Below are 72,089 nucleotides of genomic sequence, written 5' to 3'. Positions count from 1 at the left end.
TAAAAGGTTCTGAGTTAAAATAATTTGTGGCATTTGATACCGTGGCCAATGATGAGAAAAGAATAAGGCCGGCTGAGACACAAAAATAGGAGTACTGACATCGATCACTGGGTCCATCGACCTGAGGAAAGTTCGCACCGTGAGTATTTGAAAACGGGAAGTTAGATCAGGGATACGGCTTCCAGATAAAGCAGGGCGTTTGAAAGTGATTTTGGGAAACCAAGGCAGAGGCGGAGAGCGCGCCTTTCCAGTAAGGTTAAGGGTTGAGTCTTGTAGCTTGCGCTACCAGAGAACAGAATGCAACCAAATTCAAGTATAGGTCTTACGTAGGCTTTCTATAGTAACAAGAACGTGTCTCGACGCATCCCAAACTTTTTTTTGGCGATTCTTGTCAGCCGGCATAGAGCGCGTTCTCCTTGAAACGCATTGTTCTTTATATGAAGGCTCCAATTTAATGCTGGGTGATGAGTAACACCCAGGTATTTTACGGATTCCGCTTGTGGAATCTGGATAGAGCGATGGACTAATGAAATGTGCAAAGGCCTGTCTGGAGGAAATACCAAAACTCCGTATTTGTCTACATTCAGGGATAAATTAATACCCTGCAACAATACTCCAAGAGCATCCAAATATCCCTGTAGAATGTGGTAAAGGGAGTGGATATCCTTGGCCGAGGCGAAAAAAGCTATGTCATCTGCATACATAAAAACTGTTACATCAGGACGAATAGGGATGCCACTGACCAAAATATTAAAAAGCAGAGGGGATAGCACCGATCCTTGCGGCACACCTCATGATTGATAATATGTATCTGAACATAGGGCTCCCTCGGCGCAGTAAAAGAATCTGTCCTTCAGAAATTCAGATATCCACGCATAAATGTAGGTTGGAGGATGTAACTGAGCAAGTCTGTTAAGTAAAACAGTATGCTCTACACTGTCATAGGCCTTTGCTACATCAAGAGTGACCAAAGCTGAAACTTCTCTTCTGCGTAGCGAGAGCCAGATTCTGCTCTCTAGATACACATGCGCAGACCATATAGAGCATCCACGACGAAAGCCAATCGGGGCTGAGCTGAGACCGTTGATGTCATGAGCATGTTTTGTGAGGCGGCTGTGCACTATTCTTTCTATTAATTTGACTAAATTTGAAGTCAGCGCAATTGGCCGAATATTATCTAAGACGTATCCTTTTCCTACATCTTTCATTAATAAAATAAACTTCGCCGTCTTCCAAATGCTTGGAATCCATGCATTTTCCAGAGAAGCATTGACCATATCTAAGAGGGCGCTTGTAAACTCCTCGGCTAAAATTTTAATCATACCAACAGTGACACCATCTGGTCCAGGAGCTGCAGGATGCAACATTGCCGGGACTGAGAGGAGCTCTGATGCGTCAACCTCGGTATAATCCGAATAGGGTGAAATTGTGCACAAAGGGACGTTTCTCTGCATCTGGAAGCGTAACGCCAATCCCTGAGCAATACACTCCAGGCTCTCCTGAGTCTTTTGTGGTAATAACACCGTTGAACTAGTCAGAAGAGGGACGGCAGAACTCTTGTTACGTTCCATGAATCTATACAGGGCTTTCCGATGACGAGGATTTGAAAGATATGTGTTTAAATTTTGGTTGTACTCATCCTAGGCTTTTGCAAGTGTTCTTTTGAAAGTTGCAGAGAAGAATTTGTAACTTAACCAATTAGCCGGACTCTGGTTGCAGGACAGCCTCTTCCAGGCCGCTTTTCTGCGACGATAGGCCTTCTCACATTCTTCTGTCCACCAAGGAGACCGCTGTTTATTAGAGGCTGCTGCGGGCACAGCGAATATTGAGTGGTCTATTGCATTTTGCAAAAATGAAACCGTCTGCTGAGCTTTGTCATTCCGGCTTGTATTACTATAGAAGCAAGTGAGGCGAACATCAAATTTTTATAAATTTTGTGGTTGACAAATTTATGGGTTAAACAACTAGTTTTAAGAGGAGATAACCGGATAGTGAAAGTTATAGGAAAGTGATCACAAGACGTACCCGAATCCTCTGTCGACCAATCAGTCACATCTAGCCTACCTGCTGATAATGTTAAGTCAATGGCTGAGCGAGCAACCCCTCGCATAAAGGTTATTTCTCTAGAATTGCAGCAGCGTACAGCATTTGCAGACAGCCACGACCAGAGAAGCTGGCCGCAGGAATCAGTGCGACTTCCCCAGTCACTATGGTGAGAATTAAAATCTCCTGCGATGACTGCACTGTTTGTGCCAGTCACCAAGCTGTCTAAACAGTCTGTCCTGTGTACACCTAAAGGAAAATAGACATTAGCAATTGTAATATCAACACAATGCGGAAATGAAATTTTGATCGCTAAAACCTCACAGTCAGGGAGAATTTTCTTATAGTTAGATGCCTGATTACATAAATTTTTAGATAGCATGGTTACCAGTCCACCTCCCCTGCCAACATTTCGATCTGACCTGAAAACTCGAAAGTTTCTCATTGAAAATGATTTATACGGTGATAACCACGTTTCTTGTAAAAGTACAATATCAGGCTTATGCTTGTGAATAAGTATGTCTAGATCTGGAAGAGAAGACAAGACGGAACGGTAATTCCATTGTAACACTTTGAGACCTGCCATGATTATTGACCAATTGAGGAGGCCGAAACCGCCTCTTTAAGGATATCAACATGGGGATGAAGTTTGGGTGGTCCCTTTTTAGCTTTCATCTGTGGAGAACTAGAATTATATGGTGATGAGGAAGCACGGCGCTTCTGCGTAGGGCACGACATTTCGACATCTGTTGTGCAGATGTCACTGCGACATTCACTGCTACGAAACGAGATGTGAGGTTGGACCTGGGGAGCATCAGAAGGTGATGTAGAGCGGCTAGCACTAGCTGCAGAAGCTGAAACAGATGCAGACGTTGCTGCCAGGACGGGTGTTGATGGTGACGCAGACTGAACTGCAATAAACTGAGCCAACGCCTCAGAGAAAGTGTTTAGCATTCGCTCAACCACATTATTAAGAGCTTCTTCTACTGTGGTCACAATTGAGGTAGTCATGTTGGACACAATGTCCCCAACAGAAGCGCGCACACAACTAGCATATGAATCTTCTTTCCTGTTAAGAACAGCGTAAGCATCGGCTCTTGAGCACCATTTCTCTTTGATAATGTCCAATAAGCTACGCTCTTCACTACGTTTTGCGCAGTTGGCATCATCAGCTGAGTGAATGTTGCTGCAGAGGCAACAATCAGGCTGCTCTGAGGTGCAGTTATCAGCAGAATGACCTTGTCCACATAAACGGCAGCGGGTCTCCGACTTGCATGCTTTGCCGCTATGCCCGAACCGCCAACAGTTGGTGCATTGAAGAGGGCAGGGTTCTAGAGGGTCCACACGGTATACAATCGGCCAGATTTTTAGATCAGCAGGGCAGGAAGAGCCAGCAAAAGTTGTTATTACAGACTCTAGCAACGCGCGAGCCGTTTACCTCTATACTGCAGCGGTAGACTGAAAGGACCCCTACGCCTGCATCCTGAAATTCCTGTGGAATTTCTTGCGGGGACGATGCTGGGTCGACACTTCTTACGATACCCTTGACACATGCAAGCTGTTCGGGAATGAATGCTTTCACCGGCAGCGAGCTGAAAATTGTGCACTTAAGCAAGTCTGCAACACAAGCGATGTCCGAGGACTTGCACACAATTCCTCGACGGCCAAATGGACGCACTTCAGAGATCTGAATATAATGAATGGGCTGTCAATGATCTTAGCTCCTGTTGAATTAGTTTCGGATTTTCACTTTTATCGCACCCTCATCGATGGGGACTATAGCCACGAGAATAGCATCAATGCCATTTTTGTGGAAGGACTCAAGTGGCAGGCTTTGGGCTGGCAAGCTGGCAAACCAAGCTGCCGACGCTCCACCTGGGGAGGTCAACGACATCTCTCAGCAAAACGCGCTCTCAGGTTCACATGAACTGCGTCTTAAACTACGCCTTGGCCAAAAACCCCCAACGTAGTACGGGTTCACCAAGGATGAACAAGCCGGAACCACCAGAAGATGCAGAAAACAGCAGCGGCCAGCAAGAACACGTCAGCACGTCCGCTTCGCTTCGCTGCTTCTTCTTCTACTTCTTCGTCCTCTTAAGGAATGGCACATACCCACATGGGGGCATTGGCCAAGGTGTAGTGGCATAAACAAGGAAATTTCCATAGGAGATTAAGACAAAATGTTAACACCAAGCATGAATTCTGTAAAGTATATAAAAAAACAGACGAATATTTAAAGTAAAATAACAAACAGCATTTTGATGAATAAAGAAGAGGTAGAAGAATTTTAAAAGGGTTAGCAAATCAACTTAGTAGTTCCAAGTATGTAATTATGGAGAATCTCACAAATTGAACCCAATGCGGATCTTTTGGCGCTCGCATCGAAATATAATAACACTGGGAATTCAAACTAGGGAATCCTACACCGCAACCGCGTCATTGATACCTAACACAGCCTCAATTTACACGAATTGACGTTCCAATTATACGCTATGTGCTGATAATCTGTGGTATTTAGTAAGGGAAGGCGTAACTATGCTGATACGTGTTGGAACCGCTGAAACCCGGCAATCGCCAGAAGACTAAAATTTGGGATGGCATGTGTCACTGACCCGTCAAGAGCCGACCTTGCTATGCAAATAGCCATCTCGTTTGAATGAATACCTGTATGGCCAGGAACCCAGACAAAACGGACCTCGTTCAAACTGCACGGGACAAGAAATTGATATAAACGGCTAAAAAACGTTTTGTGAAGCTTCAAGGGACAATAAACCTGACAAACAATCAGCTAGGATGATAACGTGTGACACATGGCATAAACGTTTGAGCAGGGCCATTCCAAGAGCCGAAAATTCCGCAAAGAATACAGGAATATACCCTTTGATCTGGAAAGAATAGCTCCATGGCAAATCCTGAGAAAAGATGCAAATTGCAGCTTTTTCGCAGCTCACGGAGGCATCAGTAAAAAAGCATACTATGATGAGAGTATTCCTCTATGTGATCAGAAAGAAGATTGTTTAAAATGTTTGCGGGCGTGTGTTTCTCATGAGACGGAAATATATTGTCAAAATGGAATTCCACTGCTGCCGGCATGTCACAACCCCCTGCAAAGAACTGATATCTACACCAATCTCTGTTACAAACTTCTGCGTTAATGTAATTTGTGGTATTTGACACCGTGGCCAATGATGAGAAAATAAGACCAGCTGAGACACAAAAAATAGGAGTACTGACATCAGTCACCGGCTCCGACGACCTGAGGAAACTTCGCATCGTGAGTATTTGAAAGTGGGAATTTAGATAAGGGTACCAGCTTTCATATAAGAGTAGGGCGTTTGAAAACGATTTTGGAAGACCAAAGAAGATACGTAGAGTGCGCCTTTTCGCTAAGATTAAGAGTAGAGACTTATTCGCGCTACCAGAGAACAGAATGTAACTGAATTCAAGTATAGGTCTCACATAGGCTTTGTATAGAGACAATAATATGTCGCGGCGCATGCCAAACTTTTTATTGGCGATTCTTGTCATCCGGCCTAGAGCGCGTTCTCCCTTAAACGCATTGTTCTTTATATGAAGGCTCCAATCTAATGCTGGGTGATGAGTAACACCCAGATATTTTACGGATTCCATTTGTGGAATCTGGAGAGAGCGATGGACTAATGAAATGTGCAAAGGCCTGTCTGGAGGAAATACCAGTATGCCGCATTTGTTAACATTGAGGGAAAAATACAGTGCAGCTATATACTCTAAGAGCATCTGAATATCTCTTCAGAACCAGGTACAGGGAATGGATATCCCTGGCCGAGACGAAAAAAACTATGTCATCTGCATAACAAAACGCTTATATCAGGACGAATGGGGATGTCACTGACCAAAATATTAAAAATCAGCGGTGATAGCAACGATCTTTGCGACGCAACTCTTGACTGATTATATGTATTAGAACATAGGGTTCTCTCTGTGCAATAAGTACCTGTCCTTCAGAAATTCAGATATCCACGCATAAATGTAGGTTGAAGGGTATAACAGACAAGTGTGTTAAGTAAAATAGTATATTTTACACTATAATACCCCTTTGCTACATCAAGAGTCACCAAAGCCTAAAGTTCCCTTCTGCGTACCGAGAGCCTGAATCTACTCTCTAGATCCACATGCGCGGACCACATAGAGCAACGGCGATGAAAGCCTATCTGGGCTGAGCTGAGACCGTTAACATCATGAACATGTTTTGTGAAGCGACTATGCACAGTTCATTTTATTAATTTGACTACATCCGAGGTTCGTGCAATTGGCCAAATATTATCCACGACCTATCTTTTCCCTCCACCTTTCATCAATAAAATAACTTTCGCTGTCATCCAAATGCTTGGAATCCATGCATTTTTCTAGGAAGCATTGACAATATCTAAGAGGTCGCTTGTAAAGTCCTGGGCTAAACTTTTAATCATACAACCGTGACACCATCTTGCACTGGAGCTGCAGGATGCAACATTGCCAGGACTGAGAGGAGGTCTGATGCGTCAACCTCGATATAATTTGAAGAGGGTGATATTGTGCACAAAGGGACGTTTTTCTGCTCTTGAAACGTAACGCCAAAGCCTGAGAAATACGCTGCCGGGTTTCCTCTGTCTTTTGTGGCGATAGCGCTATTGACGTAGTGAGGTGAGGGACTGAATAACTCTTGTTACGTTTCATAAATCTATACAGGGCCTTCCGATTAAAGAGATTTCAAAGATATGTGTTTAAATTTTGGCTATATAACGCCTTTGGTTTTGCAATTGTTCCTGTGAAATATGTAGAGAAGAATTTTTAATTTAACCAACTAGCTTGACTCTGATTGCCGGATAGCCTCTTCCAGGCTGCTTTTATGCGCGAAGGTAGGCCTTCTAACAATATTCTGTCCACCAAAGAGACGGCTGTTTATTTTAGGCTGCTGCGGACATAGTGAATAATGAGTGGTCTACTGCATTTTGTAAAAGTGATACCGTCTGCTGAGCTCTGTCACCCTGACTTGTGCTAACGATACAGGGAATTGAAGCGGTCATTTAATTTTTACAAATATTGTGGTCGACAAACATTTTTGTTACACAACTATTTTAAGCGCAGATAACCGGATAGTCAAAGTTATAGAAAAGTGATCACTATGAAATCAAATGAAATCTTTATTTGCCATCAAATACAGATGGGGGATTGTAGAAAAAAAAGCTGTCCTTGGACAGCTTGACGGGTCCACAATCCTTTATTTTGGCAGAGTGGCGGCAACACGTAACATATTCTTGATATGCAAACATATACATACATATTTAATATGATACAGACTTAGTACTCGTAAACGGAAAACAACAGCGGAACACACTTCTACAAATCCAAACGAAAGCAACAGCAAGGCTAGATAACATTACATAGAAACCAAATACATCTGCCGGAGGTCCTTGTAGGTTGCCGTGAAGAGGTCAAAACGGACAGAATTATAATAATTCAAAAGCGTTGGTATTGTGTACTTAAGGCACTGTTTCCCGTAACTTGAACGTGACATTGGTACTGACCAATCCTCGAAGTGTCTTGTAAGGTAACGAAGTTCTGTCTTGTAATTGGGATAGGTTACGTATATTGTTGATATTCCTGTGGATTTCTTGTTTATATACATGGCTTAAGCGATATCTATAGAGATTGTGAGCTGGAATTACACCAGAGTTGCTAAAAAAAGTTGAGGTGGAAGCAGTATAAGAAGCATTATATGTGTGTCGGAGATACTTTTTCTGTAACAGGTGGATGTGTTGTATATCAGTGGATGTTGTGTTTCCCCATACTAATTGACAATAGTTCAAGTGTGACTGAAAGAGTGAATGATAAAGCAAACGTTTGATGCGTGTGGGAATAATATACCGCAAACGACCTATTACACCAGGTATTTGACTTATTTTGCTTAGAACATGCTTGACGTGATTATCCCAGGACATATTTGCGGAAAAGGTGACACCCAGACATTTGAAATTCTTGACTAAAGCGATGCATCGTGAGTTTATTATTATATCTTGATGCTGAGGTATGTGCTTGTTTTTCGGCCTGAATATAATCGCTTTTGTTTTGCTTTTTATTACCTTCATTGCATTTACTCTCGACCATTCCTCTAAGGATTTCATTGCACTGTTACATTGTTCAACAAGAAGATTATTATCATTCCCAGCAAAAAAAAATACTAGTGTCATCAGCATAAATAATAAATTTTGCTTTAGGGTAAATAGTGACGATATCATTCAGATAGAGATTAAAAAGAAAGGTCCTAAAATACTTCCCTGCGGCACTCCACAACTAACAGCTTTAGCTTTCGATGTAAAGGCACCTATTTTCACAACTTGAGTTCTATTGGATAGGTAGGATTTCTGAAGAGCTAGTGCCTGTCCTCGTATTCCATACTTAATTTTTCCAGCAAAATGTTATGGTTAACTAAATCGAAGGCTTTAGAAAAGTCCACAAAAATGCCAACAACTATTGCTTTGTTTTCAAACGCCGTTAATATATATTCTTTCTGCTCTAGCAACGCTAATTCAACTGATTGGTTTTACGGAAACCGAACTGGTGTGGTGTTAACAGATTATGTTTTTCAATGAAATTTGCTATCCTCGAATACAAGACTTTTTCAAACAGCTTTGAAAACATCAGTAAAATAGATACCGGCCTGTAATTTCCCAGCTCATTACAATCACCTTTTTTTGTACAGAACAGTAACTTTTGCGTACTGCATTCTCGCTGGGAAAGTTGCTGATTCTAAACACATTAAAAATGTGGGTGAGGATGGGAGCAATAATATAAATTACATGTTTGATTGGGCGTACCTGAAGACCATCGATGTCACAACTGCTAGAGTTCTTTAAGGCTTGTATAACGGACATGATTTCATCCACTGTTACGGGTTGAAGGTACACTGTGTTGTTAATATAAGTGGAAACGTATTTGCTAGCATGAGAGGATAAAGAGAGAGCAGAAGCGATACTAGTGAAAAAATTGTTAAAAGCATCAGCTAGTTCTGCACCGGATAATTCTTTTCCGTCAACTTGTAATTTCAATGAAGGATTATGCGAGTGACCACGATTAAGGATGATGTTCAACCTCGACCGTAACAAACTGTTTTGACGGCACCCAATATCCAACAAAGATGAATAATATGCTGATTGTGCATTTCGCAACTTCTTTGTTAGCTTATTACGATGTTTTTTAAATTGGACAAGATCATCTGCTGATCGCGTATGAAGGAAATGTTGATATAGCTTGTCCCTCGTTTTCATTTCACTCCGTAATTCAGGTGTAAGCCATGGTTTGCGTGTTCTTTTACTTTTTTTGCGTGTTCTTGACGGGAAACTCTTGTGGTATAGTTGGGTCAGTATATCCATAAACTTATCGTACGCTTCACTGGCATTTGTGAGATAACCGATCGTGTCCCATTCCACTGACAACAGGGCGTCACGAAAGGAATTCAGTGTTGTGTCTGGTATTAGTTGGTACATTATTGGTGGGGATTTTTTTCTTATTTACCTGATTTATTCTACACACAAGAATACTGGCAAATGATCGCTGATGGAACATGACAAAACTCCAGATTTAACATTCGGCCCCAAGGAATTGGTAATAAATAAATCCAGAGTGGACTGGCCTTCAGATGTAATCCTGGTTGGTGTGTCAATTAAGTTAGCAAAACCATTCGATAATATGATCATATTGAAAGCATTTGATGATGGACTGTTCACAGTCATGTCGACATTAAAATCTCCACCAGGTATTAGAGGTTTAGAGTTATGATTTTGAACCACATAAGCCAGGAACTGATCATAGAACTGCAGAAACGCAGGCAAATCACCATTCGGTGGTCGATAGCACACAGAAAATACATGTCTAGCAGTGCACAGGGTCAGCATTTCATAGTCTGGTGAAAGCACTGTGTAAGAATCAATGATCTGACATTCATCATTTGTGATCAGCAATGACACTCCGCCCCTTCGAGAGTCCGACCGGTTTAGATAATGGGTGTTATAATCAGGCAACCTAAAAGAGGTCCCGAATACTTTGCCGACCAATCAGTCACCTCTAGCCTACCTGCTCATAATTTGAAGTCAATGACTGAGCGAGCAGCCCCTCGCATAAAGGTTATTTATCTGTATTTGCAGCAGCGTACAGCTTTTTGAGACAGCCACGTCCAGACCAGCTGGTCGCAGGAATCAGTACGACTTCTCTAGTCACTATGGCGGGAATTAAAATCTCCTGCGATGAATACACTGCTTGCGCCAGTCACCAAGCTGACACATGCAAGCTGTTTGGGAATGAATGCTTTCACTGGCAGTGAGCTGAAAGTTTTGTACTGAAGCAAGTCTGCTACACACGCGATGTCCGAGTATTTGCAGACACTGCCTCTACAGCCAAATGGACGCACTTCAGAGATCTGCTGGTGTGCGGACTGTCAAAGATCTTAGTTCCTGTTAAAATAGTTTGGGGGTTTTTCATTTTGATTCGGAAATGTAATTTTGATCCGTAAAAGCTAAATCAGAGAGAATTTTTTTAGAGATTGATTTCTGATGTCATAATTATTTAGATAGCATAGTTGCCAATCCACCTCTTCTGCCAACATTTCGATATGACCTGAGAACTCGAAAGTTTCTCATTGAAAATGAGTTATAACGTGCTAATCAGGTCTCTTGTAAACGTACAGTATCAGGATTTTATTTGTAAATAAGTTGTTCTAGATCTGGAAGAGAAGACTGCACGGAGCAGCAATTCCATCGTAACACCTTCATACCTGCCTTGATTATTAACCAGTTTAAAAGAAGAGACACCGCCTCTTCGAGGATATCAACCTGGGGAAGAAGTTTGGGTCCTCCTTTTTTAGCTTTCATCTCAGGAGAACCGCAAGAAGCACGACGCTTATGCGTAGGGCACAACATTTCGACATTTGCTGTGCAGATGTTGGTGAGACATGAACTGCTATGAACAAAGATTTTAGGTGGGACCTGCAAAGCATCATGAGATGTTGCTGAGCGGCTAGCACTAGCTGCACAAGGTGAAACAGGTGCAGACATTGCTGCCAGAAAGGATGTCGATGGTGACAGATTGAATTGCAACAAACTCAACAAAAGCCTCAGAAAAGGTGTTTAGCATTCGTACAGCTTCCTTATTAAGGGCTTTTTCTAATGTGGTCACAACTGAGGCAGTCAAACTGGACTCAATGTCCCCAACAGAAGCGCGCACACGACTGGCGTATGAATTTTTTTCCTGTTAAGAAGAGCGTAAGCTTCGGCTCTTCAGCACCGCTTCTCTTCAATAATATACTGCGTTTTGCGCAATCGGCATCATGAGCTGAGTGGTTGTTGCTGCAAGGGCAACAATGACACTGCTCTGAGGAGCAGGTATCAGCAGAATGACCTTCTCCACAGAAACGGCAGCTGGTCTCCGACTTGCATCATTTGACGCTATGCCCTAACCGCCAGCAGTTAGTGCATTGAAGAGGGCGGGGTTCCAGAGTCCACACGGCATACAATCGGGCAATTTCTTAGTTCATCAGGGCAGTAAGAGCCAGCAAAAGTTATTACACAGTAGCAACACGCGAGCCGTTTAAATCTCTATTGCAGGGACAGACTGAAAGCAGCCCAACTCCCGCATCCTGAAATTCGTCTAGAGTTTGTTGCGGAGAGGATTCTTGGTCGACATCACGTACAGTAAATACGCTTGACACGTGCAAGATGCTCGGGAATGATTGCTTTCACCGGCAGTGAGCTGGAAATTTTGTACTATTCAAGTCTGCTGCACTTCTGAGGACTTGCAGACAATGCCTATACGGCCAAATGGACGCACTTCTGAGATCTGCTGATAACGGGCTGTCAAATATCTTACCTCCTGTTAAATTAGTTTGGGGGTTTTCATTTTGATCGCACCCTCACCGATTGGGACGAGAGCTACAGGATTCGCATAAATTCCATTTTGTTTCAGAGACTCAAACGGCAGGCTTAGGGGTGACAAGCTGGCAAACCAAGCTGCCAACCCGCCACCTGGAGAGGTACACGACATTTATCTGCAAAACGCACCCTGCGCTTCACATGAATTGCGTCTTAATCTAAGCGTTTACCAACCCCCCCCCCCCCCCCTCGTAGAACGGTCTCAAAAATGATGAAGAAACCGGAACCGCTAGGAAAAACAAAAAACAGCAGAAGCGAGCCAGGACACATCCGCCTTCGTCGCCGGCACTTCCCACGTCCCATTAAGTCATCCTTCCCTACTATTGCGCAAATTTTTTCGCCAGACATGCCGACGACACTACAAAGCAACCATACTAAACGCATGCTTTCGCCCAACTACTCGGTTTAACTACGTTAAAAGCCTCCCACATTTTTAAATGTAATTCTAACCTATGCATGCTGGTGAACTGCTATGGAAATTGGAAAAAATTGGCTGCAGCAAACACGACTTTTTTTTTCAAAATGCCGTCTTTTGGTTTTTTCGATGTTAACGCACATGTATCAAGTGGTGCAGTTTGAAAATATTCTGTCTAATAATCTGACTTTGAATATTTGTTACAATTCATGGATCCAGTGTGACATCTTTACATTAATCGCTTTGAGCTGTTCTTAAGCGCATCTACGTACCTCGCATATACTTAGTTTGTGAAGAGGTTTTTGTAGGTTTCTTTCTGTGCGAATTTTTAAAAACAGTTGTCAAGGATTTTTACGGCGGGGCAATGACATGCCTGACCACGCGTTAACTTTCGGTGACGTGTGATGCTACACACAGCATGACAACACACAAAAAGTCACTGCTTCCTTTGTAGAAAAACGTTAACGAAAAATTGTAATACCCATTGACACATACGAAACATTTAATTATTTAAAAAAAATTCACAATCATTTGGTTCATCTATCGAATTCTGTAGAGTAAAAAAGTCGAAATGAACAGATTCCAAGTGTCCCTGGATCCTCTAGGCCTCTTCGAGTGCTCCTCCAGGGATGCAAGGGCGGCCACTAACTCCGCCTCACACGCTCTGCATAGAAAAACAAAATAATTAAAGTAGCTTTAAATCTTTACAAAACATCCCACTGGAGATGAGCGACACTACACGGCTGTTTAGTGTTAGGCAAAGCCAAGAAGAAATTCGGCGCCCTTTTTAGTTACCGCCAGAACCATATAGCTTGGGCAGAATTGCACACATTATAGTGTGGACGCCTGCTACAAACACACCACAGAGGCACAACTGCTGTGATCGCCCGGCGGTGCAGGTAAAGATTGCGGATTGGATTCCCGGCGGCGGTAGCATACATTCGAAGGTCCCGAAACTGCGCTCTTCGTCTGAATCTTTTGTTAAGCTTAAAGACACAGTGAAAGTCAACGAAAGGTGCGGGCAGAATTTATTGACTATTCCAGCGCAGCAGTTAACTTGTTTACAATTGTATGCGCGGAGAAGCAAAACAGACATAGGGGAAATTTATGAAACGCCACCGTAAAGGTACGGCCCCCGACAAGAGCACCTGGCATAGAGCACACGCGCGATCAATCTATACTGCATGAACTTCCCAGTACAGGCTGCGGCGTAAAATGACGGTAGCTTGATATTTTCCCCCGCCGCATCGCCGCTTCACTTGGCTCAAATCCTGAAGCAAAAAATTCTATGCCTTAATGTCTCGCTGTGCGCCCGGCCATTACTTGTGCCTCCATACGGCAGTCTCGTTCTCTGGTAGTAGAGTGTCTCTCCTCAGCGCTTCTGCTTCCGCGGAGCTGTTGAAGCTGCTAGTTTTTAAGCGCTGTCCACACGAACACCCTTTTATCGTGGCCAATAAGAACGCGTAGTGTACTCGGCCTACAATAACACCACGGTGAGTGCTAGACCACATCTCCAAAAAAAAAAGATACGTTCTACTCGCTGGCAAAATAAAGCCGCATACAAAACAAAAATCGCACACACACAAAGCGCAAGCCTGCCCTGCTGCGCAGCGCAGTCCCGTAGTTGTCCTCGCGTGTTTCCCTTGTGACCCGATAGATGACACGCTGATTTTTTCCTATATGAAGCAGCGTGCAACAACGTGTCAAACATTTTCGCTTTTCACTCACGGCTTCATCGGCAGTGTGACGGTTTCCTCCACTGAAGGTTTCTGCAGGAGTGGGTGCGATTGCTGCTTCCTTTGCGCTTCTTTGCCTTTTTTACTTCGTTAGATTTTCGTGAGGGGCGGATATATCTTGGGGACAGGCAGGCTAACGGTACATATTTCGAGCAAACTTTTACTTCAGTGTGTATGAAACTGGGGCTCATTCGGCCACTTTCTTAATTTTGCTCCCTTCATCTGGATTTTAAGAGAAAAACCTCATATGAAGTATAAATACTGCCCTTTATTACAGGGGCGATTCGGTCATACGGCTCAGTTTGCTTTTGTTTCGTTTATGAAATTTAAGCTCCAGAAGCAAATAAGACATTGAGGGAAGCTGTAGTGGAGGACTGCATTTGAATTCGACCACCTGGGGCTCTCTAATGTGCGCTCATATTGCACAGTACACAGGCCTCTAGGATTTCTCCTCGATCGAAATGCGACCAGTGGTGCCATGGTCGAACCCATGACTGCGGCAGCTGTCGAACAGCTTCAGAGATAGAGTGTTATACGTTTGGAGCACCTTTCATGTGCCGTATACAGTCTATAAAAGTTCAAAAGTAAAAGCCAATAGGAAAAGGGGCTGGAGTACCTTTTCCTTTTGAACCGCAAATGAAGTCAGTGTGGGACAGACTGGCATATCCCCAGTTTTACAGCGGGCTTTTTTTTAGTTCGCCAGCACACGGGCTTCAACTTCGCCGGAAATTCGTTGTCTGTTTGCCGGTGTGGTCCCACCGCGACCTGGGATTGCTGGGCACCAACCGCCTGCGTGGCAGATGGGCCACCTAGGTCACGTGACCTTGTGGCGCCATCACAACCTGCCCACCGAATTGTGAGCAAGCTGCCCACCGTGGCATGTAGCAGTTCAATTAATGATTAGACGCGAAAGGTTCCTCGGGAAGAGCAGCTTGAATCTCACAAGCCCCACCATTGGCAACACCTGCCATCGCGGGGCAGTGGCGCTTCGATAAACTGCTGCACCACTGCGCCAGGAGCGGTATGGGGACTCCCAGGATTCTATGACTCTACAGAATGACGAACTCTACTGCTGTACAAATCTAAAATGATGCAATTACACTCAAACTTAGATCATGTATTAACCAAAGTATTCGACAAGTTCTAATCAAGCAAAACCATAGGAAGTCAAGATAAAACATGCAAAACGAGGGCTAGCTGGAATAGTGCATGATAATTCGCGATTAGCCGCAAGCTAACCCGCCCTGAATTTTTAGTCTGCTAGCACATTTAGTGGCCATTCTCCGCACTTCACCGTTGCCTGTTTGCGCGTCTGAAGCCTGCTTAGTGGCAACATGCGCACCTGCCACCGGGTTGTGGGGAACTTGCCCAAGTGTGTGTGTGCATAAATATATGCACCAGACAGGTTGTTCACAGCCCGGTGGGCTGCAGGTAAACTGCCCACCACGGAAGGTGGCTGTTCAATTAATGACTAGTCGGGAGAGGTTGCTTGGGAAGTGCAACCTGGGTCTCACGGGTTTCATAAATGGCAGCCCCAGTCAATGCAGAGGAGTGGCGTACCATTTAACCTTTGCACCATTGCGCCAGGAGTGGTATGGGGACTCCCAAGGATCTATGAATGTAAAGTAGAGAATAACGAAGTCTGCATATATGAGCATTATCTCATTATCGCTATCTGAACAACTTCCATCCGTGAACAGTGAATCTTAACACCGGAGCCGAAGGGAAACAGAAGTGCTAGTGCACTTAACTGGCATCTCGCTGAACTACGCGAACGAGCCCTTTTATTTTTTAGAAGTAGTCGGAGACGTATACTCGGTCCGCTGCGTGCCAAGCCTGTACCCCATCTATTGCGGCGCGGCCCTCGCATCTGCGGCGCGGTAGACGCGCCCGATATCCGTATCACAAGCGAAGCATGGTGGCGAAAGAAAAATACCCCTCCCACTTCAATGTAAAACTTAGAAGGCTCTTCAATAAACGGTCGTTCTTCTGCTCCCCAAGCTTGGTGGTTCTGGTCATGCCTCGTCGGCCGAACCCAACGATAAATGGTGTCACAAGTGGGGCGAGCGTCGACGTCTTGTCGGGAGAATTGATAATTTCACTGCAAGACCGGCCAATTTACGGCTCCAGCTGAGCTCGGGTGGGGAAATAGCCAAGAACTGGTAAGTGTTTAAGCAAACGCCCTAATTTTTTCTCGCCGGACCAGAACCAACACACAAGCCTCTAATGGGATCGTGCAAAACGGCACTTCTGCTGAGTGTTGCAGGCGAGGAAGCTATTGAGATCTTTAACACGTTGAGCTTCAGCAAAGACGACAGCAATAGTGACTACGCCACGGTCGTTAAGATGTTTGATGCATATTGTGCGGCGCAGCAGAAGGCAGTACTAGAGCGCTCCGTCTTCCGCACACGAGTTCAGGACTCTGGTGACTCTTTCGAACCTTCTCTACGAAGTTTATGGCACTCGGCTGCTGATCCAAAAGACGCGGGTTCGATGCCGGCCGCGGCGGTCAAATTTCGAAGGCGAAATTCTAGAGACCCATGTACTGCAAGATGTCAGTGCACGTTAAAGAACCCCAGGTAATGGAAATTTCCGGAGTCATTCCCTACAGCGTCCCTCATAACCTAAGTCGCTTTGGGACATTAAACCCTATAAAACCAAACCAAGACGAAACGTTTCCTACGAGACTTACGAACCCAGGCATGAGCATGCAACTTCGGCCCTCAGATGGAGGAAATGATCAGGGACCAAAATATTGATTGAATATACGACCAGAAAGTCCTGGAAAGTATGCTGCGTGACACCACGTTGACGCTGCAGAAGACTGAGCAGGTTGCTGAAGAAGCTGAAGTGGCAGCAGAGCAGGAAAAGTAGCACACGGGAGGAAAGCCAGATTGATACGATGCGCAAGGAACACTTGTATAGACAAAGTGGGTTTCCCGGACGTAACGCGTGTCGAAAGTACGAACGTATGCACACGCCACGAAGCTCTTCGGCATTCGGGAAAATATGCCGAAAGTGCCAACAATCGATCCATTTCGCTATCTGCTGCAGAAAGGCTGCCGAGGTTGGCGCTGAAGATGGCTTTGATTTGGCCTTTGCAATGCACTTCGGGAGCTACACAATTATGTGATTACAGTTTGTAATTATCATCATTGTCGAAGGTATCTCAAAAAACCCTAAATGAATTTTTGAGGGCCTTCCCGGCGTCAGAATATACGTCGATGACGTGCTATAGCAAGGGGGTCGTCGAGGCAGGAGCATGACATACGACTGCAGTCGGTATTGCGAGCAGCAAGAGGCTCCGGATTGACATTTAACCAGCACAAGTGTTCTATTGGTATCGAAAAAATTGCGTTCCTGGGTGACGTAAACGACAAGGAAGGGATCCAGCCGAACCCATCACTGATAAAATGCATGACACAAATTCCATCATCGGCTGACAAGCTCGCGGTACAGAGGCTGCTGGGCGTCGTGAATTATTTCAGCAAGTTCATGTCTTCATTGGCCCAGGGGAAGGCGGTTGCCCGAAATCTTATCAAGATAAGTGCTGCGTTTGACTGGCCGTCTAGTATCTCTGAACAGTGGAGACAGCTGCGCGACAGTGCAAGTGGTGAGCCCGTACTGACCATTTTCGATACAACAAATATGTCTTGTGACGCATCCGGAAACAGAATCGGCGCAGCATTGCTGCAGTGTCGCAACGACACATGCAAGCTCGTAGCATACGCTTCACGGGCAATAACAGAGTGCGAACCGCGTTACTCGAAAATTGAAAAGGTGTTGGCGGTTGTGTATGGCTGCGAGAAATTCAATTATTTTGTCTGCGGTTGCTCGAGTATCCTTGAGACTGATCACCAACCCTTGATCTCCATCTCGCAAAAAGCCACTGGAGACATGCCCCCAAGGTTGCAGTGGCTTTTTCTGGGCCTTCTTCGGTATGACGTAAAAAATGCAGTTTACGCCGGCAAGGAAGCTATTCTTCGCAGGCATGCTGTCCCGGGCAACAGCTGAGACATTCGCAGAAAAAGACGTAATCAACGACGAGACGGAAGAACACGCAGTGAGTGTGATCTGTTCAGTTGTTACCGAGGACACACTGAATACGTTGCCTATGGAAACTACTTGCGATGAAGATTTAAAGCAAGTTATTGAGGGCCTGGCGGCCGGAATACCACTTAAAGAACACTGGAAGTCGTTCAAGGCAGAGCTTTCTCATTTCTAGGGGGCACTATTAAAAGGGTGCAAAGTTGTAATTTCAGCTTTCATGATGAAAGAAACGTTAAAAATAATTCACCAAAACCATCTAGGCCTCAAGAAATTAAAATAAAGGGCGAGGCATGCAGTTTTCTGGCCAGGAATCAACTCTGACATCGAAGCAATCCTACAGGCGTGTTCTGCGTGCAGGATATACGCCTACAGTCAGCCACAATAGCAGTTAAAATTGCGTCCGGTGCCTAATACACCACAGCAACGTGTAGGCATCGACATATGTGAGCATGGTGGACAGTCATACCTGTGCATATAGGACGCACTGTCAGACTTTCCTGAAGTGGAAGTTCTCAAGGATACTTCCGCGAAGACCGTCATTGAAGCAAGAAAGGCGATTTTTTTCTATATACGGCACACCAGTGGAAGTCTGTTGAGATAACTGCCGTATATTTTCTACCCACGCTTTAGCTGCATAGACTCGGACGTACGACTTCAGCCACACTACTCCGCTTCGGCTGCGGGAGGTGGTTGGTTCGAAACCCATCGCCGGACGCCCACCAGTTAAAATGAGTTCAAGCCACCCCCGGCCCGGCGCCCGGCTTCTTCAGGGGTGTGTGCTTGGACGAGGCTCCGCAAACCCCGCTGTGCCCGTTCGGGGGCAAACCCAGTTTCGAAGAGCTCAGGCTGCAAACAGGTGGAAACAAGTGAAGAATACACTTGAATAGTTCTCAAGTGAAGAGTACACTTGAAGAGCTCACTCCCAAGTCCCGCTTTTCGGCTGTGCGTCTACGTCAGAAAAAAAGGGCCACAAATGGGCTTCTACCGCACGAGGCCGATTTAACGTTGTTGACGGCGGAGCTTATCGCTGATCCGTCAGAACAACTGCGGTCAAGACCTTTTTCCCAAGCATCTCACCCCAGAAGAGCCGAGCACCAGGCCGGGGGAAATCTTGTACACATTAAAAACCGGTAGGTACCCGGCGGCACTGGGGATTGAATCCAGCACTTCCGAATGCGAGGCGAATGCTCTAGCACAAGGCCACGCTTTGGTACCCAGTCCAACGGATGGGATGAAAAGGGCGTACGAGTAGTTAAGCGGATTTTAAAGAAAAGCACTGAAATGAATCAAGATTTTTGGCTCGGTCTTCTTGCATACACATGTACGCCAACAGAATCCGGGCCATCACCAGGCGAGGCGCTTCAAGGAAGACTCCGGATAACGTTACCCGACGTCCGGCCGTCTCCAATTCACAACGTGCTGAGGCGTCCTCAAACCTGCCGTTCAAGCCGAAAACTAGCACCGCTAAATCCTGGGGACACGGTTCGCATCAAAAAGGGGGCATGGGCTACCAAAGGTGTTCGTCATTCAGTCTTCAAGATATCCCAGGTCGTATGGCATAATCGCCGCAGTCGGCATCATCCTGCGACGCAAGCGATGGCATCTGCTGCCTACAAGAGAAACTTTTCGACAACAAAGCCTTCATCAGCCCGATGACGACCTCTGCCAAGTAGCAGATATAACTTCATTTTCAGAGTCCTGCCGCAACAATGACTCAGGGTCTACGTCTACAACTGCCAGCTGTCCTGTCATCGTCAGCGCTTCTGCAATCGTGCAGTAGCAGGAATTTGCATTCAGAAGGTCTACCCGAGAACGAAGGCCGCCACAGAAGCTTGCATATGATGGAAACACTGTACAGATTTGCTAAGTTCCGTGTTTCATTTCTATCGCATGTTTGTTTTTTTCTCCTTAGAAAGAAAACAGGATGTATCGTATCTAGTGCGGCGCGGTCCTTGCATCAGCGGCGCGGGTGACGCGGCCGATATCTGCATCACAAGCGAAGCATGGTGGGCGTTATGCTCCCCAAGCTTGGTGGTTCTAGTCATGCCTCGTCTGCGTGACCCAACGATACAAAGCCTGCCTCGTCAGGGGCCGACAGCACACGGCAAAACAGTCTCCAACGTGCGCACGAAACCTGACGTCATCTGACCTGTAATTGACCACGTTGCTCCGGCACCTACAAAGCTACATGCGCCAGCGGTTCCTCGCGCTCCCACGACGTTAGCAAAAGGGTAGAAAAAATGCTAGGACGGCACTTTGCCCAAGTTGGTTATTATAGCGTCAGACGTCTCTCCCGCGCAAGTACGCCTCCTCTTTCATGAATTCGTAGATCGCGGGGAGCCATCACACGAAAGCTGGCACACTGGTGCAGCGGTTAACGGATGCCCCATTGCCCCGAACGGTGGCTGTTTCAAACACTGCCACCGGTGGGGATTGTGAGACCCTGGTTGCTCTTCCCGAGCTCCCGTCAGGTTCCTATCTGCAGGGATAGTTCTTTGAGAGGCTGTCTGTCTCTAGGTGCACTGATACGCAGTGCCACGGCTGGCAGGTGGCAGCTGCATCTAATTTATCTGAATTTCATTGCCACCTGCCTTGGTGTGCAGGTTGTCCTCAACCTCTTGGGCAGATTGCCACATGCCCATGTTTGCCACGTCCACGTTTTGTCGTGACACAGACTGACGGGCGCCGGCTTTTTTCGTGAATTGGCCTTAAAGCTACATGGCATTAAAAACGTTTCCGCCGCACCGAGGTGCCAGTCACCGTAGTAGTAATCCGCTCTTTGTCTCACTTTCTGGCATTTAGGAGCTGAAGCTTCAGTCACCAGGTTCTTGTATGTCTTAGAGGCTCTATGAGTCCGCGTTCCTTCACTATATGAGCTCACTATCTTAAATCTATATCTCCTGACGCACCGCAAACATCGTCGTGCAAAGAAGTCACCGAGACCCCAAGGTCGCAGCTGGCCTATCATTGTTTTATACCTGTGCCATGAGACTGCTGCAATCCCTTCTCCAGGCCTCAGCCGTTTCCTCTAACTATAGGCGTTCGATCTCCATTGATTAGGTACGCCTGCCCTCCAAATGCAACACTGTCTCTATACGTCAGCCGCATTGCTCCTTATCAACATATGGCAGCCATCTCGGTCGCCAGCTGTCTACAAAAACGGCGCATGTTTTTCCTTTTTCTTTGCAATAATTTGTATTACGGAAAGGGCACGTGTTTACAAACCGAACGTAACATTCGTGCATTAAAAAAATTACGCATTTCTGATCTCAAAGTCAGTAATGTCACTGAAAGGTAGACGCTGCCCTTACCAATATTTCGCAAAGAACTCGTTCCAAATTTGCAGTAGAAATGAAAGTTTAGGGTTGTCCGCAATGTGAAACAATTCCTTTTTTCTGCGTCTTGCCGGTCTCCTGCAATATTCTCAGCGCAGATCTCGACTGATTCAAAAACTGTTTGCTGATTAAGATTGCATTTACCGCCTTCTACACATGCCATGTCCGTCATTCTATTCATATAGTGACCTTAAATATTAGAGGGCTCATGCATTTGCTGTGCTTATAGGCCTTCTGTGGCAGCAAGCCATTTGCATCTTCTTATTCAGCCATACGAGAACGCATGTACCACCATTTATTCACAGCCTGGCCGTTTTCTATTTGTTATGAGCACGGCATATCACCATTACAGCCGCTAGAAGCGTGGCTTTAAGCTAAGTTGTCTTACCTTTCATCTCCATACCGATGTCGCTGGGGCAGAACAGGAGCACGAGCGAGGACCGCATACCGACGATGGTAGCCAAGTCGTGGAACCGCGGGGAGGGAGAATTCCACGATCGGGTGCATGCTGGGAAACACCCACGCCTGCAGGAACGAAAACACAAGTTTAAACAAATAGCCATCTAAAAACGGTGCTCTTTCGCCGTGGCCGCTGCCATTTTTACGTTGCAGGCCTGTTCGCCCCTTAGTGCGACCGCAGTTATTGTTACCACGCAGCTGCTCTTTTCCAGAAGCAAAAGCATCGTAGTTTAGGCATCATTCCCTTAACTTTCCAGCGAGCTGCATCTGCTAGAAGTGTTGAGGCATCGCTGGCATACATTTGTTGAAAACTGCTGTTCCCGTTTCAAACAAGCGCTACGAAAATAAACTCAAGCAGCTCAAACAAGCAAGTGCATTGCGTTTCCTAGAAGCCTCCTCAAAAATGCGCAATTAATCGCAGCATTTCACGTGTGTGCGCGAGCACTCGGTTTCTGGTACGAACTAATGCCGACATATACGACAGAAGTTAACACACGTCCGACGCCAACTTCACCCAAAATGCTTGCTCTCCTTCACACGTGGCCGGTACTCGAGAGAAGTTCTTTAATTCAAAAATACTTTCCAGGTTACTGCCGCTGTTTCTTTCTTCCTATTTTGACGTTCCAACGCTGCGGTGATAGGCAGCAAATTTGCCTGCACGAGAGCATTCTTTGTTATGTACAGATAAATGGCGCTTTGGTTTAAACTGTCCCGCCGAAGAAATATATACCTTCAGGGCGTCCTAGAGAAGGGACCCAATGGATCCGTGCAGAAGCGGCGGGCGCCTCAAGCGTGCATTTTCGCCGGACTCACTAACGAAGAGATATTCTCAATGTCTTCATTAGCGTTTCTAAAGAGGATGACTGGTCCGTTTTACACAGTGCGACTTGCTTTTGATTTCTTACGTTAAACGAAATGTTTTAAGTTGGGTGTAACTTATATAGAACGCGAGTTGTAGAATGAAAAATAGGTAATGTGAACATTATACGTAGCCTGCCAAAAATTGCGCTACACACTAACGGTATGCACCCTCTGCGGGCAAGGTTAATTTCTCGATTTTACCCGTGCGAGCTTTTGCAGCAAATTAATCAGTTCTATCTTCATCTATGAAAAAGCGTCTCTCTAAACCAGCAGAACCAGAACCGCAAGTCCTTTTGTATTCCATGTTATGGTGAGCATGATGTTTCCCATTGGGCCTGGATTGCTGTTCTCGAGGAATGTGCTGTGAGTGTGCTTGTGGAATTGACGATATTACTGTTTCCAACAATGTACTTGATTACTTTTTTCTGAAGTGGCATGTGTAACGTAACATTCGGCACCAAAAAATTCACGTACACAGTGGTGCTCTTTTCTCCAAGTTATCCTGTACTACTGTAATTCCGAAGTGAAACGCCTGTTTCTAACCGTCTGCAGGCGATTGTGTTTAAATTGTGTACTTCCCGAAGAAGACGCCCAAGTGTATACTTGGCCTGCAGCGCGTCAAGCGTGCTCCATGTGTGGCCCGCGATTTGGGGCGAGACAGCATTTATAACGTGCTCGGAAGCCTGGCGATGTGAAAGCTCCATCTCGTGCGGGCGGCAATACTTCGCAAGGAAAATTTTCGATTCTCCTGCGTTTTTAGAGAAATGCGCGGTGTACATCCTATATCTACGTAACAGCCCCACCTCGTCAGGCACAGTAACAGTCTTATTTTTCGCGGTCTAAATATTTCGCGAATTACGACATGCCCTTTGCTTCTCCTTCTCTTCCCGTCTGCAAAATTTCTGACGCTTTCAACGACAAGCCTACCAATTCCTGCACGAGACGCATAGCTAGCTGCCTTCGTTCTCGCTGTTCTGTATTCTCCGTTCTTGGGGAGGATATAAAATCTGTTCAACGAAACTCGTCAAAAGCTATGACAGCGTTCGTGCTCGTCGCTGTGTTCCAGATATTTCGTGGAGGAGTGCGGTTCGACATAAACAAGCAAATAAACAATCTAAAATAATCTCAGACAACAGGTTATGAATGTCACACTTGAAACATTTCACTGTCAGCATCCATTCGTGAGAAGAAAACATGGCATTTCTAAAAGAAACACCGCAATTCTTTCAAGAAGCCCGTCTTCGGGAGACATTGGGCACCGCACTTCCCACTTGTCGTGACATATCAGAACAATATAGTTTTCTCCAGCAAGTTTTGACGAATTAGAAGCCGAAATTTCCCCAAAATTGCGCGAGACATGTTTTTCGCACGCATTGTGCGATTGACAAGGAACCCGAAAATTGGTATAATTTTTTTAATATAACCTCGCGCCATAATAGAATACGTGAAACACGACTACCAGCGTTGACAGGCGGAGGCAACGAAGTCTGCGCACATCATTGTGAAAATACGGAGCGCCCATATTTGCGTTCGCGATGAACGAGATTTGAATGAGGTGAACGATAAACCAATGGCAGATTAGAATTCATACCACGCAGATGCATAAATAGGCCAATCATAGAAATAAAATGTGTGTTTTTTTTTCTGAACGTGAACGCCGCAACGATAAAGAACGGGAGCGACTAGTAGAAGAATTGTCGTCGTCCACCTTCGGCCGAAAACCACAAAGATGAACCAATGAAATGCAGTTTGCTGCGTCGATAGTTAAGTTCTGGGTGCCAGTGCAGAGGATAGGTATTCCTTTGTCGAAAGAGAACGGGTATACTTCAGTTTACCCCACAGCACAGGGTGGACACGGCTGTTATTTTTCTTAGACGATCGCAACGCGCGATCTACACACTGATCTTGTCTATTTAAAATGCCGAACCAGGTCCGGAGCCCATTACCACGCACCGCGCTGGTTTCAGGTCTTTGTTACATCGATACAAGATTGGTTCGAGAATTAGGTTTAGTGATGAATCTGATGTCTGTCTGCGTTTCTTTTTTTAATCTACAGTTTCTTTTGCACAACATGCAATTTTCGCGAAAGAATGAACCACATTGAACCGATCATTGTGCATCAAATTTTCACTGCTCATGTTGGCCTAAGTCAAGACGCCCTTTAGGGCAGCCTGCACTCTGGACGTATGCACAGCGCCAGCACGGGAGAATTTATATATTACTTTGGTTACAATGTTGCTCCTGACCCTTTTCTGTGCCACCCATCTCAACTTGAACCTTCCGGAGAAAATTCCTTTCAAACATTTCGCCTGATCCTAGGGCTAGCGCGCAAGCGAGTCCAATAGCATGCTCGGTATTTTCACTAAACAGCGCTTTAAACATCGTTAGAGTTTTAAAAGTCTTCAATTTCTAATTTGAAACACCGTATATGGATGTAAAGCATATGAAAGTGAAAGTGGGTGCTTTACATGACCAGGATATCAGGCAGAGTATTGCTTGCTTCTTACACCGCCGAGGTGGCTCAGTGGTTGTGGCGTTGTGCGGCTGACCCGAAAGACGCGGTTTCGATCCCTGCAGCGACAGTCGAATTTCGAAGAAGGCGAAATTCTAGAGACCCGTGTACTGTGCGATGTCAGTGCACGTTAAAGAACCCCGGGTGGTCTAAACTTGCGGAGCCCTTCGCTACAGCGTCCCTCTTAGCCCGAGTAGCTGCGGGAAGTTAAACCCCCATAAAGCATAAACCTATATAAAGTATCACAGGTTAAATCACGGCCCGATATGTGCTCTTCCGCCGTGCGGACAAGACCGAACTGGTACGTGCAGTCGTCCCTAAGACCTGTCTGTCAACAACACCGCTCAAATTCTCTTCCGTCTGCGCTCGGCAGCGCGCAGAGTGATGTCTAGTGGCAGTGCCTGGTTCGAGATAGCGCATCTTTCAATATCGTGTTAGCATCAAACACGCCCCATCTCGAACCAGGCGCGCCGCTAGACGTCGCTCTTACCGCCGAGGAGAGCAGTCTGCACGGAGTTCGAGCGCTCTATAGATAGGGCTGTGGATGACTGCACGTGCGCTGCCAGTGCCAGCCACGCCGACCAGCGGGGAGGAGAGAGTGTGGCGTAGTGTGAGGAGCGGATGGACGACTCATTTTCATTCAACTTAGAAGCTGGACACAGTGCGCTATGAGAAAGAAATAACATACGGAATGAACAACTGAAAGTTCTTTCCGCATGCGACGGAATTTAAAGAACGAATTAAGAGAGGAGCTTTTGTAATCATCGCAGAATCAGTTTTGAACCTGGGTTCGTCAGCGACCCTTCGAGACGCATAGTAAGTTGTCATTATGGAAGCAGCTCACTGTTGGGAGCCAGCACTTTCCATGCACTCTCCCATATGGAAGCATAGCAAAACATGCCTTGGACTTCAAAGTACGCACCCTTGTTCCGCATAAATTATCATTGCACATGACGAACGCATCGATCAGATGTCTGTCCGTTTACGAAAACACAAAAATAATCTAGCCGTACGTAGTATCATCGCCTCTAAATAAAGTGCGCTCCTAGCGTTGGGGCGACGTCACCAGATGCACGTAATGAGTGCCCATAGAGCACAGTGTTCCCAAACGGCCAGCGTGAGCGCTTATTAGAGAATTCTCCATAACAGTTTCGGTTTTCGGAATGATTTGTTTGGCTGAGCAAGCCTATGCCGTAGTGAACACGCAAATCCATTATGAACGTCAGCTCGGTTGCCGTCAGTGGCGGGTGGGGTTGAAAAACGACAGGATGTTGCCATATTAAGATCTCGAGACTTGAGCAAACTGGCAAAAATGAGTGCTTTTCTATAGAGCTTGCTTAGACTTTCTAACAATCACCTAGAGGGAAAGCTGGCGCCCCGTCTGTGGCAGTTTGCGTGGAGCTTCCTCAAGACCTCTTCAGCTACCATGGGCGCTCTAAGCATCATGGGACGGAGAGCTACTGATTGCAGAACCGACATTTATAGTGCTGAACCACAACTTTTGGCCAAGAAAAAAGGAAAAATAAACGTTGTTCAATATTCACGCATGCCCTAATATTCGATATCCTGTCTATAAATTGCAAAAAACGGCCACAAAACCATGTTAATGCAAAGTTTTCCCGAAATAAGAGATAGCTTGCTCTCCTGTTGACCAAGTACTGCACACCACAAAAACCAATATTTCAGCTTAACAGGAAGTTTAAAAATAATAAATATTTTTTTTTAATTTTCTTGCCTGAACATTTATCACATTTTATTTAATGTGACTTCTGAAAACAAAAAGTTTTATTGGCGTCGTGTGCGGTTGCGTTTTCGCTACTATGGCCTTTGCGCAATACGTTCGCGCCAAAGTTGCCTGCGTGCGGGACGCGCCAAGGACGGAATGACACATCTCAGTAACCCCACTGTGTGTTTCCGAAAAAATGCAACTGTCAAGGAACAGTTAGCTCACCGGCCCATTATTCTTTGAACGTCCATGGTCGCTGAAGTGGATCGCCGCGAGCTGCCCCTATATGGGGCCAGCCTCCTCAAAACAAGCTTGACGCAAGTTCCCAGCACATGGTTTGAGATATCAATACTACTGAGTGTGGCGTCGCTCAGATAGAATAGAAAAAAATTATCCTACCTTAATCGCTCGCATCGTCAGGATCAAATTTCGCACAGCGGTGTTATTGGGGGTCAGTTGTGTTTGATACAACCTTAATGTGGAGTACTCACCTTATTCAGTAGAATCATTTCATAATCCCCATCACCTATATCGAAGACGAACCACAACACCACGATTTGGTAGCAATGGTGCATGTAGCGCTACCTCGTGTCTATCACAGGAACGAGCGCTTTATCGCCTCAGCCTACGCAGTAGCAAGAGTGCGCTATTGAGACCATTGCTGCAAAGTTCGCTCTTTTGGTTCGTCTTCGCCGCAGACGAGGAGTATTTAACTTAGAACAAAACCAAACTGAGCACGACCTATGTGCAAATCTTGAGGCTTAACAACAGAGTATTTAAGCCAAGATAATTTTGTTCGGTTTTCTCTGAGCGATGGCAACACTCTTGTGTTCCGGAAAAACACGTACACCGTTATTCATCGAAAGTGCGTCGCGATCATAAGTGCGATGGAGAAGCCAGCATAGAAATGCCGTGATCGAGCAAACGTTCGAAAAGTACAAAACATGAGCCGAGCCATGTGAGCTTCGAGTACACGCCTAACCGGCGTCGCATTTTCCACTTTATCCATCGCACGGCGCGTTTTGCACAAGCCCTTGCAATCGATGCACTTTCAGCATCCAATGGCGAGTATCAAGGATCCAACAGCGCGGATTGCACAGCACCCAAGGAATCACTTGCCCACAACCAACATTAGTAGAAGCCTTCAGTTCGGGTACGTTGATTTCAACTTCGTGAAGAAACAGCGGCCTCACATGTAGCAGTTTTTGCCATTCGCTCTATCTATTTCCGCTACATAGTTTTGGCAGAAGCCACATCATGTCACATGATCGCTGTTCTCGGCGGCGTGAGCTCGAGTGTGCCTACAAGAAACGGTTTGCCAATATGCAGCCCGAGGTCTTGGCAAAGTCAACGTCACCCTGGGGCCTACATTCGCAGTGGGTCCATAGCAACACAACATGATCAAGACCTTTGCATAATAGCATTCTGCCAGCCACACGAGCGCCCCACTATCCCCATTTCATCATAACCTTGCCTATTTCCCTCTCTGTTAAGGTGGGGCGCAATGAAGTTACTTGGTCTAATTCTTGAAATTTCACGCTCATGGCGCAGCAATGTGGAACGCTATCATCTGTAGCACAGCCGTCTTGGTCTCTGTGTCAACGCTTACAGTGACATACACTTCCCCCGGAATGGACTTGATGTAATCGTTCCTAAGCTTCCCACAGCCCGTGCTAAACTCACAAGTAACATAAAACCAAACTGTCCTGCGCTTTCGTCTGGCGCTAAAATTAATTTCCTTGAACGTAGACATATGCTCACCGTTTATATCTACGCTGAGTTGGGTGCAGCAGGAGATGAACACGAGCGAAGGCCGCAGGCCAGCGATAGGAGGCACGTTGTGGTAGCCCATGACCTTGGAAGTGGAAACCTCTGCGGTTGGTGGCATGCTGGGCTGAACCGGGGCTATGAACAGCAACGTCGAAACCTGCGCACAAAGAACACCGACTTTTTTGGAAGCTATCGAGGTGCTTCAGATGGTGACCTATAGGTCGCCGCTTGCGACGGAACAGCTGGCGCAGTGCTATCAGCAAGCAGAGAAACACTAAGAGAACTGAAATCCCAGCAGAAAAAAACAATCTATTTCTCCTCGAGAGGAAACACAAGTGAGGTTGATTAACACCTGCGAAGGGCAGCCTTAGCGCCCTCGAAATGACATTAAATTGAGCTAGTATATTGATATTGTTGAGATCTTCAGTTTGCTGTTCATGCTGCAGTAACATTTTTCGAGTTTCATTTGTTGCTGATAATAGAGGAACTCATTAGCCCAAAGACACGAGAATCTCAGTTTAGCGATCCTACCCCTGGCTTTACAGTCGGTTCCACCACGTAGCGAAAATTCGCCGAAAAACTTTGCACACAGTTAAGACCAGCTTTCTTTCTCGGGAAATAGCTGCGAAAATAAATTGACAAGCGGTGCCAAAATACTTAAGAGGACTTCAGTGGTGCTGAACCGAATGTCGAGCGATAGTTCCGGAGATATAAGACACGACGCTGGTTTAAATGTTTGACCATTAGTGCCCGGCCGGGAGCTGTAACTGTGGGCGACCGGGAGTTGCATCGAGCACAACCAGCGTTCCGCTGTGACGCATCGAAGTGCAGCGGCGTTCTTTGCAGAACCCACTTCCATGCACTGCGCATGCGATGAGGGAAGAAGCTTTTACGATGCGCGCGTTCAAGGTATGCGACGTCACGAAGGCAGCCCGCAGCAGGCCTGGGATGCCTTCGTTCCTCCTCTGCGCAAGCGGGGACCGCCACGGGACACAGAACACACATCTGCCGGAGCCCTCCGCGGTGGCGCGCTCATCTGCTGCGATTACTGGGACGCCGCTACCCTCCTACTGTCTGCGACGCGCGCCGCGTACCTGACTACCCTCTCCAATCCTCTGCACAGCAGCTGGCACGCGCTAGTATTCCTGTATATGCTCCCTGTATATACATATACAAGAACAGTAGCACGCGCGGCGTACGCGACTAGAAACACGCGTGGCTCTTTAGCGGTCAAATTGAGGAGCCAGAAGTCATACCCTATAGATAATTGCTGATGCATTAGCAGCAGCAAGGCAGGGTCATTTTTGAGAACGGTATGAGCGTGTGAGTAAGATCCTCTCTTCAAAAATAGAGAATACTGTTACGGAACAGAATAACTACGAGACATTCTTACGAGAAACCAAGCACAAAAAGTTTTTTTTCGCTCCTCTCCGTGCATCTCCTGTATCGTGTTGTGTTACTCTGGCCACTGAGACGCACAGAGTGTTTAAGATTGTCAACGTTCATCTCGTACTGGTCAGGAATTGAAGCGAATCTTAGGCATCCATTATCGTTCCATCATTAAGAGATTTGAGCGCTCGCTACAGCCAGCAAGATAGAACGCCTGTGCCAGGTGTGTGGAGCCTGTCCAAACAGGCCCTACGTCGTCGTCCGTCGGTTGGTGTCTGGCACGAGACAAGCTCAACATCGGCGAAGATCCTGAAAATCATGATGTTAACTCACTTCTGTCATATTTTCTGGTGAGTTAGTACACAACCATACATTTCGTCTTGTTTACGTACCCCGAACAATCCCCGAGCACGTTACGTGCGTACATGGTGATCTTTTTAAAAGTTTCAGCGTCTCGGGCCTGCGTCTCCGGGCTATTTGCAACGCTAGCTTTTAGAAGCTCTGAAGTGCCGCGGAGAAAATTTCCCTTGAATTCCCGGAGATTAGATCCTCTAATAATAATGTAATAATAGGTTTTTGAGGAAAGGAAATGGCGTAGTATCTGTTTCATATATCGGCGGGCACCTGAACCGCTCCGTATGAGAAGGTATAAAGGAGGGAGCGAAAGAAGAAAGGAAGAAAGAGGTGGCGCAGTGCAAGGCCCCGGAATACTTTCGACCATCCAGGGCTACTTAGCGTGCAGTGATATCTCAATGCACACGGGCGTCTTAGCGTTTCGCCTCCATCGAAACGCAGCCTCCGCGGTCCGGTTCGAACCAGGGAGCTCCGGATCAGTAGCCGAGCGCCCTAAACACAGCGTAAATTCCCAAATGTGGCATAGCAGGCAAGGTTTGAAAAGGAACGTCAGCCCCATAATTGATGCCATCGCCTTAACTGAGAACTGCAAATGCAGCCTGGAACACTTCTTCGCAAAGCAGACACGGGGCGAATAACAGCCGCCACAGCAGGTTGTCCCCGGCCCGTGGCACCAGCTACTCGGAGTCCAGGAACCCAAAGACATCCGCTTCGAAGTTCTCAACCGAGGCCACGCTCAGCACTATCCGGAACCCTCAGCTACAAGCCTCTCGCAACAATGGTCTGAAGGAATATTCCTGGGGAGCCTTTGCGTTGACGTTCCTGTTGTCTTCGAGGCCGCGCGAGCTTTGCCAGCGTGGGGCGCGTGTCGCAGAAAAGTCTTTTTTTTCTTCGACACCCAAGCTCTTTCTTTTCCCTCTCTCTCAGATGTATCCGATGTTTCAACGAAGCCCTCCGCTGAATTTAACCTCTTCACTACAGACACAAAAAGGAGGCAAGAAAACTAGCAATTCTTTACATAGTTTAATGGGACACCTCGTCAATACTGCATAAAACATAAATTTTATAGGTTTTTAAATGTTTTTAAGTGCAAAATTTCTGTTCACGACTGTGTATTTTAACTGCGAACACAATAAAAATCACAAAAAGAGATTAGCAGTTATGTCTTAGAGTAGTTATGCTTTAAATACATAATGCACCAATCTAATATTTAGAAAAAGTTTAATTAAATATGCATGAATGAACAGATCTGGCCGATTCTCGATATTCACATTCGCCTGTCGGCGCCATGCTGCCTCCCTGATTGGCTCTCAAATGTGCCAATCACTTGTAACGTACTTGAAACTAGAGTCGCGAAGCCGTCAGTTTCAGACGCGCATTTCAACTCACATTGAAAACAGACATTTAGGAGCCCTATTTTTGTTGCCCGGCTTGCAGATATAAGTGATTGGTAAGAGGAAAACAAGCTTAAAAGAACGTCTTGCTGAGCAAGTTGGTAACTGTACATCTTTTTGGTCACAGGCGCGAAAACACACACCACAAGGCAGGAAGACGGGACGCAGCGCTCCGTCTTTCTGCCTTGTGGTGTGTCTGTTTCCGCGCCTGTAACCAAAAAGAATACAAGTGGAAGTGAAAGGTATGAGAACACTAGCTCACGACTTACCGTACTGGAGAAAATAGCTGTACTCTGAGAAGGGCCGCTTCCTGAAATCTGATTTACTGGAAAAATATCACGTGAAAACCATGATACCCAAACATGATGTAGTAGCAGCATTAGTAGTGGTGGTTTATTTAAAATAAATATGGAAGGAAAAGGGTGTTGCCGGCAGCGGCAATTGCTATCTAATATCTTAATCGCCCGAACTGCAGCTGGCGGAGGTGAAAGGGAAAGGGAGAGCTTGAACATTAGAGCGGAAGCGGCGCGCACTTGATTGCTTTATGTATTTTGTAAATAGTGTACAAAGCTCTCTCCCCTGTCATTTCTTGCTATCGCTCCTCTCTATACTCCTCGCCACCCTTTCTCTTTCCCTTTGACCTCCGCTGGCTGCAGCTCGGGTGCTTAAGATATTAGATTGCAATTGCTGCGGGCCTGCAACTTTCTTTTTCCTTCCGCTTTTTTAATTATTTTTAAATAAACCACTACTACTACTACTACATCACTACATCATGTTTGGGTACCATGTTTTTCACGCGATATTGTTCCAGTACATACGAATTGAGGAAGCGGCCCTTCTCAGAGTGCTGCTATTTTCTCAACTCCGGTAAGTCGTGACCTAGTGTTCTCATACCTATCACCTGTAATTTGTATTCCTCTTACCAGTCACTTATATCTACCAGCCGGGCAACAAAAATAGCGCTTCTAAAAATCTGTTTTCAAAGGGAAGTCAAATGCGCGTCTGAAACTGACAGCTTCGCGCCTCTAGTTTCAAGCACGTGACAAGTGATTGGCACATTTGAGAGCCAATCAGGGAGGCAGCATGGCACCGACAGGCAAATGTGAATATCGTGAATCGGCCAGATTTGTTTATTCATGCATATTTAATTAAACTTTTTCTTAATATTAAATTGGTGCACTATGTATTGAAAGCATAACTATTCTAAGACATAACCGCTAATCTCTTTTTGTGATTTTTATTGTGTTCTCAGTTAATATACACAGTCGTGAACAGAAATTTTGCCCTTAAAAACATTTAAAAACCTACAAAATTTATGCTTTATGCAGTATTGACGAGGTGTCCCATAAAACTATGTAAAGAATTGCTAGTTTTCTTGCCTCCTTTTTGTGTCTGTAGTGAAGAGCTTAAGTTCAGCGGAGGGCTTCGTTGAAACATCGGATACATCTGAGAGAGAGGGAAAACAAAGAGCTTGGGTGTCGAAGAAAAAAAAAGACTTTTCTGTGACACGCGCCCCACGCTGGCAAAGCTCGCGCGGCCTCGAAGACAACAGGAACGTCAACGCAAAGGCTCCCCAGGAATATTACTTCAGACCATTGTTGCGAGAGGCTTGTAGCTGAGGGTTCCGGATAGATCTGAGCGTGGCGGCGTGGCCTCGGTTGAGAACTTCGAAGCGGATGTCTTTGGGTTCCTGGACTCCGAGTAGCTGGTGCCATGGGCCGGGGACAACCTGCTGTGGCGGCTGTTATTCGCCCCGTGTCTGCTTTGCGAAGAAGTGTTCCAGGCTGCATTTGCAGTTCTCAGGTAAGGCGATGGCATCAATTAGGCGGCTGACGTTCCTTTTGAAAACCTGCCTGATATGCCACATTTGAGAATTCACGCTCAGTGTTTAGGCGTTCGGCTACTGATCCGAAGTTCCCAGGTCCGAACCCGACAGCGCAGGCTGCGTTTCGATAGAGGCGAAACGCTAAGACGCCCTTGTGCATTGAGATGTCACTGCACACTAAATGTCCTCAGATGGTCGAAATTATTCCGGAGCCCTCCACTACGGTCCCTCTTTTATTCTTCTTGTACTCCCTCCTTTATCCCTTTCCTTACGGTGCGGTTCAGCCGTCCGCCGATATGTGAGACAGATACTGCGCCATTTCCTTTCCCTTTAATAATAATAATTGGTTTTTTAGGGAAGGAAATGGCGCAGTATCTGTCTCATATATCGTTGGACACCTGAACCGCGCCGTAAGCGAAGGGATAAAGGAGGAAGTGATAGAAGAAAGGGAGAAAGAGGTGCCGTAGTGGAGGGCTCGGAATAATTTCAACCACCTGGGGATCTTTAACGCGCACTGACATCGCACAGCAATCGGGCGCCTTAGCGTTTTGCCTCCATAATAACGCAGCCGCCGCGGCAAGAGGCTACAGATCGAGAACCTCAGACCAATCTCCCTCACTTCTTGCCTGGGAAAACTGAGCGAGAGGATCGTCACGAAACGCATCCAGCAACACCTAGAAAGCAAGAGGCTCTATCCGGACACCATGTTCGGCTTCAGGCGAACCTCTCGACGCAGGACGTACTTCAGCAGCTTAAAGAAAAGTCCTGGAGACAATGCCCAAACAAGGGGAGAACGTAGTCATGACACTCGACATAAAAGGTGCCTTTGACAACGTCGGCCACGCCGCTATAATGGAGAGGCTAAACAACACCAACTGCGGGAGAAGAATCCACGACAATGTCAAAGACTTCTTGACCAACACAACGGCCACGGTGGGACTAAGGGAGCTGAGGAGTGACGTCTTCACCACCCGAAGCAAAGGAACACACCAAGGCTTGGTCATCTCGCCCATACACTTTAATGTGGCGATGATCGGCCTAGCGAGAAGACTCAGCAGAATCCAGGGCATCCCGTACGCGATGTACGCAGACGACATCACGGCCTGGGTGAACCATGGATCCCTAAGGGAAAAGCAAGAACTGCTCCAACGAGCAGCAAGATGCGTTGAAAGATACGTGAAGAAAAGAGGACTAGCCTGCTCTACAGAAACGTCCGAACTATTGAGCGTAGGAAGACATCCCACCGACGCGCAGCTAGAAGTGAAACTAGAGGGGCAAAACATCCCGGAGAAAAACACGATAAGAGACCTAGGAATGTGGCTGCAAGCAAGCAGAAAATGCAGCCACACAATCTGCCTGCTCGGCAAGTCAGCCGAACAGGTAGGCAGAATGATAACCAGAGTCGCCAACCGAAAACATGGAATGAAAGAAGACACGCTAAAACTAGTACGAAGCCTCGTAGTCAGTAGGGTCATCTACTCGCTGCCATACCACCCCATGATCAAAAGCGAAACGGAAGAGGCAGAGACAATACTAAGAAAGGCATACAAGACGGCACTCCACCTACCAAGAAACACAGTGAATGAGAAACTGCTACAGCTACGAATCAAACACCTTTGTGGAGCTGGCAGAAGCACAGCACGAAGCACAGCTGCAAAGACTCAGAAACACGGCTACAGGAAGAGCGCTGCTGACAAAGTTGGGTCGCGACCCAAAGGGGCATCTCGATGGATCCGCCGATACACCCGACGAGATCCGTAAAACCCTGCAGGTCAATCCCATTCCGAAAAACGTGGACCCAAATCTCCACGCGGCCAGAAGACAGGCGCGGGCAGATTATGTGGAGAGGTACTTAGCCAAATTAGAAAACACAGTCTTCACGGATGCAACCATGTATCCATGGAATAGACGCGAAAGCTACTACAAGACAGCTTTGTGGTAGTTGATAACGCAGGCAATCTAATCACCTGCGCAACTACACGTAGCGTCAGGATAGCGGAAGCGGAGGAGGTCGCTGTTGCGCTGGCAGCGACTGAGGGCTATCGAAAAGACCAATCATTGGTCATCCTAACGGACTCAAAAGAGACATGCAGAAACTATACGAAAGGTATAATCTGCAAGGCTGCCTTAGCTATCCTCCGCGAAGCAGTACACCTCAGAAAAACAGCAGCCCACAAATTAATCGGGATTCCGGCACACACGGGGATGGAAGGAAACGAAAGGGCAGACAGCTTGGCTCGAGAGATCACGTACCGAGCCGAGCGGCCATACGCCCTGGGACAGCACTTCACCGTGGAGATCGGATTTTCAGAATACCTAAACTATCAAAGAGGCAGGAGAATTAGATACACCCCGCCATATAAGGGCCTAACACAACAAGAAGCAGCTAGTTGGCGGAGGCTGCAAACGGGAACATTCTTCAACCTACATATATTTAGCAAGATGTATCCTACACAGTGTAGGAACACATGCCCGTGGTGCGGGGCAACCCCCACGCTTTACCATATAACCTGGGAGTGTAAGCGAAACTACACGCTCCACCAACACAAAACCCCCAGTGCGGAGCAGTGGGAGAGCCGGCTCACCGGCTACGAGCTCGCCGCCCAAAGGCCAATGGTGCAGCACGCAAGCGAAGCAGCGCGACTCAGTGGAGCCATGGACTAGGGGCCCAACCCTGCTTTGAAGGTCAAGAGTCTGCAGCTATGTAGAAGAAGACCGAACGCTAAACCCTTAATGGACCAAATAAAGTTTTTCTCTATATCTCTGCGCCTACAACTTCCGTCTACAGCTTCCCTCTACAACTTCTGTACACGCCACACATGAGCCAAAAAAGGCTTTCGCCTTAATACAGTGCGGTCTGGTGGCAACTGCAGACAAACTGCTACATCTCACCTCACCTTCTTCATGGCTCCCACCCTACCTTGACCTTCTCACTCTACTCAACATGTGGGACGGTGAAGGCCACCCTGATTAAATACCTGTGGGGATGCCCCAACTCATGGCAGTTCCCCCAATATACCCAACCCATCGCCCTGCTCATGGGAGGCCGCTCTGTGCGCTGCTCAACCAACTGGCCAACAGGGCTAGTGGACAGAGCTCTCAATAAAGCCCAGGTCTGTGGATTCTTGGGCAAATAGGAGCCCACACTTGAGGAACATGTGTTCTTTTCTAGAAATATGTTTTCTAAAAATAAAGATGTCCTCCTCCTCCTCCAAATAGATCGTCATACCTCAGCGTCACACTCCCGCAGGATTCGCCCCAAGGGCTCTTGTCGAAAATCCTTTCCGATGCTGAAGGCGCTAGTGCCGAGCACAAAACAAAATTTCATCATCAGGCTGTTGCATTGAATCACCGTGTGGCACAGCGTAGGCCAGCCTTCACATGCATCCGCCACTACAGCGAAACGTTTCGCAAGTGTTCAAGAACAACCCGTCTCTGACAGCTGTATAGTAGTGTGGCCAATCTTGTAACAATAAGTCTAGCCAGATTACGCCGGGGAACCTTAAACGTTCCTGTCATTTGCAGCCTGGCAGCTTCCACAAGAATTCTGCAGACAAATTTCTCACGTAGGTGTTAAGAAAGGGTACAATAGAGTGTTGAGTATACGTACACCGCTTTCTTGCAGTCCTCCGTTGGCGATGGAGTTCAGGTTGAAGCATAGCACGCCGCCCATCCACTGCATCCCCGACCGGTTGTTAGGTCGCGGGGCGAAATACGGCTCTGCGAAAAGTTGCGAAGCGTGAGGCACGCGACCGTCAACGTCACATCTCAGAAAAACGAGGCGCAGTAAACGAGGAGCTTTACGTCCCGTTCTGTTCCTCATCATAAAGCACACAGTAACCCTGAGGGAAACAGTAAAAATAAGTGTATCCGTGGCTTCTATCGCGGCGGACCCAAGCAGCTCTCCCAAATTAAATTTTTCCTGCACTCATGAATGTTTCCTGCATGAAAATGAAAATTTAAAATTGGTTTTTGGGGAAATGGATGCGCTGACACATGCTTGCGAACTTATTCAGGAACGATTTGCGTACGTTTTTACTACAAAGTAAGCAACACTTCAAAACATTGGCTGTTGTTTAGCTCTCCTTAACCCTAGTTGAATTGCGAAAGCTTCGTTTCCTCGGCACGTCGTCTACGCAGCGTCTCATTCCGACGCTCTCGAGAACTCAAACCGGTTTCTTTCGCAGTTGAAGAGTCACTCCGGGACGTGGCACAACTTCATTTAGCCGCATCTTCGTTACGACGCTTCTCGAGTCGTGCGACGCGCTCTTCTGGCGTCTCTTGAGCGCGTTGTCACTTCCTCGCTTCGTTCTGTCGTTGTTGCGTCTCTTACGCGCTCTTCATAACGACAACTATACACTGAGGCGAAGCGCATATTATATATATATATATATATATATATATATATATATAGTATTTTGTAGGGGTTCCAATGCGCCAGTTTACAAGTGTAAGTACAGTATTACGACAAACACGACTATTCGTTTTAAATGTTTATTGTGCCAACAGTTTCGGGAATGGCATTCCCTTCATCAAGGCAGGCTTACAATGATACAGTCTTGTCAATATGACACAAAAGGGCAAGGATGTATAAACTCCGCCCTCAAAGGGCCACTTCTCTTAAACCTATATATATCCCGCGAGGCGACACCTTCTCTCCGCACATCTGGTGGAGCGAGCGGGACGGCAGCGGCGTCGACGGCGGCGCCATCCCCCGCGACTGTGCGTCGCAAACCACTGAACCAATCAGCGAGCGAGCCGAGCTTTCGGCAACGACGCCGCTCGCGAGTGTGCCGAGCGACGAACTGATCTATCTGCTCCTTGGCTGCCGTAGTCGTCGCTAAGCGTAGCCGGTTTCACATCGATGCCGCTGCTGAGGGCGTTTCGGAACTGAGCACCGCTGTAACCAAGATGCTACTTTCGTGACGGCTTTATTGTGAACCCCGTCTCATGATAATATAAAAATATTCTCGATTTCCGCGACGCCTTCAGCAGCGGAGAAAGCAGACGCCAGGCGATCGAGCCGCTTTGGGCAACAGCAGCAAAGCGGCTATGAGAAGAAATTTGCTTGTATCCAGCAGCTCGGTATTGGCCAACGACCCCCAAAACTGATTCAGTTTTGAATTTCTACTTTCCAGAACATGGTATGAACACGAGCAAACCACATAATAGCGCATTTTTCTCACGCTAGCGGCTGGCATCCAGGCTGGCTGGCAGGCCGCTTGAACGCCTGCGATGCACACCGCCGCTATATCTTCCTCTTCGCTCAGGTCGTCGCAGTACATTGCTAATATCGAGAGACCAGAGCACTTTCGATGGCCAAGCGCGAGCGCAGGAGACGCGGCCAGAGTAGAGGAAACTCTCGAAAGCGCGCGAACGGTGTCATTCACAAGAGTTCTCATTTCAAATGAGAATCGAACGAGAAGGCGACCCGCCGGTGGCCCTTGGAAGTGTGAACATCGGTGTTGTCGAACTGCGGTGTAGTCGCAGGCGACTACTGGTCGCGCAACCTGTGCGACACTCAAGTGTGAATGAGCCCTAAAGTTTTCGCTTTGAATTTGGATGAAGCTTAAGCTTCGCCTTTAAGAGTAGAATGCGACGCCGTGTTGCAGCTCTGCCAGGGCATCCACGGAAAGTCATCGCCTTGCCCGTTGAACAAATCACTCGGAGTCTCTACAAGGCCTCTGAAAACAACACACACGCTGCACAACACTAGCACTCGTAGACGCCGCAGCGGTTTCATTACTCCTGTTCAGAAACGAACGACACTGCTACGACGCAGAAAGGTCGCCTACGCGCGCGCCTTCTGCCGGGCCAGTGCCATGCATAGCAAAGGGAGGTTTCAGTGGGTTCCGCAACGATGGCGCTACGATTGCACGCCAAGAATGCTCATAATTACTCATCCACGCCTCAGTACAGATCTCGGAGATGCGTTTCTAAGAAACCCCTGCATTCACTAGACGCGCCTTTATGCATGTTCAAACGTTGAGCCGTCGTGGCGGCGAAGTGGAAGCCTCCCCGTCATGAACGCCAGAGGCCCTAGTATATTCACGGCCTAAACCTCGGTTTTTTTATTCACTGAGCGTGCGTGCCTTTTGATTTTTACGCAGCCCCAGAATATTTCCGACGCGCGGTGCCGCCAACTACTACTACGACGACGCCGCTGACGGCTTTTCGACCGAGCAAGCTGCATACGCTGTCGCGTAACACATTTGAATCTACATCGTGACTTTTGAGGCGCACCGAGTCTGTTACTACAGAACAGTGCCAGGAGCGCACTTCGCAAGTCTACTACTTACCAGTAATTACTGGAACATTACAGCAACATGTCAGCGCAATGTTTAATTCTGAGCTATAACGAATATTAAAAAACTGCTCCTCATAAAATGTTGTCTAGTATAAACGATACAGTTACATCAAAAATGTTTGTTTTCATGTCATATATAGACCCTCAGGGGCATACCAAAAAAACACTTCTGACTCTGGGGCTCTCTAAAAAAGGAACCCGTATGCCGCAACGCAGTAATTTTGTTCGATGTTCATATAATTGTGAAGAGAACAAAAACTAGCACAAAATTTTTCATACAGGAAAACAAGCAAAAAAAAGCAGCTGGGTGAATTATTTTTCTTCCCGTTTCATTCCATATTGAGCCCGTGGATCAAAAAATGAGCCCTTCGGTCACCTCCACTGAAATGCGGCCGCCATGAGGTCAGGATTCCAACCCGCGTCCCTGGGCCTAACTAGTTAACGCCTTTGCCGCTGAGCCTCCCCGGCAGGGGCCAACAAAAGCAAAAATTCTAGGGGGTAATATGCAGTTATGAAGCCAACTTATTTCATTTTTTTTAATTTAGGGTGGCAACACTACCAGGCGCATTTTTTGATTGCAGCCATACGTACATCCATCCCTGAAGGCTGCTTTGTAGCAGCCGGCCAATCTGCAGCCCACCGGGTTGTAGGCAACCTTCAAGGTGTGTACACCTGGCAGTGTTGAGGCCTTTAAGGCAAAAAACTTTAGGGTGAAGGACTTCATGGTAAATACCTTTTCAGTAAAGGTCTTTATGGTAAAGGCCTTAAAGTCAGATGCAGTTAGCAATTAATGATTTTAAGTGCCCACAGTAACTAGTGCTACTGCACGATATTCCGCGCCTAGACATGCTAAACCGTCCGCTATTTTTTTTATCCTAGAAGCAACCCTCGCCGAGGACCCATCGCGATAACTCTACATCATTAATTTACCCTGGCTCAGATGGGAGCATGCGCTCCTAGTCTATATGCTTGCTTCACGGTTATAACACATTATTACCTCATTGCAGTAATGCGAGTGGCCTATACGGAATAAGCAAAGCGCGCACGCTCAAAGCGGCCGCGAGATTTTCGTGCATGCGCAGCAGCGACCACCATGTAGTCGACATCAAGTGCAGGTTAACGATCCCCAAGTGGTCAAATTTTTTATCGCACACCTCGACTACAGCACCTTTTTCTTCCTTTCTTCTTTCACTCCCTCCTTTATCCCTTCCTTTACGGCGCAGTTCGGGTGTCCACCGAGATATGCCAGACTGTTACTGCGCCATTTTCTTTCCTCACAACAAATTTTTAATCTTTTTCCTACGGCGACGCGGGGCCTGGCATGGCCTGTTGAATTATATTGATAGTTACTCTTGATATACCCGTCAATTCGTAGGAAGATGATTCATCTACGCAGTCCACTTCCACGAAGTCCAGGGCCACAAAGTTCCTCAGGTCGGGGTGGAGTCCAACGAGGCCGATGTGAAGGCAAGGAAACCTGCGACACAAGCAATAACAAGAACAATAATTATGAGTGCCACAGCAGGATTGCACAAACTACCCTGTGCTGTGACGATGTCAGTGCAGGTTAAAGATCCCCAGGTGGTCTAAATTATTCCGGAGCCCTCCACTACGGCACCTCTTTCTTCCTTTCTTCTCTCAGTCCCTCCTTGATAAGAGGCGGCATAATAATCCGGAAGTTAGGATGGAGGAAGGGAATAGCCTAGTGCTTATCCGTGGTAACTCAAATATGAGTAGGCGCAAAAGGACTATAATCGATCGTGTAAAGGGTGATAAGCGGGTAACAGTAGGGGCATTATCAGGCAGGAAAATGGACGCAGTACTGAGAGAGACAAACTCTAACTTTCTAAGAATGTTGCAGAGCGGAATGAGGTAGTTGCAGCGGCGGGGCTAAATGAATTCCTGAATGGTGAAGCCGCAAAAGTAGTGGAAAGATTAGCGGAGGGAGTTGACGATTTAGGGGCGATAGCACATCAAGTCCAGATCGTGGTGTGCACAGTGCTGGAAGTGCAGGGACGGAACGGAGAATTTGACAAGGACGTTGTGGCTGTTAATCGAGAGATAAGGAAGTTAAGCCATGCAGGAGGAAGGCTTTGAAGTGGCAGACATAAACAGGGAAGCGCATAGAGCAGGCTTTGGCGGAGGCTTTACACGAGATGGCATCCACTTTAATGGAAGGCTAGGAGCCAAGATCGGGTGGCGCCTGGCAGGCCGGGCAGTAGCTTTTTTAGGGGGTCCACTGCGGCTCAGGGCTTAGGGGTAGGCAGAAGCAAAGTAGAAAGTGTAGCAATGGAGGCTGGTGCCAATAAAATGGCCACTAGGAGGTCCAAGAAGAAAACTACAAAAAAGAAATTTAACACCAGGATCAGGTACATAAACATGCAAGGCGGTAGAAAGAGAGCGAAGTGGTTAGAGATAGAACAGCAGTTGAAGGACGAAGAAGTAGGTGTATACGCCCTATGCGAGACACATCTCAGGGACCTAGAAGACCCACCATTTATTGATGGCTACGTCTGGGAAGCGAGCAACAGAACCACGACAGAGAGGAAGGGAGGAGGAGTAGGTATGTAGATACATCAAGAACAAATTGGCAAAGAATAAAGTCAACTTGCAAAGAACATGTCTGGGTATCGGGTACAATTGCCGGTAAAAGGACATGGCTAGGAGTTGTTTATTTGCGGGCAGGGGACAAATGCAGGCAAAAGAACACGGATCTAGTTAAGTATCTCAACTACGATATAAAGCAGTTTGGAGAAGGCGCCGATATTATTCTTTTGGGGGACATGAATGTCCACATCGAGGATCTGGATGGATACACAGATTGTAACGGGAAGTTGACGCTAGACTTCTGTCAGCGACACAACCTAGTTATTGTAAATAGAGAAACTAAGTGTGAGGGACAAATCACGTGGGAATCCCGTAACAGGCAAACGACCATTGACTACTGCTTAATCTCGCACGGGATGTATAGCAAGCTCGCAATAATGGAAATAGACGAAGAGGGAAAGTAGAGCCTCGGTAGGGATCATAAGCGTATTAGTCTACAGTTTGGAGCCTTCCTCAAAAGAGAAATGAAGGGGAGTCAAAAAGAGTACGCAAAATTAAATGACGATCAAATAGCGCAAATAGCGGCCGGCATAGAGGAAGCAATAGAGACACATCCCGTGTAAGTTAGAACTACTCATTAGTACAAAAATAAAACAAGTAAAAGGAGTAAACCGCTGGAGAGGAAAGAGGAAGCCAGGAAGTTGGTGGAATAAGGAAATTAGGGAGGCCATCGAACAACGACGGTTGGCATCACGGGAACACAGAGAAGCAAAGAGGGCGCAGTTATCTGAAGAGGGAATAGGCCGAAAATGGGTATCTTATCGACAAAAGAAAGAGCAAGTGCAGGTCCTCGTCCAGGCTAAATTAAAGCAGTCCTCTGATCGCTGGCTGGCTGAAGTTCGCGATGCAACTAAAGGGGGGACCAAGAAAATTCTGGAACGATATAAGCTGGCTGGTCAAAGCGAATCGCAGAAAGCAGGAACAGATTCACGATGCCGAGGGAAAATTTTTAGAGGAAGATGACGCTGTGAACTACATTTCATCAGTTATAGCTGAGTCATTTAAGAAAGACGTTAGAGTAATCGCCCCAAATGAGGGAGCAACACAGAACAGCACAATAGAAAACAGCGTGGAACTGACGAATTTTAACTGGAAAAAGGCGGAAGCAAGTATTCCAATATGTACGTCCGCAAGGATCGACTAAATTCCAATCAAGCTAATTAATGAACTTAGCCCAAGAGGCAAGGAAACGGATAAAAATATTGGAGGCAGTCAAAACAAATCAGGAAATTCCGCACAGCTGGAAACAGAGTAAAATGAATTTGGTTTATAAAGGGAAAGGCAATAAGACGAACATAAAATTCTTCCAACCGATTACAATAACATCAGTTGCATACATACCGGTAGAAAGTAATAGAATACTCGGAGAACTTCAGAACGGGTTCAGAAGTGGTAGGCGCTTAGATGATCGCCTGTCCGTGCTTACCCAGTGCATAGAAATAGCTAAGGCGGAAAACAGACCTCTGTATTTAGCCTTTCTGGACATAAGCGGTGCATACGACAACGTGAACAGGGAACTCCTGTGGAATATATTAAAAGGTGAAGGTGTCGATCATGAGGTAAATAATTTTCTACAGGAAATATATCGAGAAAATGAAGTTGAAATAACATGGGAAGGAATTAAGAGTACAACAACTGTCCAGGTACACAAAGGATTAAGGCAAGGTTGTCCTCTATCACAGCTGATGTTCATGCTTTATATGATAAGTATGGAAAGAAGGCTACAAGGAAGCAATCTAGGTTATGATCTGTCGTACATATTAGGCGTAAAGGTTGTTGAGCAAAGATTACTGGGTTTAATGTGTGCGGACGATATTGTACTGTTAGCAGATAGCCAGGAAGATTTGCAAACTTTGGTGAATTGCTGTGGAGACGAAGGAGACAATCTAAGTTTCAGTTCTAGTGCAACTAAGTCAGGTGTGATGGTGTTCAACGGTACAACTGATCAGGAGCTTACAATACAAGGCAATGAATTACCCGAGTGGCCAAATACAAATATCTCGGGGTATGGGTAAACAAAGGTCATATGTACACGGAAAAGCATGAACAGTCTCTTATAGCAAAAGGGCGAAGAGATGCCGGGATAATGAAACATAGGGCATTGCGGGGGTACAACAGGTATGAAGTCCTCAGAGGTATATGGAACGGAATAATGGTACCGGGGCTTACTTTCGGGAATGCGGTTCTATGCTTAAGGGCTGAAGTTCAGTCGCGATTAGAAGTAAATTGGAGAACTGTTGGAAGATTAGCACTATGTGTCCATGGGAAAACCACAAACGAGGCAGTACAGGGGGATATGGGTTGGGCAACGTTCGAAGCACGGGAAGCTCAGAGTAAAGTACTATACGAAGAACGCCTGAGGAAATTGGACGGTAACAGGTGGTCAGCTAAGGTATTTAAATACCTGTACAGAAAGAGCTTTGACACACAGTGGCGGAAACGAACTAGAAAGCTGGCCAGTAAGTTTGCCAGAGACGAGGAAGGAGAAAGAAAGAACATTAAACGACAGGTTAAAAACGGCCAAGATAAAAATTGGATAGATTCAATGAAAAAGAAGCATAGTGTAGAACTATATCGATGCTGAAAAAGTCAGATCAAGAAGGAAACGTTTTATGATAACTCAAGAGGCAGTGCTCTCCTCTTTGAAGCTAAGTCAGGGTGTCTTAGAACGCGCAGCTACAAAAAGAAATTTAACGAAGATGACACATGTGCTGTGTGTGGTAAATCTGTAGAAACAATACAACACCTCATTCTAAAATGTGATGGTATTCATCCCGATGTCGATGCAGGCGAAGTCACTCTTCCTGAGGCCTTAGCGCTTAGAGATAGCAATAGTCATGTAAATAAATCTGCGGTATAAATTAGCAAAAAGCGATTGGAGGATTGGTGGCTCTAAAGCAGAGAGGTGACTTAAGTTTTTAAGTGTAAGAAGACGTATTTTAAAGAAAATGGCGAATTTTATTAACCACTTACTGCAGAGTTAAACAAAAATAACGGAAAAACTGAGCATGATGGCAACTACCACTCCCCGTTTCAAAGGGGACGCTTCTACCTTCCATCCATCCATCCATCCATGAGTACTATTGGCCGTGTGCTACACTACCTGTATTAGTACGCTGAAGCGCAGTTGGCGCAGTCTTTGTGTCGAGTTCTGGCGGTTGTAGCTGTGGCGGCTTTCTTCAGCTTGTTTTTGTTGAATGTGCGGCCTGGTTAGTGTTGTGGTAGTGTGACTGAACTCTGAAGCTGACAGATGGCCCTTGTGCTGCGGAATACATTCTTACGCGCATGGAGTTCTCAAAAACTGCCCTGACGTACCGCAGCCAACACCACGCCGGAGCGGCCGGCGCCCGTCGCCCGATAGAGGAAACGGCTTACCTTGATTGCTGACGAATGTGAGCACAGAACTGTAAAATCGCTTCTGTGGTGTGTTGTGGGGATGCATGAGGGCTGCGAATGCATTTAGGCTTGGTCTTTATGTCTTGTTCGCCGTGAGGTGCAAAAAGCGAGCAAGACACAATCGCTTGCAAAGAGGAGGTGTTTAGACACGCTCGCGTGACAGCTATGCGGCTTTTAGATTCGCCCCCTTGATTCGTTGTTCTGACTGAACAGGAGCAGCGCGTAAACAGTAGACCATTAGAATGAAAAGTGCTTGTAGCGGCGTGCATCTTTTGATTCTGCTGCCTGAGTGTTTACTCGATATGGAACATTGCCCGTTCGACGTCGCAGTCACATCAAGTGCTACGTTTCTTAATACCTTTGGTAAATGTAACTATGTTTAAAAATATCAAAACCATTCCATTGCAGTGCAGCTGAGGTAATAGCACACTGGAAGGTTTGTTGTTATTTTATTTGGATTACGTTCAATATACTGAATGTCATTCCCCATTTTCAGTCCGAAGCGATAAAAGTATAACGCGATTAGCGAATAATAGCTTGATGGAAATTATGACTGGCTTTTTGAACCATTTTTATGCAAACTAATGGATGCATAGGTAATTACACTTTAGCCTCCACTTCTGAACACATTGGACTGAACCGCTAGAGGCTGCAGTGGGATGTTGCTTCTTTGATTATATTGACGAAAGCATCTCTCTAAATCAACCTATCTTCAAATGCGCCCGCAGCGGAGGACTGTACAGCTACCCCACCGGTATAATCACGCTGCTATTGCAACCCCTTTCATCCGTCATTGAGCTAACGCTACCTCAACCTGAGGCTAACGGCATCATCGACCTGCTGGTGCAGCCTATCAGCCATTGATCCGGACATCAAGCATGTCACCTGTAAAAGAACAGGTATGTGTGGGTATCACATACGGTTGTTTCTTCCTTGTCTTTGCTTGTAGCCTGACAAGTCTTGTGGGCCAGGATATCTCTCTTTCATTTGTTTCGTTTCAAACTTTTGAAAGAGCATCAAGAGGAAAGGAAAAAGGTATCGCGGGCGTCATGAGAGCACTGCTGTAAGCAAATGCATTGTGTTATAATGTGTAATGCTTTTTGACACTTTTTATGCTCATGCTTCTCCTGCTGGGAAATCTTGACCACAGTATAGATTAAATTAAAAATATATGTGCCTCATTACCTTTCTACAGTAGTCTAAAAGCGGCAATTAATTTCATAGCTTTACTTCAGCAGTACCTACCTGTTACAAGACATGGCAAATTTGAAGTGAACCAGCGGTGTGATAACTGGCAGACATAGCATAATGGGCAATATATTATTGAATATTAGCGTTCAAGTGGAGCACTGTGCCTTAGAAGCACAGGCTTGGCTAGCATGAATAATTCGTACCTTACGAGATTATCCTTGCATTACGTGAAACCCTGTGAAGCTTATATTGAAGCTGCACAAAAGAAAGGCATTTGTTCCATATGTGATGAGTGTTGCTGAGGTTATTTTTCTTTCACACTCCCTTTGTCACAACTGACTGCACTATACTGTTGAAATGCATTTGGAATAGTTTCAATATTGGTTCATTCTTGGTTTTATTCATCCCGACATTCAATTACTGGTCGCATTACACTAGCTGAGCTTACGTCAACAATTATTGCAATGACCTTAACCAGACCTCTTGCTTTACTTGAACCGATGCATTTGACGTTGTCTCCTCCCGAGCCTTAAAGTTTCGCAATAAGCTGTGCAAATTATTTCATTCAGTTTCACGAGGCATTTATTGCTGCAATTAGTTGCATGCAATTGCCTAAAAAACAACCTGGGTACTCATTTTTATCTTGTTTGGAACACTGTGTTTTGTTTACTTGTTTCCCTTGTATTGAGCATTCCTCAACACTGGGGTGATGTGCTGCGGGACAAGTAAAGAACTGTCAGTCCAGCTGCTCCCTTAGGGGCACGTCGCTGACGTTTTTCTCGCTCGTTGGTCTGTGTGGATTTATTTACAAGTATCGCATCTGACACAGTGTGTGTCTTAATGTTTTGATTTATTTTCTTTAGAAAGGGCCACTCTGGCACTCCGACAACCTTGCTCACTTGCGTACTATTTGTTCATACATTTTACCCCCCCCACTCCTCCTATAGCTCCAAATAAAGATACATTATCTACAGACAGGTAAATGAACTGAACAGCAAGTACAGTTGAGTTACTTTCTCCTAGCTGCTCTAAGAGAAGCAAACGTGCGCAAGTTTTAATGCAGTTTGTTTGAGCTACCGCTTTTGAGCCTGAAGTTTGGTATAGACCAATCAAGAAGCATGAAATAATTTTCCCATTTGGTGGTTTACAAATGATCTTCAAATGACTGGAATGACTAAATATCTCTTTATTTTCGCCCAATTAGGCATAACATGTTAATGACAGTTCCTGTGTATATCAGTCTTCAAATGTGGAAGCATAATTCAGCACAACAGCATGTTATGGCTTTTTCTTGTTCAAGGAAGCATTGCATTTATTTCTATTGTTGTGTCTGCTACTTGTGCTGTTACTCAGCAACCTTATGAAACCTGCTCTGAGTGCTGCGTTTTAGTGCACATTTAGCTGACTGTTGCCTCTCAAGGTTTGATTCTGAAAGAATTCACTACAAATGTATACCTCGAATCTGTTTCTTATGCAGTTCTCTTGCCGCTGCATTCCACCATGGAGGAAGCTACCTATTGGTGCTGTTGATGCACACATTTTATGGCTAGGACGCTACCTCTTCCTGTTGGTAATGCAGACAAGTAACTACAAAGGGGCTGGCTGATATTGTGGACAAGTGACAGGATGGCACACCAAATAGTGGACCAACCAGGCCACTTCAGTATCCTTGTGCTAATGTATGTTTATTAAAATGACCTCAAAGCATGATGTCTGCATTGTTGTGGACTTTTAGCATATATTTAGCAGGACTTTTATTCGCTAGTGTTTGCAGATTTGAATATGTCTTAAGACAGTATAATTACTGTTTCATTGTGAGAGATTTTTTAGCTATGTAGAGAGGTAAACAATCATAGCCTTAGAAATACTGAGTCTAAGTGCGCATATTGTAGTGCTGTCAACTGTTGAAAAAAGCATGTAGCGTTGATGCTTGTCAAAGGTAAAAGTCCACATCTAGTTACATGAAGCAAATCACATGTCTGCAGTTCTAAGTTGCTGCACTTCAAGCTCGCTACAGGGTACTTCAAATCTTTAATTTTGTCACGAGTTTATTTGGCTGCCTCGGCTGTTCTGGATTGACTGACATGTTAGGAAGCTAAAACGGCATCAGCCTTGATTTCTTGCAGTTTAAGCAACAGTGCTTCACAGTGTGTGTGTGTGTGTGTGCATGCACAGAGTTTTTTCCAAAGGTTTGTAATGTGGGTCATGAAACCTTCATGTTACAGAAGAAATTTCACTTATCTCTTGTACACGAAAGTGAGCAGTGAAATCTGGTGTTTCAGAGAGAACGAAGTAATTTTCAAAAATATGCTTTTTAGGTTAGAAATATGGCTTTTGCAGCATAGTATTACCAGTGTTGGTGGACACCGGAAGCCAATGAATTGTATTTAGTAATCTGGTTAATTAATTTCTGATAATAAACTATCTCAGTTAAGCAACTGGTTGCAATTAGAATTTGTAGCCTGTCATTAATAGTAGCCATATCAGTGTTTAGAATATACAAAACGCGATTACCCTCGCCACTGTGGGTCATCAAAATTTGGCTGCATCGTGCGAAAATACATGTGTTTTTGAAAGCATGCAGGCAAAGCAAGTGCTTCAGTGCATTATACGAGTGGAAAAAGCCATATTTTATCGAGCCACAGCACAAAGGGTAATCGCGTTTTCAAAATTCTAAAAACTGATATGGCTATTACTATTGACCGGTTACAAATTGCAACTAGACTCTAACTTTAATAATTAAAAAGTTCGCTATTGGGCGATTCCACGAGAGCTCAAACTAAATATTTCAAATTTTTAATTTTCTTGACAGTGAATTTCGAAACAGCTGAAACAGTGAATTTCGTTTTGTGAAATTGCTAATATTTCAGGATAAAAAATATAAAATAAAATAAACGACTTCGTGGCAAAGGCAGCGTCTTCAAGCACAGCTCAACTTCGCACAGTTGCAGTGATGTAAGCATCTAGATAAGAAAGCCATGATGTATTTTTCGTGCTAAATTTACTGGTGAGAAGGAATATGTTGGGCTTATTTCCGCCATTTTGAGCAAGTTGTCGCTTACTGGAAAAAAAAATTTGAAAAATACAAGTCTCAAGCGAGGCTGTTTTGAAGAATTTTTATTGCGCATATATAAATCATCTTCAAATTTGCAGATTGGATAAGCATCGAGGTGCAAAAAAATTGTATCGACTTTCATTTTTATATAATACAGGGAAGTGCAAGAAGTATTGCCCTAAATCTGGCATTTTTTACTGTAGTAATGTTTTTCCAAATCAAAGAAAAAAACCCATATTCAATTTTTTAAAAACTCTTGAAGCAAGTCTCTAGAAAGAGGCGAAAAATACGAAAAACATATTGCATTATTTTGTTTCTAAATGTGATATATAAGCTCAAACTTGTAGCTTTTTGAGCATCCGCAGGACTGCCTAATTGAGGGCGCGGAAGCAGCAAACACGCCCCCCGCTGCTCTAACTTTCCCCCAAATCCCAAGATTGAAACATTTTCTATTAAGAGAGAGCGTACCTAATTACTCTTTGTGAGCAAACACCGATCTATGACGTAAGCAGGATTCGGTAGCACCGCTATCGTCGAGTGCGGGTAGCAGCTTGGAGTTAGGCGCTCCTGCCGATGCTTAAAAAGCTACAAGTTTTAGCTTGGATGTCATTGTTAGAAACGAAATAATGTAACATGTTCTTTAGTATTTTCTTTCACCTCCTTCGAGAGACTGGTTTCCGCAGTTATAAGAAAAATTGGAGATGTTTTTGAAAGCACTATTTTATTCAAAAATGCCACATTTAGGGCAATGCTTCATGCACTTCCCTGTATTATATAAAAATGAAAGTCAGTAAACATTTTTAGCACCTTATGCTCATCTAGTGTGCAAATTTGAAGATCTGCTTTATAATAGAAAAAGTCTTGAAAATTGCCTCATTTAAGACGTGCATTTTCTAGATTTTTTCTAGTGTGCAACAACTTCACAATGGCGGAAATAAGCCTGACATACTCTTCCTTACCTGTACTATTAGCATGCAAAATATATCCATCATGGCTTTCATATTTTTTATCCCTATATCAAGCAAATTCGCGAAATTCAGCTCTATGTAGAAACACTGCACCTGACATGACGTGATTTATTCTTTCTCCTGAAATACTAGCATTTTCATGAAACTAAATTCACTGTTGGCCTGCTGAATAATGTGTGCACAATGCATAACATAATCAAGAATATTTAAAAATTCAAATATTTAGGCAGTTTGATCTCTTGTGGAATCACTATATTAAAAATTACTTAACCAGCTAACTACTCAGGATGATTCACCGATTTTCTGGTTCCCGCCAACACTGGTAATACTGTGTTGAAAGAACTATGTTTTTAGCTCAAAAAACCTATTTTTTTTAGTATTACTCAGTCTTCCCTGAAACACCTCATATATAAGAAAACAATAACAGGATTTAATCCATGACATATCTGCTGGAGGTCCAGACTTTTTCAAGTGTACTACAGCATTCGAAGATGCTGTAGTACCCTCGAAAAATGTCGAGAATTAAATCCTGTTATGTTTTCAATTTCTGCTGACATTTTCGTGCATTGATCAAACAGCTGCCAAGAAATCACCTTTGAGATATATATATATATATATATATATATATATATATATATATATATATATATCACAAAAGTCTTTTTTCGGATCCAGAAATTTGTAATGCAGAAAAGAGGGGCACACGAACGGAAACAAAGATTTATTAAAGATGTTTCGGCCGGGGCCCGGCCTTCGTCAGGTACCTGGGCCCGACCGAAACATCGTTAACATATATATATATATATATATATATATATATATATATTTATATATATATATATATATATATATATATATATATATATATATATATCGGATGAGATTTCATATTCAAAATAAAAAGCCACTTATATCTTTAATGCCTACAGACAATAACATTTACTTAGTCTTAGATGAGCGCTTTGCATAATTAAAGCATATAAAATCGCTGGACTGCTTCCGTGTGTCAATCATTGTTAACAAGAGGGAACTGAGGCGGCCAGGGCTTTGTGCCAAGATGAGTATTCTGTTCCCCTATTGTTGCTTAAAATGTTTCCTTATTGTTGCTAAGAAATTGTTCTCCGTAAGATATTTTGATGCATGATGCATATCTTGCAGTGCTTATGTACGTTAGAGCTTATGTGCAATAAATGAAGGCAATAATTTTTATTTTGCTTCTGTTATTCTTTAAACAGTCTAGGATACAGAGTTCACAAAATGATTTTTAAGTGCTAAAATAATTTTGATCAAAATGTCATACAGCGTAGGTAACACACAAATTTCGATATGTTGATAAGGTGATGGGTGGAAATTATACTTTCTTCGTACTTGAGTCTTTTGTAAAACGGTGGCCAATTGTCGGAAGACCGTTGATAGGGTGTTGGTAGACAAAGCTGGTAAGTGGTCGATACGAACTATGTAGAAACTGTCGATAAGGTGGTGATCGGAAGTTTAAAGACTTTCTATGTACTTGAGTCTTTTGGATAACGGTGGCCAATTGTCAGAAGACGTTGGATAGGTTACTACAAAGTATAAACACATTTAAAAGCTGTCTATTCAGTGTCAATAGGTTGTATTAACATTTGCCTAAAGACTTTCTAAAGAATGCTACTAAAGTTTTATGTATGGAAAACCAAAGCACTACCAATGCTTCTGTACTGCCGGTCCCGTTGTACACGACTGTAGGTCACATCACTGCAGAAACAAGAGGCTATGCACCCTCAGGATATTGAGACAAACTGCAAAGAATGGCAGTGGCTTAACTTGGCTAACCCAGGAATTCTGTGAAAAGCAAGCACGCTTGCTAAGCGTCTGAGGCTCGTCAATGGCAGCTCCACTACACGCTGTTGTTGCTGCGGCTGCAGCAAGAATGGAAAGGAAAGTGCCTGGGATTGCCCCCTGGCTCAAGCTGAGTCACAGTCGCTGTGTCGTGCAGACAGTAAGAGAGTTGAAAGACAGCAGAGGAAACATTGAAAGAAAAGACGTGAGTCGCAACAACCGCGTCATCACAAGCGACGACGACGGTTTAGCTACAGATACCCTCGGTGGCAAGGAACCCTCTCCACATGTGCGAGAGCCCCTAGATCCCAGCCCTGTGAGGCCAAGAAGCCACCTCCGCTCCCCCCGCTACACGCTCACCACAGTACCACGTCATAGCCACGTGGTCGTGTGGGTAAACATAAAACGGCCGCTACACGCTCACAACAGCCGTTCTATATATACCGACACGACCACGTGGCTATGACGTGTTATCACTTGGTCTTTCGACACCCCCATCGGATGTCATCACGTGGCATCACATACGCCATCGGATTTTCTTAAGGTCAAAGGTAAATCGAAAGGTCGCCAAATGTCAGAGGTCAACTAAAGGTAATGGGTCAAGGTCGGGGGTCAAGGGTTCGACACCTTAACTGTACTACATATGGTCATGCTTGGCTATCCTGGTTGAGCTGAAGGTCGTTCAAGGTAGGTGCGCTGCCTACCCGAAGACTGCTTCAAGGGCGACCCACATGGAGCCAACTTGCGCTGCGGATTTTGAGCGGCGCGGCGCAATGCCGACGCACCGCTGCCGTGCAGCACCACAAGCGGCGGAAAACAGGCGGCTGGAGCCCGGATTTAGAAGCCGCGTGACTCCATATGCTTAGTAAAATGCTCTAAAGAACAGCTGTGCATTTACAATAAAGCAATTTATTCAGGGAGGACAAAGGGGAGGACGAATTATTCTCTGTGACTCCTTTCTCAACAAAAATAGTTGACCTGTTTGAACCTCCCGCGCTTCCTGACGTCAACCGAAGCGTAGTGGCTAAGCCTAGCAGCTTTGAAAATCCAGAAGCATTCTGAAAATCTGGCGCATTTCATCGCTAAACTTTCTGCTGCGGGCATATTGAGACAGAGCGAAAGCTTCGTGCGACTTTAGTTTGCCGTGAACATGAGGCACAGTGTAGCTTCCACGACGAGTTCGTGGTGAAACGAGAGACCTCTTCGGCAGGCGCGGCCATGTTGTAGAAGCGGGCGGAAGTCAGACGAGGTCCCACCCTGATTGGTCCGCGCTGAGAGCCCACGTTGGCCGCTTCCGGTCAGCGGCTGATGGCCGGGCGGACATATTTAGCCCGGTTTGATCGGCAGCGAGTGGTCGCCGGCGGCCGGACGCCAGTTTTTCCGCAAGAAAAACGCTCCACGTGGGTCGCCCTTTACCTTAGCGTAGGGAAGATTTTCGCTTCAATAATATGTGAAGCTAACCAGATAAGCATCGGAAAAGCCTAGTGAGTGAGACATGCCTCCTGCACATAAGACAGTGTTCGAATCCAGGCGTCAGAGAGGGTGGGTGCACAGCGTTTAGTGTCCATCATTTTGCGTGTAAAAACCCACGTGCACTGCCTCTACGCATGTCCTTTATTTCCATTCGAATGAAACGAAGTAAATTACGTTTTTTTTCGTTCGTTACAAACCAAACTGCACTGTAATGTGCACACGAAATCGTCGGAGGGTTTTTGAACGCGGTGCGCCGACAGTGGTGCGTCGACAGGGAGCACTGTACGTGCCAGCCCACCTTTGCGCGTGTGCGCCTGCGAAGGGTGTGTGCGAGGCGACGGCGACAAAGAGCGTGGAGAGCACGAGGAGCGGAGAGCTGACGTGTCAAGAAAACCGAGGTGTTAAGGGAGACAGCGCAGCGGAGGTCGTGTCATTCAAGCGTGGAGGTGGCACCCATCGGACGTTGGGTCCGTGCTGCCGTGACCTCCCTTGGATCAGCGACGCAAGCCTCCTGCCAAGCTATTCAGGCTGTTGACAGCAGACCACCGGCGTCTCCCTGTGTTCCTCTCCGCTCCTACTACCACCTGGCTCCCTTTCGCCGTTTCCGTCGACTCAACGCCAGTGACACGTCGCAGTTCATCAACCCGCGTTCTGTGATGTCTAGAAGGCATCCCCGCGCTTCGCCTGGGACGCTGAGTATGTGGCGAACTATTTTCCTTTATTCTTTAGTGTTGTACGCGTGTGGAGTGTGTGTTTTTTTCTTGTTTCGGCTTCCGTTTCTTATTCGCCCTTTTTTTTAGATTACAAATACTGCTTCGTTTTGTTTGTTTCATCTTTGTTCTCTTGTTCGAACTTGCGCCTGATTGTGTTCCCCTTCGGAAAGTCGGGGACGCGCTACCAGTTCGCGACATGCACTGCATACTCCGCTTCTTTGAATTACTGACCTGCCGCGTTCATATCACGAGTTGGCACAAGTTTGCATGGCGAATAAATTGCAAGCGGGACTGACTCACCTGCCCCCTCTGACCACCAGCACGCCGGTCAAGTCGTCGCTCCGGGTGTGTCGGACACTGAATCCGATGCCATCCCCACACCAGCAGCTGTCTGGCGTCTTGCGACGCCCCGCCGCGGCTCCGGTGACCTCCGACTCGTCGTCCATCACACCGCCTGCATCATCGTCGCTGCTGATCGCAGGCTAGCTCCGCGTTGATTTGGCTCGACACTGTTATGCATAGCCACCACCGTGAGAACGGTGGCCAGTACGCACGTCGCCGTGAGGTCTGGCCTCTTGACGTCTCCGACGCCAGTGCCTTGATTCAAGCAGTGCTGCGTATTTACGGTGGCACGCGACGTTGCGGTGCGCCGCGTTCAATGCGCTTTTTGCCCCCCTTGTGACGCGCACAGCGGTATAGCGTGGAAAGCGCAGCGCTGACTTTGCGAGACATAGAGATGAGAGGGAGTCGCTTGTATAGCTGGAATCGGTCCTAACAATGACAAGGACGCCGCTTCGAATGGTTCTTCCGGACGCCACTAGAGCGGCGCGCGTTACAACCAGCGCAGGGAGTCCGTGCGTCGTTAAGCGTCGCGTCGACAGTAATCAAGTGCAAAGGGCTAGCCTCGTCTGCAAAAGATCAAAGACCTCGCCCTATTTCAGAACGAAATTGCTAGAACGATGTATTGGCACGAACAACGTACTAACATACAAATTACAAAAATAAAAAAAAACGGCCGTGGCTTAGCTTGGTTAAGCCTGGTGATTGCGAATCAGTAGAGGAGCGGGAGTTAGGCCGCCGTTGGTGGCTACCGCCTCGCCTCGCGACGGCGTGAGATGGGGCCCCGTTTTTACACAGCTGGTGTGACGTCACACCGACCGTAGCGCCCCTGGTGAGAGGAGCGGGAGTTAGGCCGCCGTTGGTGGCTACCCCCTCGCCTGGCGATGGCGTGAGATGGGGCCCCGTTTTTACACAGCTGGTGTGACGTCACTCTAGGTGAAGTCACGCAGCGAGGTCACGCTAAAGGCCAATGGTGCCTACCACCGCCTCGCCACGGAACGGGCTGAAGTGCGACCTAAAGTAGTATTGCTTCGCAATAAAATTGCTGATGGCCTAGCTCTGTTAGGCCAGGGTAAGGTGGCTAGAATTGAAAGGTGTGAAAATCGGCCGGCGAAGCTGGGCACCGCAGCGCGCCGATGCCGTGTGGCGGCGCTGACGGCAGAGGCGCAGTAAGGCGTGCAGACGAAATGAGGGCATCGCGTGGGCAACATTTTTACCACTGAAGCGAAAATGAGCCCGTTTCGCTTATCGCGCATTTTCTGTGAGTGTCAAAGAATGAATCTTTATTGTAAAATATTGTTTCGTCAACTCGCATCATTATTCCTGTGAAATATGCTGCTTCACACTCCGAGTTTGCATTGCAATCTGGACCGAAGCGCGTTTTGTGCGTGCGCATTTCGAGACGCTGCCGAGGATGTGAGGGACACCGTTAATACCGCAGTGGAAGGTTTTGGAATGATTTCAAACTCCTGGGTTTCTTTAACGTGCACTGACTCTCTGCGTTGTGCCGCCTCCGAAACGCAGCCACTACGGCGAGAAGAGCAGCTAGGTTGTAATGCTCGCCGTAGGACCTAAAAACTGCAGTCGCATATTGGCTGAAGGCGAAAATGAAAACTGGTTTTAGGGGAAAGAAAATATCGCAATATCTGTCTCACATATCGGCGGACACCTGAACCGCGCCGTGAGGAAAGGGAGAAAGGAGGGACTAAAAGAAGAACGGAAGAAAGAGGTGCCGTAGTGGAGGGCTCCGGAATAACTTCGACGAGCTGGGGATCTTTCACGTGCACTGACATTGCACAGCACACAGGCGCCTTAGCGTTTCGCCTCCATCGAAACGCGGCCGCCGCGGTCGGGTTCGTACCCACCCTGGAAACTCCGGATCAATAGCCGAGTGCGCTAACCACTGAGCCACCGCGGCGGGTAGGCTGAAGGCGCCCCAACGCACAAACCAGTTTTTGTCGCCGCTTGCGAACCTGTAGCATATGTATGCCATCTTGACGCTCATGTAAGCAATCTCCGACGATTCTAGACAGTGACGCAACACATGTGGCCATGAAATCGTCTATATACAAGTGAGAGGAAAAACTTTTCAGAATTTGATCTACAACGCACAAGGCTTCAGTGTTTTCCGTTTCTTCTCATTATCCTCCTGATTTATGCCCTTAAGGAAAAAAATTAATCCTCATGAGGCATTAAAAATGTACTACTGATGCTGTCAGCGCAACAGAATGCTCAAAACAACTAATTTTTGGCACGCCACCATTTTACTGTAGGACATTCTGCCGCAGCTTCGCCATGCAAGCGCGTTCGGCTGAACGCATATGTGCAAGTTCGTTTTCATGGGACGTTGACAAGATTGTAAAATGATACTGACGGCCTTGTCGGCACTTGGGATCGTTCGAGACCACATGGCAAACATTTCCTGGCAGGCAGGGCAGAGACTTTTTTTTCTGTATCCGTGTTTTTCTGTATCCGGCGCAAAGCACCAACGCTCCGTCTTCTTTTTTGCTGTTGTAGGCATCTCGCCTCGCATGAGAAACCACCTTATGCCAACCCCCCCCCCCCACACCCGCTCCTGACCCGCCTCGACTCACATATCTCTAATCCCTCTCCTTCGCTCAGCACCGCTGCGGTGGTCCCTACTTAAGGAGACACTTAGAGGGCTGCGCATTCCCATTGTTTTCTCCCACCCCCAGTGCGACCTAACAATCTAAGAATCTCAATTACAAAGACGGCGTAACGAACTGAACTAACAACTGCTACGCGGTGCGCAAGGCCGACACGGCTGAGCTTACCGCGCCGCTACTAGCAACGCCACATTCCTCCTGGCGGCATCGGTGCGCAGAGGGGTCACGCACGGCCGAAGGAAAGCGCCGCGGTCTTCACACCTCTCCATTCTAGCCACCTTAGCCGGGATATACGTAACGAAAGCGCGGCGACTTCTACATCGGGAGAGTGCATTCACTAGCTCCGCCTTTATTATTAAACCTTGAGGCGTCGTGGCGGCGTAGTAGCGTCTCCGCCTCAAAACGCCAAAGGCCCTGGTTCGATTCCCACGCTCGTCAACGGTTTTTTCTTTGTATTCACTGAGTATAAGGGGGTTTCAGTGGCTCCCATAGCTGCCGCCACCGAATACGTTGCAGGCTCTGTTTAGGCGCGTTTATACTCCAACGTAACGCGCTGGACAGCAACGCCACGTGCATGAAAGCGAGATTGAGGTCACCACTAAACCACGGAGCCGGTCATGCGCCTTTCCTTTCGTGAAAATGAACGGCTTTTGCAAAGTTGTCAACCCCAATGAAAGCTATGAACGCCGTCGGCTGGCTTGTTTTGTTTGCATTTTGAGGAATGGAAATGACACAGTAACCGTCTCACATATCTCGGTGGAAACCCGAACAGCGCCCTGAAGAAAGGGATAAAGGAGGGAGAAAAAGAAGAGAAAACTGAACATTGAAAGTTGGATTTTGATGAACGGCGCGGCGCTGCGCAGCGGCGGTGTGCCTGTGGCTCGGTGCTACTAGTGGCGCATGCGCAGTAGTGACTAGGGAGCGAGAGAGAGAGAAATATCGGCGGCGAGGCGCAAATTGTGACATCATGGGCCTCTTCAGACCACCGCCACGGCGAAATCGCATGTTCGCGGCCAGTAAAGCTTTCGCTGTAATACTAGTGACGGATGGGCTTATGTGTATGGACATTGTGTCGGATGTATTCCGCCCAGGTGACTACGAAAAATTTGGAGGACGCTTAAGCTTCGCCTTTAAGAGCGGGACACGACAGCGTGTTGCAGCATTGCCAAGGAATCCACGGAACGCCATCGTCCTTCGGTGCGGCCCCTTGCCCGGACAATTTAAGGAAAGGAAACATATTTTGGTGGACACCCGAACCGCGCCGTAAGGCAAGGAAAATGAAAATAATTTTTTAGGAAAGGAAAGCATGCCTGTCTCAAATATCACGGTGGACACCCGAACCAGGCCGTAAGGGAAGGAAATTGAAATGAAAATTGATTTTAAGGAAAGGAAATGACGACTGTCTCACAATTCTCACTGGAAAACTGTACCGCGCCCTAAGGGAAGGAAAATCCCTTCCCTTACGGCGCGGTTCAGATGTCCACAGAGATGGGCCATTTTTCGCTCACGGTCAAAGACGCCGACAACACCAGCTTTTCTGCGACACGAGCTCCTTAACGCTGTCGCGTTAAAATACAAAGGATGCCTCCTGCATAATTACTACTGGAGTTTTAAAGCGAAAGCTTTACTGGCCGCGAACTTGCGATTTCGCTGTGGCGGTGGAACGAAGAGACACATGATGTCACAACACGTGCCTCGCCGCGGATATTTCTCTCTCTCTCGCTCTCTAGTCACTACTGCGCATGCGCCACTAGTAGCACCGAGCCACAGGCGTTCCGCCACTGCGCAGCGCCGCACTTTTCCTCAAAATCCAACCTTAAATCTTCAGCTTTCTCAGTCTTCTTTCCCTCCCTCCTTTATCCCTTCCTTTACTGCGCGGATCGGGTGTCCACCGAGATATGTGAGACGGTTACTGCGCCATTTCCTTTCCTCAAAAACCAAACAAAACAAGTGAGCCGACGGCGTTCATACAGTTCATTGGCGTTGACAACTTTGCAAAGGCCGTTCATTTTCGCGAAAGGAAAGGCGCACATCCGGCTCTGGGGGTCAGTGGAGACCTCAGTCTCACTTTCATGTACGTGCGTGGCGTTAGTGTCCAACTGCAAAAGCTTGCTTTGATTGCGTTCCGCACACTGGAAAGGCAGCGCGCCCTCCCTGCCACCCTGGGAGGTTGCATGCAGTTAAGGGCTGATCGCGAGAGATTGGTCACCAAATGAACGCTGCGGCCGAGCTATTGCTGCAGTGCCGCATGTCAGCCACAACGTTGTCAGCGCTAATGCATTCAGGCCATATCTCTCTCTCACCCCCGCCACATGTATCAAAGCACGAATGAGGCGTCCGAATATCCAGGGAGCCAGTTATGCGCCCTTCCTTTCCTCAAAGCCATCGCCCTCTAGAATATTGTCAACGCCAACGCCAATGAACACAGTGAACGCCGACATTTTTTGCTTTGTATATCCTGGATTAGTTGAGCTAATTCATAATATTTTTTAAGCGAAAGCTTTACTGGCCGCGAACTTGCGATTTCGCCATGGCGGTGCTCCGAGGAGGCATATGACGTCACAACGCGCGCCTCGCCGCGGAGCCGAACTGGTCTAGCCGGGCCTGCGGCGGCTGTCGCATACGTGCTCAAAGTCTCCGCTAGTGCGGTCATAGTGCGCCGAACGCGTCGGCGGTCAAGCGCAGTTGTAGAGTATAGAGGGTCTCGCTTTGGCCGACGTGAGGTCGCCGTGCAGCGCGCGCGCGCGCGTTACGCCGGAGTATAAACGCGAGAAAGCGGCACTAATATGCTGAAAATTCTGCTGGAAATGTACCCTGAAAGCACCGTTTGACTCTTACGTGACAGAGGCAAGAGACAAATGCAAGTAGAGGACGAAATGAAATTGCCTTCTCCGGGGGGCTACAGCTCATTAACGCATGCAAAGCGTAGCAGGAAACAGCTGTCTACTACCTTCGAAGTCTGGGATATGCGCAAGCGCACTTCTGTGTCTCCACCGTAAAGTGAAGGCGAACCTTTTACTGCGAAATGAGACAACGAAGATGGCAGCTGCAGTGTCTGAAAACTGAAACAGAAAAACCTCCTTACGCCTTTTTTAAGAGCCATTGTAAATGCGAGGAATCAAAGGCCGCATTTCACTCCTAGTTGCCGTCTATATAAAAAAACCATTTTAAATAGCGTGTGAAGTCGCCGGAATTATGAAATATGAAGTATGCAAGCATCTGTCGCACTTTTCGGCCTCAGAGCTTCGCCAGCACCTAATGCAACTGGTGTTCGCTAAATGTTGGCACACTCATTGACTTGGCGCCATTGAGGCTCGAAAATCAACGCAAAGGATATTCGTCCCACAGCGTGATGGGGAGCGGAGGTGGCACGTGTGTTCCCTTTCGTAGTAGTTCAAAAAAAGTTATGAGCTCTATGCAGGCACAGGTTAAATACTGATGCAATGCGCACGTGCGTATGGAATGTTACTCACGCCATCGTAGCGGACAAGCAGCTGTAACAGCCCGTAAAAAGTCGTCCGTAGCCCAGAGCGGTTCATTGAGCCTTCGGCAGCGGTGCGCCGCCGGCACAGCGGTGGTGGTCGGCCACGCACACCAAATTATCAGCACGGCCCCCACTGCTGACACGACGTCAATAGCGCAAAACGGCTTTTTTATGTTGGAATAGCCGACGGGCCACGCCTTGGTCGGTGGCTGCAACAGAAAGGTTAAGAGACGCTTTAAGCATCCGTGCTCCAATATAGAATCTGTAGTTCTCCGACGGAAAATGTGTTTGCCGACAGTATTCTCTCAGTTGTAATAAACGTACTTGTCACTGAGGTCGAATTCTTGAGAAAGAAAAGTCAGTAAGTGGTAATGATAATAATAATTGGTTTTTTGGGGAAAGGAAATGGCGCATTATCTGTCTCATATGTCGTTGGACACCTGAACCTGAAGAGAAGGGATAAAGGAGGGAGTGAAAGAAGAAAGGAATAGAGAGGTGCCGTAGTGGAGGGCTCCGGTATAATTTCGACCACATGGGGATCTTTAACGTGCACTGACATCGCACAGCACACGGGCGCCTTAGCGTTTTGCCTTCATAAAAACGCAGCCGCCGCGGTCAGGTTCGAACCCAGGTACTCCGGACCTCAGTAAGTGGTTCAAGTCTTTCTCGTTGTAATGCCGTAGTTGGTCGATGCAGGCCAACTTCTCTTTGTCGTCATGCAGTGGCGCTTCAAATGCTCCGGGCCCTCAATTTCATCTGGCTGCCGTAGTATAAAACCGCGCCCAGCGGACTAGCTAATTCATAAATCCGAAAATGGTACAGAGCAAGATTATTCGAAAAAGCACAACGGAAAACTAACTAGCTGTCATTATCTGCACTGCCACGGATGTGCAAATCGTGATCTAATTCTTTACGCAAAGTCCAATATATCAGCAACGCCCGCATGCGGAATAGATTACTTGCATCAGTAAGTGGTTTCAGCGTCTTCAAAGAAGACACTTCCCTCCACCTCATAGGAAATTAGGCACTCTAAATAACCTTTCTTGGCGGCAGATACAGACGAACACATTTACAAACCTCCATAGACTACATCTCATAGAACCAACATTATACTCCACGACACCTGCCCTTGGTGCCAGGCCCGCCCTACACTCTTCCACATTTCGTGGGAATGTGGGGCCAAACCAAACAATGTACAGACGGAAACACGTCTTTTGAGCGGTGGGAGGTTGGTTTGGTTTATGGGGGTTTAACGTTCCAAAGCGACTCAGGCTATGAGAGACGCCGTAGTGAAGGGCTCCGGAAATTTCGACCACCTGGGTTTTTTAACGTGCACTGACGTCGCACAGTACATGGGCCTCTAGAATTTCGCCTCCATCTAAATTCAGCCGCCGCGGCCGGGATCCAACCCGTGTCTTTCGGGCCAGTAGCCGAGCGCCATAACCACTCAGCCACCGCGGCGGCTGGTGGGAGGCGCTGCTGACCTGCGATAACCTGGAGGACAAGTGGGCCTTCATACAACAGGTCCGCAGGGCAGCTCAAGCCAGTGGAGTCCTGGAACGAGGGCCCCAACCATTAGCTCGCCCAAGTCCCCTTCACTTTAATGAAGTTTTTCCTCCTCCTTTCGGGGCACGTCCTGCTCTCCAGCCTAAACTTAACACCAGGTCAGCCCCACCCACGGCGGCCACGTTTCGATGGAGGTGCAACACAAAATGGCGCCCATGTGCTGTGCTATTCTGGTGCACATCAAAGATTCCCAGTTGGTCGAAAATTATCTGAAGGCTTCCACTACAACCTGTCGTTCTCTCTCCCTTCTATAATTCCTCGTCCTTCGCTTGTCTAACGGAGGGGTTGAGGTGTCCACCGAACACTTGAGGTTGACAGCAACCACTATGCACAAGCCGGCATTATTCGCCGTGAGAGCTAGCGTTTCAAAATGTGCACCAGAAGGGGCGCTAGACAGCTTGCTGGCTATCTGCAGAAATGTGATGTGTTCCCAAGACAGGACACAGACGAACATCGGCTACTGCGTCTCTTCGCAGCAGCCCAGCAAAGAAACCATCTATAATTCCTCACCGTGGCGGTTGCTGGAAGGTCGGCTGAAGAGTCTGCTGTGGTGGGTGCACTTCCGTGCGAGTGCTTCCCACGCCATCCGCTGTCCTTGTCATGGAGCCGGGTGGTGCCGCCCATCGCCAACGCCGAGTGCCCCGTGTGCGTGGTGGCCGAACCGTACAGCGGAAAGGCGTTCGGCGAGCTCCGAGATCGACGACCGCCGAGACAAACACGGTGCGCCGGTCGAGCAGAGGTCGCCTCCTCGTTCATCGATGGCCAGCCATCCAGGGTGCGGTCAGGTACTTGTCCAGCGGAGGCGAGTCTGCGATCCATGGGGTAATCGAAGAGCGGTAGGCAGACGCGTACAACGTGGCCACGTCCCATCGAGGAAACAGCCTTTGGCCTAAATCGAACAGCTGGAATAAGACAGCGCGTGCAACGGACACCACGAGGGAGTCTTCTTCGCCTTCTGCTCCCTAATCAGAATGGCGCGCGTGGAAAAAAGAACGCGGCATAATTCGCACGAGCCATAGCTAGGAAAAGAAAAAGAGAAATAACAAAAAAAATAAGAAAGAAAATAGCTCTTGATAAAAAAACACAAGGATCATCGCATTGAGTCCCTCACTTTCTGTGAGAAGAAGCTTTGCCTGGACAAGTATGATGCACGTGACCAGTATTTTTGGAGAAAAATTTTGAATATAGAAATTTTGTGAGTTACTGTTATGAAAACATTCGAGGTAAAGGGTATATTTCTTCGAGGTGCATCATAATAATAATAATTGGTTTTTTGGGGGGAAAAGAAATGGCGCAGTATCTGTCTCATATATCGTTGGACACCTGAACCGCGCCGTAAGGGAAGGGATAAAGGAGGGAGTGAAAGAAGAAAGGATAATAGGTTCCGTAGTCGATGGCTCCGGAATAATTTCGACCACCTGGGGATCTTTAACGTGCACTGACATCGCACAGCACACGGGCGCCTTAGCGTTTTTTTGGAGTAAAAAACCCGATCGCGGCGGCTGCGTTTTTATGGAGGAAAAACGCTAAGGCGCAGCAAAACCTTCCTTTTAATCTTTTTCCCATCACTCGCATCGACCAGTTCAGACTGCCATAGAAAACTAACGGGGAACGTTTTGACGGCCGCAAAAATATGAGCAGCAAAAAAAATAAAAACCTGCTCACGGGAGGTCTGAGGATACTTTGATTGTTATAGTGAAATATTACAGTATATGAAACATTGCGTTCATAAACACTTTGCCGTCCAAAAAATTATTTTGCCCATAATTGTAGGGCATTGCAGATGTTTGCTACAATTTTACCCTTTCAAGTGCGTTTCCGCCTGCACGTCTTATGCGGTATTTGTTCGTGGATAGCCTCAGTATCATCTTTGTTGGTATTTAGAATCACTGCATGCACTAATCGTGATTCGTAGTAAGCGGAGGGAGTATTGAATGTGAAAGGAGTAGTGAATGGAAGGTGTTTAGGATTGGCGAATCTACAGCCGAAGCAAGGGACGAGCACAAAGAAAGAGAGTCTGTAGTGACAGCTACTGAAGAGAAAGCTGGCTTTAGTTTGCGAAGAGCAAGCACTACCGCCAGAAATTCCGCTTGGAAAATTGGGGTGTAGTCGGGAAGCCGCACAGAAAAAGACCAATCTAGAAGCGGGCAATATATTCCCGCCCCTGCCTTTTCATCACATTGGGAGGCGTCAGTAGCTATCGATAAGCTAATAGGTAGGCTTTGTAAATTGTCTTCTAATAATCCATTTAAACTGCGGGGTGGTAAATGCTTAGCGTTTTTCGGGAAAATGTCATCAAAGACAATTTCTACAGAGTACCCACTGTTTTTGTCGGAAGGATGTTATACAAAAGAACATTTAAAGGTTCAAGCAAATTTTGTACCATAACTACCAGCGGGGTATGAAATCTGGGCCAGTGGACTCCAAAAAGGAAGTCGGCTGGCAACAACAAACAGAAAGGAGCGGTGTAAATAGATTCATATATCCTTAGGTACGTCTGAACAGTTAGGAATTGAAATCTAGATGATAAAAGAGGAATACGGGCTTCAAGATAAAGCACGTTATTGCCCACACATTTGGATAGGCCAAGGCACAACCGAAGCGCTTCCCGCTCCAAAAGAACGAGCGGGGAATTTTGTAAGCAGCCGTACCAGAAAACAGCACACATCCATATTCTAAAATTGGTCGGAGACCCGCCGCGGTGGCTCAGTGGTTAGGGCGCTCGACTACTGATCCGGAGTTCCCGGGTTCGAACCCGACCACGGCGGCTGCGTTTTTATGGAGGAGAAACGCTAAGGCGCCCGTGTGCTGTGCGATGTCAGTGCACGTTAAAGATCCCCTGGTGGCCTAATTATTCCGGAGCCCTCCACTACGGCACCTCTTTCTTCCTTCTTTCACTCCCTGCTTTATCCCTTCCCTCACGGCGCGGTTCAGGTGTCCAACGATATATGAGTCAGATACTGCGCCATTTCCTTTCCCCAAAAACCAATTATTATTATTAAAATTGGTCGGACATACAAAACATATATCAGCAAAACTGCATCTCTCCGCATTCCAGATCGGGGATTACTTAGTCCCCATGTGGTCGAAATTATTCCGGAGCCCTCCACTACGGCTCTTTCTTCTTTCACTCCCTCCTTTATCCCTTCCCTTAAAGCGGTTCAGGTGTCCAATGAGATATGAGACCGATACTGCGCCCTTTCCTTTAATCGAAAACCAATATAAATTCCTTCGGCAGCGCGTTGTTACGTTGATACCCCAGCGATGCAGGAACTGACTTCCTCTGCCGATGTTACCCATGAAAGTAAAAACGACTGCTCAATAATATTTTGTATATTTTTCAATTCCACCACATTAAAATGAATCTTTTGTGATCATTCCTCATCTTTGCCCTGGGTTTTGGCCGTAGGAACATCGCTTAGAGGGGACGGGGTCTGCGGGGAAACTTCGCTCCCCCCTAATGAAAAACGCTGCGCACGCCTGTGATTACGTCGCCGTCTAGCCCTGCTTGCAAGTCCCATAGTAATTCCGGGCTTGTATAGTCGCCTGCATATTTATGTCAAGGAAGGCCAATCATAGCAGCCTATTTTGTGTCAGTTATTTCTGCGCACTACGTTAAAACAATAAGATTGCGCTGCTCTGCCTAAAACCTATCAGAAATGTCACTGTTTAGCCAGGTTTCTCTCAGAATGAGGATGGCGCTGCCTGTTGATGATATGATGTTAGATGCGCGATCTAGCTTTGAAAGAAAACTGCGTATATTAGTGAAGATTACGGAAAACCAAAGGCCATTTCTGGTGGAAGGCCGTGGTTGGTGCTTGCTTTGCGGACGATGGAAAGTCTGCTGCGCGATTTCTTTTACAGAATTTGATGCTTCGTCAAAGAAGTATCTTTTTGGGCCATTGAAAAGGGTTTCGCAAGTCAAGCATATGAGCCTGTTACAGATTTAGCGCAGGTAAGTAAGTGCTTTCGTGCCTTCTGAACTCGGCGAGATAAATCCTCTCCGATACTGTATTCTTTGCCTTTCTGCCTTGCGACAGAACGGCTTCTTTCGTCTTCCAATGAGCAAATTTCACGATTACTGGCCAGTCACCAGATTCTTAGTGTCGCCCGAGCGATTGGCCCTTTCTATTTCCATACGGTCAATGTTTGTTTTGAAAGGGGATTTGTACAAAAATAAGTCAGGGGAAATACTTCACGGCGGGCGACACAAAACGACGAGCAGGACAGGAGCAGCGCCGACGGCCAGTCCAAAAAAACCAAGCGATCTCGTGCAGCGCGGCGAGACTTCGTCTTCTTCTTCTTCTTCACCCCAGGTATATGGCACACCCACGCGAGGGGATTGGCCAAGGTGTAGTTGAATAAAAAAAGGAGTTTTCATGGAAGATGACACAAAATTGTAGCACCAATCGTGAGTTTTGAAAAATCAATGAATAAAAACAACAGAACAATATTGACAGTTAAATAACAGACAGCATTTTGGTGAAAAAAGAAGAGCTCGTACAACTTTAAAAGAATTAGCACATCAACCTACCAGTTGCAATTATGTAATCGTGGAGAAACCCACAAATAGAACTCAATGCAAGTCCCTTGGCGTTCGCACCAAACGATAATAATACTGGCAAAGATAAAGGGAGCCCTAACCTGGAGAAAGGGACCTGCAGGTAAATCTTTCTCTGAAGTGCGAACTTTAGGCAGTAGAGGAAAAAATGGTCTAAAGATTCAACTCTCCCACATGCGTCACATAGGTTCGTCGGTGTCAACCCACACCTGCATAGACATAAATTCAAACTTGGGATCCTTCACCGCAACCGCGTCATTGTTACCTCACACAGCCTGGATTTACACGAACGGACGTTCCAATTATATGCTAAGTGCTGATAGTCAGTGGTATTTAGTAAGGGATCTCGTAACCTGGCTGATATATGTAGGAACCACTGAAACCTAGAAATCGCCAGCAGGCTGAAATTCGGGACGGGATGTGTCACTGACCCGTCAAGAGCCGACCTTGTTAAGTAATCAGCCACCTCATTTGAATGAATACCTGCATGGCCAGGGACCCAAACAAAACGGACCACCTTCAAAGTGCATGGGACAAAAAATCGCAGGATACGGCTCAAAAAATCTTCTTGTGAAGTGTCAAGGGAGACTAACACTGACAAACAATCAGCGAGAATAATAACATGAGACACATGGCATGGAATTTTGTGAAGGGCCATTCCAAGAGCCAAAAATTCCGCAAAGAATATAGGAATATAATCTGGGATGCGGACAGAAGAGCTCCATGCCAAATCCTGCGAAAAGATGCCAACTGCAGATTTTGGCAGGTGACGGAGGAATCTGTAGCAAGCACCGTATGATGGGGGTATTCCTCTATGTGATCCGATGGAATACCGTTTAAAATGTTTGCGGGCATGTGTTTCGCATGAGATGGGAAGATGTGGTCGAAATAGAATTTCACTGCTGCCGGCGTGTCATCAACCCACTGCAAAGAACTGAGATCAACACCAATCGGTGTTAAAAGGTTCTGTCTTAACATAATTTCTGGCATTTGATACCGTGGCCAATGATGAGAAAAGAATAAGGCCGGCTGAGACACAAAAATAGGAGTACTGACATCAGTCACTGGGTCCATCGACCTGAGGAAAGTTCGCACCGTGAGTATTTGAAAACGGGAAGTTAGATCAGGGATACGGGCTTCCAGATAAAGCAGGGCGTTTGAAACTGATTTTGGGAGACCAAGGCAGAGGCGGAGAGCACGCCTTTCCAGTAAGATTAAGGATTGAATCTTGTAGCTGGCGCTACCAGAGAACAGAATGCAACCAAATTCAAGTATAGGTCTTACGTAGGCTTTGTATAGTAACAATAACGTGTCGCGGCGCATCCCAAACTTTTTATTGGCGATTCTTGTCAGCCGGCCTAGAGCGCGTTCTCCCTTAAACGCATTGTTCTTTATATGAAGGCTCCAATCTAATGCTGGGTGATGAGTAACACCCAGATATTTTACGGATTCCATTTGTGGAATCTGGAGAGAGCGATGGACTAATGAAATGTGCAAAGGCCTGTCTGGAGGAAATACCAAAACTCCGCATTTGTCTACATTCAGGGATAAATTAATACCATGCAACCATACTCCAAGAGCATCCAAATATTTCTGCAGAATGTGGTAAAGGGAGTGGATACCCCTGGCCGAGGCGAAAAAAGCTATGTCATCTGCATACACAAAAACTGTTATATCAGGACGAATGGGCATGCCACTGACCAAAATATTAAAAAGCAGAGGGGATAGCACCGATCCTTGCGGCACACCTCTTGATTGATAATATGTATTTGAACATAGGTTTCCCTCGGCGCAGTAAAAGAATCTGTCCTTCAGAAATTCAGATATCCACGCATAAATGTAGGTTGGAGGATGTAACTGAGCAAGTATGTTAAGTAAAATAGTATGCTCTACACTGTCATAGGCCTTTGCTACATCAAGAGTGACCAAAGCTGAAACTTCTCTTCTGCGTAGCGAGAGCCGGATTCTGCTCTCTACATCCACATGCGCGGACCATATAGAGCATCCACGACGAAAGCCAATCGGCGCTGAGCTGAGACCGCTGATGCCATGAACATGTTTTGTGAGGCGACTGTGCACTATTCTTTCTATTAATTTGACTAAATTTGAAGTCAGCGCAATTGGCCGAATATTATCTAAGACGTATCCTTTTCCTACATCTTTCATTAATAAAATAATTTTCGCCGTCTTCCAAATGCTTGGAATCCATGCATTTTCCAGAGAAGCATTGACCATATATAAGAGGGCGCTTGTAAACTCCTGGGCTAAAATTTTAATCATACCAACAGTGACACCATCTGGTCCAGGAGCTGCAGGATGCAACATTGCCAGGACTGAGAGGAGCTCTGATGCGTCAACCTCGGTATAATCCGAAGAGGGTGAAATTGTGCACAAAGGGACGTTTCTCTGCGTCTGGAAGCGTAACGCCAATCCCTGAGCAATACACTCCAGGCTCTCCCGAGCCTTTTGTGGTGATAACACTATTGAACTAGTGAGACGAGGGACGGCAGAACTCTTGTTACGTTCCATGAATCTATACAGGGCTTTCCGATGATGAGGATTTGAAAGACGTGTTTAAATTTTGGTTGTACTCCTTCTTGGCTTTTGCAAGTGTTCTTTTGAAAGATGCAGAGAATAATTTGTAATTTAACCAATTAGCCGGACTCTGGTTGCAGGACAGCCTTTTCCAGGCCGCTTTTCTGCGACGATAGGGCTTCTCACATTCTTCTGTCCACCAAGGAGACGGCTGTTTATTGGAGGCTGCTGCGGGCACAGCGAATATTGAGTGGTCTATTGCATTTTGCAAAGCAAAAATGAAACCATCTGCTGAGCTCTGTCATCCCGGCTTGTATTAACTATAGAGGCAAGTGAGGCAACTTCGTCTTTCACCGGCGCCTCGTCTTCATCAGCGCTTGGTCAATGATCTGCCTATGCAGCAACAGGCGCGGCCATCATGGTTCGCTACGACTGCCCCGGGAACGAAGAGGAGCCACCCTGGCGATCTATGGCGAGTACAAGATGAGCGGGTCGTAGTAGGTCTTCAGGCGGCTGACGTGGACGGGTTCTCGGCCGCGATGGCGCAAGTTCAAAGAGGAGTTGAGCGGCCCCACGATGCAATTCACAGGCGACGTTTGCTGGACGACGCAATAAGGGCCGTAGTATTCTGTACGGAATTTCGACGACAATCCTGGTGGTGTGCCTGGAACCCAGAGCCAAACTAGGGATCCTATCTGAAAAACGTGTTGCCTGCTATCGTGATCGTGACGATGCTTTTGGCGGCCTTGGGATGCCGAGGTAAAAGAGCGCGCCAACTGGCGGCATTCCTCCGCATGCTTTGCGACTTCGGAGAGGGGCGCCCACTCGGAGGCGTCAGGAATATATGGCAAGATGGTATTTATCGTGGACAACGGCTCACGCCCATACAGCAGGAAAAAAGGGGTAAAACTGGTGGTTGCCTGCGTGACGGTGTTGTACGCGTACGTCACGAAAGGAAGGACAGCGTCCCAGTTGGTTTAATCCGCTGCGACGTACATCGTGAGCATGTCTCCGAGAGTACGATTGAAGCGCTCGGTTAGCCCGTTAGTTTGGGGATGGTAGGCAGTGGGGGTCCGATGTACGATGCGACATTCGGTAAGCACAGCTTCAATGACGTGGGAAAGGAAGACGCTGCCTCTGTCACTTAGGATCTCGCGCGGCGCGCCATGACGAAGAACAAAATGATGCAGCAGGGACATCGCAACTTCGCGGGCAGTAGCAGCAGGAAGGGCGGCTGTCTCGACATACCGGGTGAGGTGGTCGACGCCGACGATAATCCAGCGGTTCCCAGAGACCGTACAGGGAAGCAGTCCGTAAGGGTCAACGCCAACACGATCGAAGGGACGTGCCGCGCAAGGCAGTGGTTGCAATGGGCCGGTCACACGAGGATCCGAGGTCTTCCGCCGCTGACAGGCGATGCACGACCGGACGTATTTCCGAACATAGGCGTACATGCGGCGCCAGTAGTAGCGCTGAGAAAGTCTTTTGAATGTTTTCAGAACACCAGTGTGCGCACACTGAGGGTCGGTGTGGTAAGAGGCGCAAATCTGAGATCGTAAATGGCGGGGAATTGAAAGAAGTCACCGCCGACCATGAGGCATGTAGTTGCGGCGGTATAGAATGCCGTCCCGGAGGGCAA

The 72,089-nt window shown here is 46.7% G+C and overlaps 2 protein-coding genes and 1 long non-coding RNA gene across 3 annotated transcripts; all 3 read right to left on the bottom strand.

Moving 5' to 3' along the window:
• Positions 1 to 12,883: 12,883 nt before the first annotated feature.
• LOC144102244 (uncharacterized) lies at positions 12,884 to 22,119 on the bottom strand. The gene is made up of 2 exons (XR_013308191.1): positions 21,909 to 22,119; positions 12,884 to 13,063 (listed from the first exon to the last, which is right to left on the bottom strand). It is a non-coding gene; the product is annotated as an uncharacterized LOC144102244 (long non-coding RNA).
• Positions 22,120 to 28,338: 6,219 nt separating this feature from the next.
• Positions 28,339 to 55,784, bottom strand: LOC144123701 (uncharacterized). Its single transcript, XM_077656485.1, has 5 exons — positions 55,639 to 55,784; positions 41,479 to 41,594; positions 37,421 to 37,530; positions 28,840 to 29,005; positions 28,339 to 28,379 (listed from the first exon to the last, which is right to left on the bottom strand). The coding sequence occupies exons 1-5, from the start codon at positions 55,782 to 55,784 to the stop codon at positions 28,339 to 28,341; spliced, it is 579 nt and encodes a 192-aa protein (XP_077512611.1).
• Positions 55,785 to 61,769: 5,985 nt separating this feature from the next.
• On the bottom strand, positions 61,770 to 64,248 carry LOC144123691 (uncharacterized). Its single transcript, XM_077656476.1, has 2 exons — positions 63,865 to 64,248; positions 61,770 to 61,997 (listed from the first exon to the last, which is right to left on the bottom strand). The coding sequence occupies exons 1-2, from the start codon at positions 64,222 to 64,224 to the stop codon at positions 61,770 to 61,772; spliced, it is 588 nt and encodes a 195-aa protein (XP_077512602.1). The 5' UTR covers positions 64,225 to 64,248.
• Between the last annotated feature and the right edge of the window lie 7,841 nt (positions 64,249 to 72,089).

This window comes from Amblyomma americanum, chromosome 1, assembly GCF_052857255.1.
Source record: "Amblyomma americanum isolate KBUSLIRL-KWMA chromosome 1, ASM5285725v1, whole genome shotgun sequence".
NCBI lineage: Eukaryota > Metazoa > Arthropoda > Arachnida > Ixodida > Ixodidae > Amblyomma > Amblyomma americanum.
The sequence above is the reverse complement of the archived record's forward strand: the minus strand, read 5'-3'. Positions and strand labels throughout refer to the sequence as shown.

Bases quoted from the DNA above. Each gene is read 5' to 3' on its own strand.
- LOC144123701 (XM_077656485.1), bottom strand. From the start codon at position 55,784: ATGGACGACGAGTCGGAGGTCACCGGAGCCGCGGCGGGGCGTCGCAAG. The intron at 41,595-55,638 runs GTGAGTCAGTCC...CTTGTGTCGCAG, and splicing joins CTGGTGGTCAGAGGGGGCAG to GTTTCCTTGCCTTCACATCG. The intron at 37,531-41,478 runs GTATATCAAGAG...AACTTTTCGCAG, and splicing joins ATCTTCCTACGAATTGACGG to AGCCGTATTTCGCCCCGCGA.
- LOC144123691 (XM_077656476.1), bottom strand. From the start codon at position 64,224: ATGGGACGTGGCCACGTTGTACGCGTCTGCCTACCGCTCTTCGATTAC. The intron at 61,998-63,864 runs GTGAGGAATTAT...TTTCTGTTGCAG, and splicing joins ACCTTCCAGCAACCGCCACG to CCACCGACCAAGGCGTGGCC.